Genomic DNA, 72,089 nt, shown 5'->3' on the forward strand with positions numbered 1-72,089 from the left:
AGCCCATTCCTCCGTACAGAACAGCTTCAACTCTGGGATGTTGGAGGGTTTCCTCACATGAACTGCTCGCTTCAGGTCCTTCCACAACATTTTGATTGGATTAAGGTCAGGACTTTGACTTGGCCATTCCAAAACATTAACTTTATTCTTCTTTAACCATTCTTTGGTAGAACGACTTGTATGCTTAAGGTCCTTGTCTTGCTGCATGACCCACCTTCTCTTGAGATTCGGTTCATGGACAGATGTCCTGACATTTTCCTTTAGAATTCACTGGTATAATTCAGAATTCATTGTTCCATCAATGATGGCAAGCCGTCCTGGCCCAGATGCAGCAAAACAGGCCCAAACCATGATACTACCACCACCATTTTTCACAGATGGGATAAGGTTCTTATGCTGGAATGCAGTGTTTTCCTTTCTCCAACCATAACACTTCTCATTCAAACCAAAAAGTTTTATTTTGGTCTCATCCATCCACAAAACTTTTTTCCAATAGCCTTATGGCTTGTCCACGTGATCTTTAGCAAACTGCAGACAAGCAGCAATGTTCTTTTGGGAGAGCAGTAGCTTTCTCCTTGCAACCCTGCCATGCAGACCATTGTTGTTCAGTGTTCTCCTGATGGTGGACTCATGAACATTAACATTAGCCAATGTGTGAGAGGCCTTCAGTTGCTTAGAAGTTACCCTGGGGTCCTTTGTGACCGCACCGACAATTACATACCTTGCTCTTGGGAGTAATCTTTGTTGGTCGACCACTCCTGGGAGGATAACAATGGTCTTGAATTTCCTCCATTTGTACACAATCTGTCTGACTGTGAATTGGTGGAGTTCAAACTCTTTAGAGATGGTTTTGTCACCTTTTCCAGCCTGATGAGCATCAACAACGCTTTTTCTGAGGTCCTCAGAAATCTCCTTTGTTCATGCCATGATACACTTCCACAAACATGTGCTGTGAAGATCAGACTTTGATAGATCCATGTTCTTTAAATAAAACAGGGTGCCCACTCACACCTGATTGTCATCCCATTGATTGAAAACACTTGACTCTAATTTCACCTTCAAATTAACTGCTAATCCTAGAGGTTCACATACTTTTGCCACTCACAGATATGTAATATTGGATCATTTTCCTCAATAAATAAATGACAGAGTATAATATTTTAGCCTCATTTGTTTAACTGGGTTCTTTTTATCTACTTTTAGGACTTGTGTGAAAATCTGATGATGTTTTAGGTCATATTTATGCAGAAATATAGAAAATTCTAAAGGGTTCACAAACTTTCAAGCACCACTGTACCTTATGCATGGTTCCAGTAGAATGACATTATGCTTTATGATTATCTCACTGTTGTCACTGTTGAGAAATGAATACGATGTTATCAAAACAAACCGTGGATGACCAGAGATGTCAAGCAGCTGCTGAGGGACCGTGGCACAGCCTTTAGGTCTGGCAACATGGAAGTGTACAGTGTTGCCAGATCCAACCTAAAAAGAGGTATCAAAGAAGCAAAAGCAGCCGACAGGAGGAAAATCGAGAGACACTTTAGCGTGGGGGACCTCTGGTGCGTCTGGCAGGGAATCCAGCACCTCACAAACTTTAAGGGCTCCAAAGATTCAAACACCAGTACCAGCAGGAACCTCGCTGAGGAGCTCAACCATTTCTTTGCATGGTTTGAGGTGACTGAGGCAGAGACTGGGTCCACACTGTTAGCACCCGCGAGTGACCTGGCACCAGTGGCGGCTCCTGAATTTTTTTTCAGGGGGGGCAATTTTCCACCGTTATGTCTACACAGACCGTAAATGTCCACAGGACTGAAGTAAATTGACCTAGGTAGCAAATCAATTGGCCGAACTTGTTTTTGCCTGGTAAATTCAGATATCAATACAGACAACATCTCTTCTCTCCACTAGGTGGCAACACTGAACAAGTTAAAGGTGGCAAACTAAGGTAGCCTAGTAAACTAGACCCACCCGCCTAGCGCCAAAAATATTTTTGCCTACGAGTGGCAAATGTTCACATTTAGTCTGGCTTGCCAGGCTAAAACTAAGGCAGATTCATTGTGAAGCCTTCAAAGCAAAACATTTGGCATCACAATCAATTAATATTACATTACTCATTTATTTTCTCATATTATTCCAGTATTCTATAATAAGTAGACACAAATTCTTAATTATAAACATATTCTAATTTCTTCAATTCTAAAGAATGCAATTAAAGTGGCAGGATATAAATCCAAAACAAGTGTTTATTTAAGTTTTGAAAAAGATGAAAAGCATAACCATCAAACAAACATGTGCAGCTTAATTATGTGTTTTTTATATGGAATTGCACCATTTTAACAACAAATAATTCTAAATAAATTCTGCAGTTTTTTTCCCAAGAATTCCTCCAGAAAGCCATGCCTTAAAAGGAAATTTAAAGTATTACAAGCATGTCAATGAACACAAAAGGCTTTAGTTATTTAGCTATATATACACAAGGTTACACAAGGTTTTGTAGTCAGTGCAACTTGGCTTAACAAGCTGGAAAAAAGGTAAGGTGCTGCTGGCTCCAATGAACACATCTCATCTCATCTCATTATCTCTAGCCGCTTTATCCTTCTACAGGGTCGTAGGCAAGCTGGAGCCTATCCCAGCTGACTACGGGCGAAAGGCGGGGTACACCCTGGACAAGTTGCCAGGTCATCACAGGGCTGACACATAGACACAGACAACCATTCACACTCACATTCACACCTACGGTCAATTTAGAGTCACCAGTTAACCTAACCTGCATGTCTTTGGACTGTGGGGGAAACCGGAGCACCCGGAGGAAACCCACGTGGACACGGGGAGAACATGCAAACTCCACACAGAAAGGTCCTCGCCGGCCCCGGGGCTCGAACCCAGGACCTTCTTGCTGTGAGGCGACAGCGCTAACCACTACACCACCGTGCCGCCCCCCCAATGAACACATATACTGTACAATATATAAAAACTGAAAATATGCTTAATTTACACCAAGTCAGAGAGAACTTGAGGCTACCGAAATATTCCAAGCATGGCAATGTTAAACTGCCATTGGTAAAACAAAAACATGGCAATGTTAAACTGCCATTGGTAAAACAAAAACATGGCAATGTTAAACTGCCATTGGTAAAACACACACACACACACACAAAAACAACTTTTGCCTAGTAAATTCAAATATCAGATATCACTGTACCGTCTGCTGTGCTACTTCCAGGGTGGAAGAGAACGCAAGGGTAGCAAAAAAGAGCACTGATTACATCACAGCCAGCTAGCCAAGTTTTCTGGTGGCACCAGTTCTTGTTAAAACCTCTTGAGTAGGTCTTCTCCCCCTTCGTAGACACTTGCTTGATGTTTAAATTCGGTCTAGGAGGTCCTAGCTGTTTGATTGCCGTTTTCTCCTCATTGGTACGACGACTAAAGGGAACTTCTTTCAGAGACGCTATCGTATTGTTGCACTCAACACTCGCCGCCATCTTCATAGAATGTTCACACATTTCCCGCACAAGTTGCGTTTTCCAGCCCAAAATTATGTTCAAAACCTGCCAAAATGCACTTAAAACCAATCTGGCAACACTTGCGCGGCGCAACAGGCGTATGATGTAAGCACGCTGCTTGTGCGAGCACATAAAACCTAATAGAAAATGCATTGGGAGCATGATTTTCGAAAAAAACGTACGTACCATTAGTGTCAATGGGAGATTTTGGGGCAAATCTGAACCTGACAGAAATCGCCCCAAAAGGGCGTGGCTACACCAGGCGCGACCTTAGCCTGATTGGACAATGACATTACTGTTGGTAGTAGGAGTAGATTAAAAAAATAAAAATCTCCTTCCCTGTTTGGGAGTGCGTCGCCCAAATCGCCCCTATGAACGAGCCGCCAGTGCCTGGCACTCACAGTGAGCATGGAGGAGGTCAGGAGAGTGCTCCATGGTGTGAACCCCAGGAAGGCTGCCAATCCAGACAGTATCCCACAAAGAGTACTGAAGGGCTGCACGGACCAGCTGACTGAGGTATTCACTTCAATCTTCAACCTCTCTCTGTCATCCTGTACTGTCCCCAAATGCTTCAAATCTGCCATCATTGTGCCCATCCCTAAGAAACCATCTGTCAGTAGCCTCTCTGACTACAGACCTGTGGCTCTTACCTCGACAGTTATGAAATGCTTTGAAAGGCTGGTGCTAAAATACATCAAAGCCTCTCTCCCTCCCAGTTTGGATCAGCATCAATTTGCATACAGAGCCAACAGATCGACAGGAGATGCCATCAATACAGCCCTCCACAGTGTGTTGACGCATGTGGAACGACCCAGCTCATATGTATGAATGTTGTTCGTGGACTTTAGTTCTGCTTTTAATACTATCATGCCCTGCTGAATGATGTCCAAACTTTACAGTCTAGGTGTCAGCCATCACATCTGCAGATGGATTAAGGACTTTCTTACAGACCATCCACAGTCAGTTAGGCTGGGGTTACACCGCTCCTCAGTCCTGGCCCTCAGTACTGGTGCCCCCCAGGGCTGTGTACTGAGTCCTTTGCTATACACCCTATACACCCATGACTGTACACCTGTCCACAACTGCAACATCATTATTAAGTTCGCGGATGACACTACTGTGGTAGGACTGATACATAATAACAATGAGACTGCCTACAGGGATGAAGTCCAGAAACTCACTGCTTGGTGTTCTGACAACAACCTGGTACTCAACTCCTCTAAAACAAAAGAGTTGGTGATAGATTTTTGGAGGAAGAGGGAGGAACCTGCCCCTCACTACATCAAAGGGGACATTTTGGAGAGGGTCAGCGGCTTCAGATTCTTGGGAACACATACGGTATCTCTCAGGACCTCACATGGACTATTAACACCACTACTCTTGTGAAAAAAGCACAGCAGAGACTGTACTTTTTGAGGTCACTGAGGAAAGTCAACCTATCCCAGAAACTGCTGTTGTCCTTTTACAAATGTTCTGTGGAAAGCATCATCACACATGACATCTTGGTGTGGTTTAAGAGTTGCACCATGGCTGACAAAAAGGTTCTGGAGAGAGTCAGGAAGTCGGCACAGGACATTACACGGACACAGCTGCCCTTACTGACGGACATATAACACCAGATGCTTGTGCCATGCAGAAAACATCATCAAGGACTGTTCTCACCCAGGAAACAGCCTGCTTATGCTGCTGCCTTCTGGAAGGGGCTATAGATCCGTACAGGCCCGCACCTCCAGACTCAAGTTTTTATCCAAATGCCATAAAACAATTCAACTCTTAGTTGAATTATGTGCAATATTCTGTGCAATATTTTCTGGACTGTGCAATGCACTTGCCCATCACTTTATTAACTTGTTGTTTTATGTCACTGTCTGCTGCATATGATGTGTGCCGTTTTATATTTATATTACACTTATTTTATATTGGCCTTTTTTACATTTAAAATGTGTGCTGTTTTTATATTTTTATAATTTCTTTAATTTAATATTTTTAAATTGTATTTTTGAAATATATTTTTTATATTTTATATTACACTTTTATATTAGGCTTTTGTTTTTATATTGAATGTACCACTTGAGGAGTTGCACTGAAATTTCATTGTACAACTGTGCAATAACAATAAAGGCATTCAATTCAATTCAGTTACCTTGGCTGGGTCCTGCACTGTTCTCCTTGGTCTCATGGACGGCACGGTAACGCCTCACTATAGAGCAAGTGTTGTTGTTGTTGTTGTTGTTGTTGCTGTAAGTTAGCTCCTTGACACACAACAAACAATTCACCTTGGGAATAAAAACCTCCTGTAAATACTGAACAGATGTAATGGAATTGACAGTTCCATATAAAATCCATCAGAATAATGAATATGGTATGTTTTACCTTATTATTTGATACAGTTGTAAAATGTTGATATATCTTCTTTTTGCTGCTGGCTTAATTTTAAGGCTTTCACAAATAATATTGTAACTTTAATATTACAAACTCTCTACAGTATATTTAAAAACAGAAATGAGCAACAATACCTGTGAAAAACATCCATAAACAGATTGTGGGACAATACTTATGTTTTTATATAAAGAAATGAGACCAAAATGCCGTTTAAATACAGATTTATTATATTTAGTTTCTTACATCTAGTCAGATATCCAGTCAAACAGATAAGGTCAAAGGTCAGAAGTTATCACTGGGAATTAATGTTAATTAAGTTTAGAACAGTAACATCATTAGCAGCTCTAACCAGAGCTACTATGATATTTCAGCAAATTCTGAGATGTGATTCTTTGTCGTGGCAGAAAACATACAAGATTATTTCATGCACGCGCTCTGACAGCGTAACGCTTATCAGTCTCTGAGGACGAAGTTGGCTTTTCATGTAACATTAGGCTTTTTGTAATGTGAACTAATCAAGTTGAAGTTTGAATTGCGTCTATTTTTGGCTAAAAGTAAAGTATTAAATTATTCTGTAAACCTCATCTGTAATATTGCAGGAGGTAATCTGCTATACATTTAAAACTCAGCTCCCCTCTTTTATCTAAACCAACCTTGACTAACTAGAGGGTTTGTGATACTGTGAAATGTCAATTACACAATAAGTCAATTTTTAATATTGAAACAAAAAATGTTCCTCTCACTCCCCTGGTCGGTGGGGTGGTGTGTGTCTTCTTCAAGCTCTGGTCCTCTACCAGAGTCCAGGGAGTTTGAGGGATCTGCACAGAATCTTAGCTGTTCCTCAGACTGCACGCTTCTGGACAGAGTCCTCAGATATTCTATCTGGAATCTGCTGGAGCCCCTCTCTCTCCCAGTTTGGGGGTCACAGCCCCTAACGCTCCCATCACCACCGGGACCACTTTGGACTTTACCTTCTATTGTACATCTGTTCCAGTTGTTCTTTCAGTCCCTGGTACTTCTCGACCTTCTCGTACTCCTTCTGCCTGATGTTACTTGCCACATCTATCACAATTATACTCTTCTGCTCCTTGTCTACCACCACTGTGTCTGGTTCATTAGCACCTGCTTGTCAGTCTGGAATTTGAAGCCCCACAAGATCTTAGCTCTGTTCTTCTCAATCACTTTTGGTGGTATGTCCCATTGGGACTTGAGGACATCTAGTCTGTACTCAGCACAGATGGTCCTGTTCACTATCCCAGACACTTGGTTATTGCTGGAATAGTAATATATGATAATATATGGTATATATTTCAAGGGTGCCAATAATTTCTTTTTCTCTGAATAAGTTTATTTAAATTAAAGGTTGGGTTTTTCTCATGTTTGCAGTGTGAGATGAAGCGACTTCACCAAAAGGTTCATCCTTTTCTAACCCTTTTTACTCATCTTTAAAAGGGGTGCCAATAATTGTGGAGGGCACTGTATCTGTCAAATAACATTAAAAAAGTCTTTGGTGACAGCAAAATGTGTGGAGCTGTGAATCAGGTTTGTGCTCCACCTGCCCCTGTGGACGAGCCCCACTGTCTCCTGGTAAACAGCAATGTGCTAGATGTGGAAGGAAACATGAATATGCAGGTCTGGGGAAAGAGTGAAGTGTTGCATCTGTGGAGGTCAGTATAGTTCGGTTGGGTTTTCAAAACCGTTAACTTACATCTGTAACTTATCATTCAGGACCGGTACATTCCCAAACAAAATGAAAATAGCAAAAGTTATACCTCTGTATAAATCTGGAAACACACACCACTTCACAAATTACAGACCTGTCTCTTTACTTCCACAATTCTCCAAAATTCTTGAAAAGCTTTTCAGTAGCCATCTGGATAAATTCACCGATAAACACAAACTACTCACAAACAATCAGTATGGATTCAGGGCAAACAGATCAACTTCACTGGCACTAATAGATTCGGTTGAGGAAATAAGTCCTATAGATAAGAAACAGCATGTATTTGGAGTATTTGTGGACTTAAAAAGCATTTGATACAATAAGTCATGATATTTTACTCAATAAACTAGAATGGTATGGCATCAGGGGTACGGTTTTACAATGGGCAAGGAGTTATCTAACAGACAGAAAACAATTTGTGCAGCTGGGGGTTATTGTTCAGAATGTTTGGACATTATTTGTGGTGTCCCCCAGGGGTCAGTGCTGGGACTTAAATTGTTTATTTTTTATATTAATGATTTATGCCAGGTATCAAAAGTATTAAAAACCGTTTTATTTGCTCATGCAAGAAATCTGTTTTGCTCTGGTATCGATTTACAAAAACTAAATACAAGACGTCATGACAGAAATTAATAAATTAAAATTATGGTTTGATGGAAACAAATTATCCTTAAGTTAACTAAAACAAAAATAATGCATTTTGGAAACTGGAGAAGTAATATAGAGTGTGGCAGCGGGGGCGTGGCCAAGCGTCGGTCTGTGAATGGAGGGCGGAGTCAGGGAAGGTAAGTGGTGGAATCATTGCACCTGATGGGGATTAACCTGTGTTTGTGTGTCTTCCCCAGTGACCGTGCCCTTTAAAAGGAGAGGAGAGCAGAGAAAGGGAGCTCTCCCCAACCAGAACACTGGTGTGTGTATGCGTGGCTGGGAAATGAGTGAATGAGCTGAAAAGTCCCACATATTGTCTAAAATAAATAGTTCATTGAGAACTCAGTTCTGGCCTGCCGTGCTTCTGTGCTCCACCCACCTGGTCCAATACAACAATGGTGCCGAAACCCGGGAAAAGTGCAGAAGGGAACGGCCACATGGAGTCCTCCCCCTTTCAGGACCTGGTCCATGCCCTCGCCATGGCCCAACAGAGCCAGCACCAGGCGCTGATCACCCTCCGGAAGGAGCAAGAACAACGCTTCGAAGCCCTGGTGCTGGCACAACAGGAAGATCGCCAGGTGTTCCGGCACCTGCTTGCGTCGGCAGGGGCCCCGATCACCACCGCCGCGGACCCTCCCCACCTCACCCTAATGAAGATGGGTCCACAGGATGACCCCGAGGGCTTCCTCGCTCTTTTCAAGCAGGCAGCCGAGGCGTGGGGTTGGCCGGTGGAACAGCGCGCAGCGCGCCTCCTCCCCCTGCTAATGGGCGAGGTGCAGCTGGCCGCGCTACAGCTCCCCACCAACAGCCGGCTGGTCTACGCGGACCTCCGCAGGGCCGTCCTCCAGCGCATGGGTCGCACCCCGGAGCAGCAGCAGCAGCGCTTCCGCGCACTGCGCCTAGAGGAGGTCGACCGGCCGTTCGCGTTTGGCCTGCAACTCCAGGACATCTACCAGCGGGGGCTGAGGGCCGACAACTGTGACACCGAGGGAATCATCGATCTGGTGGTGCTGGAGCAATTCGTCCGGAAGGAACCGCAGAGTGGGTCCAGTGCCATCGCCCAGTGTCGCTGGATCAGGCCATCAAGCTGGCGGAGGACCATATGGCGGCCGTTCCGACAGCAGGACAGCGTGTCTCCCCTTCTCCCCTCTCCTCTCTCTCTCTCCCCCCTTCTGTTCCTTGCCCTCACCCCATTCCCCCACCGCGGAGGCGGGGGCCGGCTCCAACCCAGCCGGCCCGCCGCGCCCGTGGTGTCCTACCGTTTCCTACTTCTTTGTCTGTGTCTTCCCCTCCTCAGGTGAGTGATCTCCGGAACACTGGTGCAGAGAGAGAGCCTGGGCCGGTATGCTGGCGCTGCGGGGAACTGGGGCACCTCCAGCATCAGTGCTCAGCAATGGAGGTGGGCGCGGTGGTCTGGATCCCCGACATGCTGGAGACCGCCCTCGATCAGCCCGGAGCGTATCGCATACCGGTGAGTATCCAAGGGGATACAAATCAGGCTTTGGTGGACTCCGGCTGTAATCAGATCTCAATCCACCAAAGCCTGGTGCAAGACGAGGCATTGGGAAGAGCACAGTTGGTGAAGGTATTGTGTGTGCACGGGGATGTTCACAACTACCCTTTAGTGTCGGTCCACATTCTGTTTCGAGGGGAGAAATTTAGAGTACAGGCGACGGTTAATCCTCGCCTTACCTACTCGATAATTTTGGGGACTGATTGGCCAGGATTTCGGGAATTAATGATGCACTTAGTGAAGAGTGGGGCCTGCCATAGTTCAGCAGGGGGAGGTCCCGGAGTGGCATTGGCAGAAGCAGCTGTCACAGAGCTGTCTATGTCATCACTGCATCACAGTGAGGAGCAGCAGCCTCCTCCTCCCTCTCTCGGGGATTCCCTTGTGGATTTCCCGTTAAGCCTAGGTCACAACCAGACATACGATTTTTTGGCCATGTGATTTTTGGCGTTTCCCAAATCGCTGCGTTTTTTTTGTTCTTGGAGAAAGACGCACGTTGGCCGTGAGTTTGTCTTGCAACCTGAAAAAAAGTAAGCGCCTGTAGAGTTTGTTTGACATGACAAAGAACCTCTGCGGCCGGTCTGTGGCCAGTCTATGGCTCGAAAATCACAACGTCACACGCGCGCCCTCCGTGCGTTTCTTGCGTTTTTTGCACGTAGACCGGCCGTAGGAGCACATACAGCTGGTTGTGACCTAGGCTTTAGAGCAGTCGCGAGATGAGACTCTGCGGCATGCGTTTGACCAAGTGAGAGTAACTGATGGTCAAACACTCCAGTCAAACGCCACCCCATCCTTCCCCTATTTTTCCATTATTAAGGATAGATTATACTGAGTGACGCAGGACACTCAGACTAAGGAACAAATAACCCAACTTTTAATCCCAAAGAGCCACCGGGAATTTATATTCCAGGCGACTCACTTTAATCCCATGGCTGGACACTTAGGGCAGGCCAAGACACTAGCCCAAATAATGGCCTGATTCTTTTGGCCAGGAATTCGCAGAGATGTCCGTAGGTGGTGTACGGCGTGCCGCAAATGCCAGTTAGTAAATCCTGCGGCCATTCCAAAAGCGCCTTTGTGCCCTCTACCATTAATCGAGACCCCGTTCGAAAGAATTGGGATGGATCTCGTCAGGCCATTAGATCGGTCAACATGAGGATATCGCTTTATTTTAGTTCTGGTAGACTATGCAACGCGATATCCGGAAGCAGCACCTCTTCGCAATATCTCAGCACGTAGTATTGCAGAAGCACTCTTCCGCATCATCTCTTGAGTCGGAATCCCCAAAGAGATTCTGACTGATCAAGGCACTACATTTATGTCACATACACTGCGTGAACTGTATGGGTTACTGGGAATTAAGCCTATCCGCACCAGTGTTTATCACCCACAAATGGATGGCTTAGTCGAACAGTTTAATCGCACCCTCAAAAACATAGTTAGAAAATTCGTAAGTGAGGATGCATGCAACTGGGATAAATGGCTCGAGCCCCTGTTATTTGCAGTGTGACAGGTCCCACAAGCCTCCATGGGGTCCTCCCCATTCGAATTACTATATGGGCGTAAGCCGCGTGGCATTCTGGATGTGCTATGGGAAAATTGGGAGGAGGGACCTTCAACCAGTAAAAATGAAATTCAATACGTTATTGACCTGCGTGCCAAACTCCACACACTTACGCACCTAACCCTGGAGAATTTGCGGCAGGCCCAAGAACGTTAAGTCTGTCTGTACGACAGGGGCACGCGCCTTAGGGAATTCACACCAGGAGATAAAGTACTCGTGTTGTTGCCCACGTCGAGCTCCAAATTGATCACCAGGTGGCAAGGACCCTTTGAGGTCACACAGCGAGTCAAGGATGTCGACTATGAGGTGAGGCGAATGGACAGGGGTGGGGCGTTACAGATATACCACCTCAACCTACTAAAACTTTGGAACAAGGAGGTCCCCGTGGCGTTGGTGTTGGTGGTTCCGGAGAAGGTGGAGCTGGGGCCAGAGGTTCAAAAAGGGAAATTGACATCGCCCACCGCCCATGGAGACCACCTCTCCCCGACCCAGCTCACGGAGGTCGCCCAGTTGCAAACAGAATTTTCTGATGTGTTCTCACCACTGCCCAGCCGCACCCATCTCATAGAGCACCACATTGAGATACTCCCGGGGGTAGTAGTCCGCAGCCACCCTTACAGACTGCCCGGACACAAAAAAAATGTTGGTTCAGGAAGAGCTCGAGGCCATGCTTGAAATGGGCATCGTCTAGGAATCCCACAGTGACTGGAGCAGCCTGATGGTCTTGGTTCCCAAGGCCGATGGGTCGGTCCGGTTCTGTGTGGACTATAGGAAGGTCAACGCGGTGTCTAAGTTTGACGTGTACCCAATACCTCATATTGACGAGTTGCTCGATCGACTAGGCACAGCTCGTTTTAATTTGACACTGGATTTAACAAAGGGATATTGGCAGATCCCCTTGACTCCGCTATCCCGAGAGAAAACGGCCTTTTCCACACCGTTTGGCTTACACCAGTTCATCACACTTCCTTTTGGGCTGTTTGGGGCGCCCGCTACGTTCCAGCGGCTTATGGATAGGGTCCTTCGCCCCCATGCCACCTACGCGGCCGCCTACTTGGACGACATTATTATTTATAGTAATGATTGGCCGCGGCACGTGGAACACCTAAGGGCCGTCCTTAGGTCGCTGAGGCGAGCGGGTCTCACAGCCAACCCGAAGAAGTGTGCGATTGGACAGATGGAAGTACAGTATCTGGGTTTCCACTTGGGCAATGGGCAAGTGTGTCCCCAAATTAAGAAAAGCGGCCTGCCCGAGGCCCAAGACCAGGGATGGGCAACTTGCATGATAAAGAGGGCCACAATTTTTCATCACCACCATCAGAGGGCCACATGACCGCGCACTTCAACTAATCAGATATGAGAGAAGTTACAAAAGAATTTTAAATAAGAACAAAATATTTGTATATTCTTATGTCTGTATGTTTATTGAACCAACATACATTTATTTAATATTTTCCACACTGAAATGCATTTTTAACATAATGCTCGTCTTGTTAAACAACAAACACAAGTTTGTTTTAAAAGAAACAAAGTGCAAAGGGCTCACATTCAATGAGGCACAAAACTAAAAAAACAGCGGCCCAACATTAAGTGCAACTTAATGAGATACTTGTGGTTTTGCCTGCTAGCGCACAATAGACTGGATATCAATGTCAATCTTTGTGCATCCAATCCGCATCAAATGAAAAAGAGTATCATCCGTGAATCTGTTCCTTTCTTTTGACTTAATGTGCTTCATTGTTGAAAAGCTGCTCTCACAAATGTAAGTGCTCCCAAACATGCTGGCCCATTGACAGAGCAAAATCTCTGAGGAGTGGAAAACGTGCCTCTGGTAGCAGTCTCCAAAATGAAATTCCCCTCTCGTTGCGCTTTGCTTGAAAATACGGATCTGACTGCAACTCACGGAGTTTGAGCTGCAGTTCTGATGGTTGCTCGCTGACAGCAGCAGAGACGGGGTCTGTGAATAGCGCAATTCGTGGTTTCATCACATGAAAATCTTGTAAACAATTGTTAAACTGCTCCTGCAATTTTTCGATGTCGGCCCTATACTTCTGAAGAAGTTTCTCGCACCTGGGGTTATCTTTTCGCATCTCCTCACAAGTGGGAAAGTGTGCCAAATTTGGACGATGGGAAGAAAATCCTTCTATGAACAGGTCGAGTTTAGGCTGGAATGCGGTTATGTGTGCATACAGATCGCAAACAGTTTGGTCTCTCCCCTGCAAGTGTGTGTTAAGATGGTTGAGATGCGAGGTGATGTCTGTCAGAAAGGCCATGTCGCAAATAAACTGTGTGTCTTTGAGTTTTCTGCAGTAGGTGCTTGTATCACCACTAATACTGTTCTCCAAGAACACTGGTAGTTCAGAGCGCAGCACAAAAAAACGCTCCAGACACTTTCCTCGACTCATCCATCTGATCTCAGCATGCATTTGTAAATCCCCATACGCGGCGTCCAATTCATCCCAAAAGGCAATGAACCTCCTGTGACAAAGGGACCTGTTCCCCCCTCTGATGAGATTTGTTACTTTGGTCACTAAATCCATAACATGGCTAAAGTTCAGTGTCTTTGCGCAGAGGGCTTCCTGGAGAGATAAAATGCATGGCATGTTAAAAAAATATTTTTGTCCTGCCATGTCAAACTCAGGCCTACATCTCACAGTTAATATGATGTATGAGACAGTGCAGTATAGGGCAGTTTACCCCACTCTGTCGGAGGAGCCCTGCGAAACCTCTGTTGCCCCTTTTCCACCAAAGCAGTTCCAGGGCTGGTTCGGGGCCAGTGCTTAGTTTGGAACCGGGTTTTCTGTTTCCACTGACAAAGAACTGGCTCTGGGGCCAGAAAAACCGGTTCCAGGCTAGCACCAACTCTCTGCTGGGCCAGAGGAAAGAACCGCTTACGTCAGCAAGGGGGGGGGGGGGGGGGGGGGGGAGTTGTTAAGACCAACAACAATAACAAGACCTCGAAAGACCGCCATTTTTAAGCGACGAGAAGCAGCAGCTGTACAAACGCGAAGTCATCCGTTATTATTATTGTTGTTGTTGCTGCTGCTTCTTCCGTGTTGTTTTTGCTTCGACATTCACACCAAGGTTTTTTTTAATTATTATTTTTATTTATTTATTTATTTTGAATCAAACACACATTATACAAAGGGTACAAGAAAATAAAACAGTATTGTTATAATTACACCAGGGGATATATAAAAAAAAATAAAAAGCCTATACAGATAAAAGAGTAATCATAAAAAGACGTTATACAATACAAAAATAGTTTCCGTTCTAACAGCCTTTTCATTAGCGCTGGTAGAAATTGCAGATCTATAATGTTTCACATCTATACCAAATTCAGTGAAGTTAGTTTTTTTGATTTGAAATTTACATTTATGAATGTAGTATTTGCATAAAAATAACAAAAGATTAATCAAATAATATTGAGAGCCCACATACTCCTTTTCATGAAAACCAAACAAGACATTTTCCCACTTTAAAATTCGCGCCAAGTTTATGCAAACGTAGCGACGTAACTGACGTATACAGCGACGCAATGACGTATACAACGACGTAACTGACGTATACAGCGACGTAATGACGTGGCTTCCTTTAGCACCGCGAGCTAAAGGAAGCGCCCTCTAGCGGTCAACAGTGTAATTACAACTGTAAAAAAAAAAAAGGCCGCGGTTAATTTTTTTTCCTGATCATTAATAAATGATCTACGGGCCGCACTGAGTAAGGAGGCAGGCCGCCAGTTGCCCATCCCTGCCCAAGACCAAAAAGGGGGTGAGACAGTTCCTGGGGCTGGCTACTATCGTAGGTTTATACCTAATTATTTGGACGTCACCAGCCTGCTGACTGATCTCACTAAAAAGGGAGCACCAGATCCAGTCCAGTGGACAGAGCAATGCCAGCAGGCTTTCTCTAAGGTAAAGGCTGCACTGTGTGGGGGGCCACTGTTACACTCCCCTGACTTTTCGCTCCCCTTTATTTTGCAGACGGATGCATCGGACAGAGGGCTGGGGGCTGTTCTGTCCCAGGAGGTAGGTGGGGGGGGGGAGAAGCAGCGATCCAGAAGCGCAGACGTCTTCTCTGGGCCAAGGCTCATTTAAAATGGACTGTGGCAAAGTGGAAAACTGTTCTGTGGTCAGACGAATCAAAATTTGAAGTTCTTTATGGAAATCAGGGACGCCGTGTCATTCGGACTAAAGAGGAGAAGGACGACCCAAGTTGTTATCAGCGCTCAGTTCAGAAGCCTGCATCTCTGATGGTATGGGGTTGCATTAGTGTGTGTGGCATGGGCAGCTTACACATCTGGAAAGACACCATCAATGCTGAAAGGTATATCCAGGTTCTAGAGCAACATATGCTCCCATCCAGATGACGTCTCTTTCAGGGAAGACCTTGCATTTTCCAACATGACAAGGCCAAACCACATACTGCATCAATTACAGAATCATGGCTGCGTAGAACAAGGGTCCGGGTACTGAACTGGCCAGCCTGCAGTCCAGATCTTTCACCCACAGAAAACATTTGGCGCATCATAAAATGGAAGATACGACAAAAAAGACCTAAGACAGTTGAGCAACTAGAATCCTACATTAGACAAGAATGGGTTAACATTCCTATCCTTAAACTTGAGCAACTTGTCTCCTCAGTCCCCAGATGTTTACAGACTGTTGTAAAGAGAAAAGGGGATGTTTCACAGTGGTAAGCATGGCCTTGTCCCAACTTTTTGAGATGTGTTGTTGTCATGAAATTTAAAATCACCTAATTTTTCTCTTTAAATGATACATTTTCTCAGTTTAAACATTTCCTTGCCAACACAACCATGTGGGTCCCACATGGGTTGAATATGGGCTGCCCAGCTGGGCTCCAGTCGGTTTTGGCCAAGGGTTATGTGGTGGCCCCATGTGGGCAAGCCCAGTTGGGCTAAAAGTGGGTTTCATATGGGCCCTAGCTAAAACCTACTTGGGCAACCCAGGTTTCTCCCATCTGGGTCCCACACGGAGTTGTCCCATGCGGGCTCATTATGGGCTCATTATGGGTCCCTTATTTTACCCTTTCAGGTATTGTGTGGGCCTATTACAGTCAGCCCATAGTACAGTTCTTTACACAAACAGCAATAACAAATACTTTTACTTCAACTGCTAACAACTCTAAATACATGTTTTGCGTGCCAATATTTTAAAAGCTGAAACATAACACTGACTCTTGAGAACGTGGTTAACACAGGCTTTAATTTTAATTTTAAAAAAGAAAGAAAAGTACAGTCGGAGGAAAAAGTTTGTACACCCTTTCAAATTTCTCACATTTTAACTTAATTTGGTCATAAATTATGATCTAATCTTCACCAGAATCACATGAATGATCAAACACTGTCTGCTTTAACTAATACTACCAAAATAATTACATTTTATCATGCCTTTATCAGCCATAAAGTGTTAACATTCACATGGCAGTGAGGCAAAAGTAAGTACACCCTTGGCTAAGGATTCCTCAAAAGTTAATTAGAAGCACAGACGAACAAGAATATTACACAATGGGCAGATTTCAATTTCAATTGCTCAGGTGTCACTTAATGCTACCCTGGCCAGTGGAAAACACACACCAATTAAGAATTCATGGAAAGCCATTGTCTGATGTGCACCATGCCTCGCTCAAAATATTTTTCTCAAGACCTATGATCAAGAGTTACTGATTTGTATAAAGCTCCAAAAGGTGACAAAACCACCTCTAACAATCTTGACGGTCAGAAATGCATGCCTATCGATTGTGTCTATAAATAGAGACAGCTCAGCAGTGTTGCCTCTGTCCCAAGTGGTGATTGCCCTGCAAAACTGACTCCAAAGACACAGCACTAAACCCTCAATGAGGTTAAAACAATTCAAGAGGGTCAGCTGAAGGCTTACAGAAATCACTGCAACATGCCACAATCTCTGTTGACATATCTACAATACTGACAAAAACAAACAAGAATGGGGTTCATTCTGCCAAAGAGAAATTATGGGGTTTCTGCCAAAAAAATATTGCTGCACCTTTGAGGGTTGCAAAAAAGCATTTATATGCTTCACAGAATTACTGCTACATACTATGTAGACCAAAGTTGAATCCAAAGTTGAATTGTTTAGGGGAACGCACAATGTCATGTTTGGAGGAAAGCTGAAGAACCACACCTTCACCAAAACCACATCTCCACTTTTAAGTATGGTGGCAGGAGCGTCATTATTTGGGGCTACCTTGGTGCCTCTGGCCCTTGTCAGTTTGCTAGTATCAGTGGAACAATGAACTCACAAGTTTATTGAGACATTTTAAAGAAAACAGTTTTCTCCGAAAAACATGGATGATCAAGTTCTAATGCGAGATGAGGGTCCTGGCTTTTAAATGCAATTCATTTCATGTTTTTATGTGCTTCAGAGGCTGAGATATTTAGGTTTTCGTAGGCTGACTGCACCATGTCCCAAAAAGGGCTCAGGCGACTGGTATGGACCATCAGACCTGGTATGGACCTCAGGATGGAGTGCAGTCTGTGCAGTATCTGTGGTGTGTGTGTGTGTGTGTGTGTGTAAGTGTGTCTTCTCACGTACTGTATGTGTGTGTATCAGTGTGTGTGTGTGTATATATGTGCGCCTGTGTGCGTGTACAGTCAGCCATGATGTGCCTGTGAGGAGCTGTTAATGCAGACTCCCACTCCTGGCTCCCTGCCAAAAAGGTGGGCCGATAAAAGGTGTGTGTGTGCGTGTATCTGTATGTCTGCATGTGTGTCTGCATTTATGTGTGTGTGGTGTGTGTGTGCGTGCATGTGTGTGTGTGTGGTGTGTGTGTGCGTGCATGTGTGTGTGTGTAGTGCCTTTGGAGTGGGCTAATATTGCCACATCAACATGCGCTAGGCTGATAGACCAGAATAACCAAGCATCCTGTCTGAAACTGCTACTGGTCTGTTCAAACAATCATTTTGGCCTATTGACATGTGTTTCAGTGCATCATTTAACTCATGTATGGTAACGTGTTTTGCTTGATGAGCCTGGCAAATGACAAGACATAATACTAATGGTATAACACCCTCTCGCACATCATGCATGATGTCAGGTGGTAAACAAGTTGTGACGTCAAAGTAATCTAGGGAGTCAAACGGACAACTTCTTTGCACCCCATACAGTGCACAGTTACTTGGGTTTTCCTTAATAGACTCAAGATGGTACTTGTGAACATCTGAAGTTTGAAGAGTAAAGTCCTTTTCACTAAAATAATCATTTTTACTTGATGACGTGGCCATGCAATACCTGCAGATGCGCCCAGAGTTAAAAGTCATACGGAAACCACCAACCATGTGTGCTGATAAGTTGTCTCCTGATATAGTGGCTACTGCAGCATGCATCAAGTGCTCCTGACCATTTACAAGAATGGTAAATCCTTCTGACGACAGTGTTGTTAAATCCCTAAGAAGTGGTTTAAAAATGGTCTCCAAATCAACGCTTTTCCGTAAAGAATCTTTAAATAACGGCAAGATGTATATGTTTGACATGGGAGCGCTATTTTCCATGAAGGTTGCCAATGGTGTAATATACAGCAGAAAGTTTGTATTTACCACGTTTAGCACCCAGAGGATTAACGACCTCAAATTCATCCTGATAAAAGTGTAAGCGTAGGGCATCGGAATGAATTTTGAAAAATGGGTGCTCCTTAAATAGTAAACCATCTCTATAGTCAGTTAAGACATCCTTATTCACCAACTGGTTATTTTGAAACTGTATATGTTCCCAAATATCATTATGACTACAGTATTTTTTCAAAACGTCAATTATGGGGACATATGAACATGTTCCAACTTTTGACCCAAGAGAATCTCTCAGAATATACTGCACAGATTCAGTCAGGTCCAGATTTGATTTACAGTACTCTGTAAACAAATGTTTAGAGTGAACCACATTAGCAGCCTCACTAAACAGATCAGGAGACTGAAAAAGTTCTGCAAATTCAGGACAGTCGGATAAACTAAATCCTTTTTGTTCCAAATGTTGAGTAATAAGAGTGTCATACTGTTCTTTGAAGTTACTCAAAATAACAGCCACGTCATCAGTAATGTCTTGCTGAACTAACTGAGGAAGAACATGTTTCTCTCTCCATTTCAAGGAATGGGTCATCAACATTTTCTGTATGCTTTCTGTAAGAGTGTTGATATCTGCATGGCTTGGCTCATCAAACTCTACCAAATTGTTTTCATATGCGTTTTCTTCAACCTCCTCGTCCTCCACAGTCAATTCTTGAGGGGCCACAACCCACTTTTTATGTTTTCTGTATATGTGCCTCCTGTAAGACTCATATTTTGTAAATGTACATTGACAATCATCAAGGCAGCAGCAAATAGAAAAATCAGCCTCATGCGAATGAATTAATCCGAAGTGATGAATCAGTTTGACTAAAGTAAAGGCTCTCCGGGAGCACTTTGGACAAGAAAAGGGGCGAGGCATACTCAAGCCAGTAAATTAATGGCCCTCAGAGCAGCTGTTGGCAAGGCCTTATCAGCAGGGTCGGTTACTTTCAAGATGTGTTGTTGCAGAAATATGAGTGTGTTTCTGTTGTGGCTAGGGTACTGAAGAGAGAAAACAAAATACATGCAGAAAGCTGACAGAACTCCATCCTCCACACCAACGGCACTGCAGAAAGTGGAGCCATCCACCTTTATGGTCACTGGAACGCGTTTCTCTGTGAAAACCTGAGTCCAGGTGTATGACCCAGCCACTTGGACGGTGGGGTAGGGCGTCGCTGGTTCTCCCTAAAAGACAGGCAAAAGACAACACCGAAATTGGTAAAGAAATACAGAAATAAAGAAAAGGTACACTACACATTACAATGTTTTACATCACATTACCAGCTAATTTACACTACACTATAAAGTCACATACACACACACAAAATAGCAGGCTACAATACTGCTCACCAAATAAATTCCTTGCGTCAATGAAATCACTGTGGTAGAAGCATTCACTTACATCAGTCAGCGAAATGTAATTGTCCAGTTTCTCTTTGAAGAGTATTGGTAACAGGACCAGGGCAGCTCGGAAGTCTACGTCTTCCAAAAGAAAAAAAAGATAAAGTACAATATATTAGCAGTGGTAAATTAGTTCTTTCCCCAGTCACTAACAGCTTTTGTTAATTCTTCAGAATCTGTTGCACAATTCCAAATACAATTAGTTCGCCACCGGCCTACAGAAAGGGAAAGATGGGATTATTCCATGCCAATTCAACAATCTCCATGCACTTATGTCTCAAAAAAAAAAAAAGACACCCACACACAGAAACTCCAATCAAAGGATTTATTAAAAATGAGCAATGTTTTAACCAGGCATGCAAACTGGTCAGGGGTGAAAAAGGTGAGAAGGATGCACGGGGACACGGCACGCGCGCAAAAGTACATTTCGTAGTCTACGTTACAAAAAAAATTGCAACCAGTGACATCTTGAATTTAATACAGTACAAAATAACTTTCCATAAACATGTCTTAATAAGTTACTGTTGAGTGGCCGGTAAATTGTACCATTTATTTGTCAGTGGCCGGTAAAGTTTGATATTTTGTGAAGTTAATTTTCACCCCTGTGTACAACACAGTGGGCTATTTACAAAAAGGTATATATTACTGCCTGTGCTATCTAACAGACCTACCCCAGAGGACACACCTGGCCAATCCCTGTCTGTCAATTTTCTTAAAGACATCTCCTATGTGAAATCAGGGGCAGATCTAGAAAAATATTTATGGGGTGGCAAGAGGGGGGCAGGAATTTTTGAGGGGTGGCAACGTATTACAGACATGTATATATACTGAATTTAATCACAGTTTGACGACAAATAGTATGTACACACTACAAAAGGGCACAGACTGCCATTTACAAACTCATACAGATAAACTTAATCTCATGCCTTTATTGTTCACGAAGAACACACATTCTCAGATGAGGTCTATACCGTTTCTGGACAGTTTTATACTGTATATGCAAAAGAACAGACACTAAAAAACAACAATAACAACACTGTTTCAAGTTCAGCATGATTTAAACCATTTACACCAGTGTCACATTTTATAGTTTTTTTTCCTCACGCTTTGTAAAGGCTCACCAGTGAGCAGAACATGAACTTGTCATGCCTACAACAGCTGAATGCGGCGATTTCCATGTTGCTCAGCAAAACGCTTCACAAATTTATCAAGATCTAATGCTTTTGTGCGCTTTGATTCAATGCTGAGTACAGCCAAACTTGATAGTCTCTTTTCTGTCATAGTCGACCGCAAATAAGTCTTTATGAGCCTGAGAGATGAAAAACTTCGTTCACAGGATGCACTGCTCACAGGCAAGACAACCGCTATTTTACACAACCTGAACAACTCAAAAAAAAACATCATCATCATCTTGGTATGGGTCCAAAAACAGTGAACTCCATGAGAGTGGTAGGACTCTCCTGTTCCCCCTTTTTTCTGTCTAGTACTCTCCTCGTCTGATGTAACTCATGTTTAAGATCCTCAATATTTGAATCATAAGCTTCAGCCAATAGCAATGTTTTCCTTGACAGACGGTGAATCAATATTAACTTTTGTGGCCGACTTTACACAAAACTAATGTCAGACCTAGCTAACATTAGGCCAAAAAAAAAAAGTGTGTTTCAGGTAACATGAAATACTAAAATAAGGTCGGTAGGTAGGAAATTTTTTTTCTTAATTTGTTTTATTTTGTTCGAAAAAATTAACACAAGTAAACATCTTACAAAATAGTATTTTGGCACAGAATCCTTTATACCACACATCATAATAAAATAAGTGTTTTAAATCTTTAAACGAATAAAAAAAATATCGCAAGAGTTCGAGTTATGATCTGCGGAAGCGTATTGCTGCCACACTCAAAAAAAAAAATTGGCTTAGACTCAAGTAATTACGTGAAAAGATATTGTTAACAGAGTTATCACGTTTTTACAATATATTTATCATGTAATAACATATCACGTAATTTCATGATATTTTCATGTGATAATGTGAAAACACTTTATCAAGAAATAACGTGAAAATATGGTTTAACGTCCTAGGCTAGGCTACTTCCATTAAAAGCAGACGGCCTCGCCTAGCCTACTGTAGAACTTGGGTCGAGCAAAAACACGGAGTAAAAACATGGCTGAATCCTGAATGACTCCTATTTGTATAAATAGGGGACTACATAGGCGGCAAAATGTAGTGTTTTTCCCTGCCATGGAAGTGCACTTGTATACTGAAGAGGAAGCAATTTGCATTACAGCCAGGAGGGCTGATAGAAGTGGCAAAACATTTTACTTTTTATCATTTCTTTCACAACTTGAATGCGTTGAAACAAAAAATTATGACAAACTAACGCCGCTTACACTAAAATATCAAGGGAAATTTGTAATAAAAACTTTACGGTCGGCAATTTCGACGCGGAAATTCTCGATCGGTCGGGTTACCGGAAACACACTTTTTTTTTGCCTTACATGTATAGTTAGCTAAATAACCTTCTCCAACCTGATTTTTATCCTCTCAAAATCAGCATCGCAACTATGCTAGCACTGTTCATTCATTATAATTTCATTTTTTGATAGATAGTTAATCAGCTTTTACCCCTTTCCTCCCGTGTCTCCTTTCCTCGCGACTCCTGGCTCCCTCGCTTCGCGCCTCTCAATTTTCCAAAACAACCAATCTCTGGCGTTATCTCGTGCTGCATTTGCCGCAGTCGGACATTGGAAATTCGCGCACGTAAATGTCAAATTGGCCGTAATTTTTCTTTGAATTCGTCGCTGCCAACTGGGGTAGCAGCAGGGGTGGCAAGGCTTTCTTTTAGAGTGGCATATGCCACCCCGGTAGATCCGCCCATGGTTATTCACCCCCGAGCGCGCTGGAAACTGTTCCATTGGTATTCAGATTCAGTCGCGAGATGAGGTTGCCAGATCTCTCTATAAAAAGGTGACTTTGCGGTCTGAATCTGTGGAATATTCGTAAGCGAGGACTGGCAACCAGCAGTGGGTTGTGCACCAGCTGATCAGAACTCCAATGGAAAAGAAGCGTGTTAGTAACTGTTTATCTTGATTGGCTGTAACCTTGTAAGTGAAATGTTTGGCAACATTAGCGTTGTAGCCTGCCTACCCCCCCCCCAAAAAAACTCTTCGGATCTACACGATTCACACAAGTGACCTATTTTGGGACCAAAACGGCGAATTTTGCCGAAAGGTGTGGAGTTTGCATGTGTGTGAAATTATAGAACTTGAGAAAGAGCGGTGTCTTCTGGACATTGAAAATGCAAAGCTTTTCAAAGAAATACTTTTACTTAAAAAGGAAGTTTTAACACTTCAAAAGCAAAAACTGGAGATAAGCCAGCCACCCGAGGCTTCCCTCAGGGCTCTGTTGAATGAAATGATGTAATCACATTTTTGTTTTAATAAGTTTATTGTTTTTTCATTGCATATGCTTTAAATGTTTCATGTGTATTTAAATTGTTACATTGTGTAAATAAAAAGTCCCATCAGGGTTCCTCCCTGTATGGATGACAAAAAATATTTTGTATATTAGTTGGGTCATAACAAATTTAAATCATAGCTCTGGAATTACTGATTTACCTTGATTAGACTGCAAAGTGGTTTTCAATCAGTGTTCTCCTCACAGCATTTCCATTGATATTTGCAGCATTTTGTAGGCCTGCTTGCACATCCTCAACATCCTCATTCTCTTGTGGGTCCTCATTCTCCTCTGGCAGCTCGTCTCTGACTCTCTTCCCAAAGTTGTAAAGCACAGCCACTGCTACTATTACTGTTAGGGTAGTGTCTAGTTTGGTGCGTAGTCCCAATCTCAAACATGGAAATCTTCGCTTCCACATCCCGAACGCTCTCTCAACAACTGCTCTTGTTTGAACATGAGAGTTGTTGTAGTTCCTTTCAGCTTGAGTTTCAGGGTTCAAGAGTGGAGTCATCAGGTATGAGTGACATGCATAGCCACTGTCTCCCACTAGATATCCACCTATCTGCCCTCCTTCCAGAAATGCACAGAGATGGCTGTTCTCAAAAATCCGACTGTCATGTGTGGATCCTGGCCATCTTGCAACAATGTTTGTAATCTGGGCCTGGTTATCGCACACAACTTGCACATTGATAGAGAAGTAGCCCTTGCGATTGCGGAAAAGTTCCCCATTCTCACCACCTGGGTTAAATATTAAAATATGTGTGCAGTCAATAGTGCCAATTACCCCAGGAAATCCTGCTTTTTTGTAGAATCCAGCTGTTATCTCCCTACTTTGCTCAAAACGAACGAACTGATCTCTCAAGCTTGCAATAGCCTTTGACGCCCTGTTGACAATTCTGCAAACTGTGGACTTGTGAACTCCAAATAGATCCCCATCAACCATTTGAAAGCAACCTGTGGCATAAAAGCGCAAAGCAACCAAGAGCTGGAGAAGTGGCGGCACAGCAGCGTTCCTGTCACTTCTGTGCTTGATAGCTGGTCCAACTTTCCCATTGAGGTAAATTACAGATTCTTTTGTGAATCTGTACCGCTGGAAAAACTCATTGTTGCTATAAAATAGCATAGGGTTAAGCCTATCTCGAATATTCCTGCGTGGAACTCTTTCTTCTAATTCCAACAAGCGAATATATGCAGCCATGTTGTCAGTAACACTGAAAACCTCTAACTTAAAGGATATGGGACATGGATTTTTTTCTGGGTATAATTATGTATAAAGGACATAAGAAATGCCATCTAAATCACTGCAGGGCGTCAAAAATGTGAAAATCATCACATTATTCAACTTTTTTATACATCAACGTAAAACAATGATTCGTTAATTAGTTAAGCGGTCACGTGACCCGTGACGTCACAAAAACTTTTCAAGGAGCCAGCACTTGGGTATCTAATGTAAACAGGTTACCGAAATGGACACCATCGACAGTGACATTCCCGATGTTTCACAGACCCTACAAATTCGAACCGATAGCTGGAAATTCACATGAACATAGATCTTGTCTTTACTCTGACGGGTCAGATGATTCTGAGAGTGAGAGTTCATTCAATCCCCATGAAACTGAAAGCGGTCGGCTCGATAACACATCCTGGTAAGTTAAAAACAATTCTGCTCAAAGGCTAATGATCTGTTGAAAGAAGCATTATTTTTGTATCATACATTGAAAGTTGGCGGCACGGTGGTGTAGTGGTTAGCGCTGTCGCCTCACAGCAAGAAGGTCCGGGTTCGAGCCCCGGGGCCGGTGAGGGCCTTTCTGTGCGGAGTTTGCATGTTCTCCCCGTGTCCGCGTGGGTTTCCTCCGGGTGCTCCGGTTTCCCCCACAGTCCAAAGACATGCAGGCTAGGTTAACTGGTGACTCTAAATTGACCGTAGGTGTGAATGTGAGTGTGAATGGTTGTCTGTGTCTATGTGTCAGCCCTGTGATGACCTGGCGACTTGTCCAGGGTGTACCCCGCCTTTCGCCCGTAGTCAGCTGGGATAGGCTCCAGCTTGCCTGCGACCCTGTAGAAGGATAAAGCGGCTAGAGATAATGAGATGAGACATTGAAAGTTCATCATAGATCTAGCTAAAGTCCTTTGCAAGCTAGTTTTTTTTTGCTGATATTTTTCGAGATTGATTGAGATACAGTGCTTCCAGAGTCCGAGATGAAAACATTCAAAATGGCGAAACGAGTCAGAATTATGATAATCAATAATTGATACACCCAAAATTATAATACTAATCCTTACCGCATGAGGCCCATGGTAAAACCACACTTCCAGGAGGGGCTGCCGTCTGCCTCCCAAGCCGGCCGAGAGCGCTCCTCGTCGGGCACGGCCAGGCGGGCGAATGCCCTTGTCCGTCCGCCCTATCTAAAAAATAATGGTACAACTCCGAGTGAAGGTATCAATGCGCTGTCGAAGCGCGCAGAAGGTGTTAGTACGCCTGTCATTATAGTGCGGACTTTCCATAGCATAGAAAATCGCCATGTTTCAATTTGTGTAACTGAACTTTGTTTCATGTCACTGGTCATATAAACCTATGTAAACAGGAAAAACGTGGAAGAGTTTGGTCGCATCTAACTACAGCCCCAAAAAATACCATTGGCCATGCTGAGCCTAGCTACATTGCTAACAGGAGTAACAGCGCGTCTGACTGACTGGAAGGTCGCAATACACCATGATGTTCAATGTACGTTAAACACTCTAAAAACAAAACAATTTTCTTGTCATCCAAGACACAAAAACTATTTTGTCGCATTCGTCATCATCACGATTCACACTTCTCCATATTCATCTACCCGCTTGTGCTGTACCCGAAAGTTTTTGTGAAGTATGATCACGTGACCGCGGCCCTTCCGGTTGTAAAATATGCATATCGGAGCTCGAGCAGAAATGCCATATAATCATCACGAATATAACGATTTTGCTGAATTTAATAGATAATTTTGTACTTGTTGATGCAATTAATTCATATTTTTAATGGAAAGAAACTGATATAGCGTGCATTTATGTTTCATGTCCCATGTCCTTTAAACCTCCTCCAGGAGTGGTTTATTTTAAACTGGCAACCCAGGTTTATCCTGGGTTTAAAATCACTGGTGCAACAGATTTAAATTTAATCTACGTTTAAGTGTGATTTAAACCTGAGATTATCCATGGTTTAGATTTAACCAGAGATTAATGTAAACTAGATTTAAACTAGGTTGAAGTTTGGTGTAACATAATTAGTCAATAAACTGTGATTTAATCCAGTTTAAAAATTCAACCGCATTGGTGCAACCCAGCCTGAATGCAGTAAATGGGAGTGTGATCTCAGAAATGTCCTGTAGGTGGCAGTATAGGCTCATGGCAGTCTGATTAAAAAGGCTGTATGGCGGAAGTAGTTCATGTTCCTGTTAGGGCTGCGACACGTGTAATGATGCCGGCATGTGTTCAGTAAACAGTTAAAACTTTCCACTAGTGTCCGCGGATCTTTTAGTGAGAAGGAATTACACTAAACTCACCTGCTGATGAAAGATGAACAGAAAGCGGGAGATAAACAGAACTTCCGAGCTCCGTGTTATAGTCCAAACATTTCCCAGGAAAGAGGCAAAATAAACAAAAAGAAAAAAAAACAGTTCCATGTCTAAACTTAAAGGAGTATGCCACCCCCAAGTGAAATTGAGTCAGTCCCTAGAGTTGGATGAGTGAGCCAAAGTGTTCTGTAGCCGACCCAGCCATTGTCCTGATCTGGAAACGTCCCGGTTAGCTTTAGCTTAGCGTAGTCGCTGTAATCCGGCGTATCCAGCTAGCATTGTCGTTGCAAAAGTGAATCAAATAACTCAATATTTTTTATATTTATTTCTCACGACCTGTATATTCACATCGAGTACACATCAATGCAAATTAACACGAAGGGATTTACTAGACCAATTTATATCTGGAACTATTTTCGGGCAAAGCACCGCGCAGCACCTGAAAACCCTGGTTTCCCTGGTAACACTGGTGTATTGACGGAAGTTGTGGTGCTGCGTGGTGTCTTTGCGCCTGCAGCGGTGCTTTGCCTGTGCTGTGGCCGAAAATAGTTCCAGATATAAATTGGTCTAGTAAATCCCTTCGTGTTAATTTGCATTGATGTGTACTCGATGTGAATATACAGGTCATGAGAAATAATTATAAAAAATTTTGAGTTATTTGATTCACTTTTGCAACGACAATGCTAGCTGGATACGCCGGATTACAGCGACTACGCTAAGCTAAAGCTAACCGGGACGTTTCTAGATCAGGGCAATGGCTGGGTCGGCTACAAAACGCTTTGGCTCACTCATCCAACTCTAGGGACTGACTCAATTTCACTTGGGGGTGGCGTATTCCTTTAAGTAAAGTCCTGTCTATAGGCGGTAACATACTAGAGGAAGGGTGACTGATTCTCAGTCATTATAACTTTAGACAATCCATAAAGTTCATACTCGTGCGATACTTCATCTAACAACGTGTTTTCTTTCTCTCCCCCCCCCCCATCTGTCCCTCTGGGTTGCATGTTGGTCCTGGGATTGAGATGCTGGCCTCTTCTGCTCCTCGGACCTGCTTGATCCATCCTGGTGCCCTGTGTCTGGTCGGGGTTTTGTCGCCCCACTCCTGTGAAGGACGGCCCCATGAGGACAGTTGAGGGTTATACCTGTTAAAACTGTTAATATTATAGTCAGGCTGTCTGTTGTTGCCCAAATGAGGATGGGTTCCCTTTTGAGTCTGGTTCCTCTCGAGGTTTCTTCCTCATGTCGTCTTAGGGAGTTTTTCCTTGCCACTGTCACCACAGGCTTGCTCATTGGGGATAGATTAGGGATAAAATTAGCTCATGTTTAAGTCGCTCAAATTCTGTAAAGCTGCTTTGCGACAATGTTTATTGTTAAAAGCGCTGTACAAATAAACTTGATTTGATTTGATTTGATTTGACTTCATACTGGCTGCTCCTCTGTTCTTCTGTACTCTACAGAATTTCAAAATAAAAGCTGACACCACGCTACACACATTAATAACCCAATTTTAGGTCTCTGTTGAAACACAGAGAGAGAGAGAGAGAGAGAGAAACAATCTAAGTATAATAATTGACCGTCTGAAACATTTTTACTAGTTTGTGAAAATTGATCATATGGAAGATTTGTGATATTTTTCCTGATAGAAACTGCTTAGAAAACACATATCTGAGACAGATTACAGTATTTCAACCCTCTGTAAAAAACAACACTTGTCTCAGCACAACCCATGTGGAAGTGAACATGAAACCTTTAACTAATTTATGAAAATGGATTTTGTGAAATATTTCCATTATTTTTTACATTCTTCATGTAGAGAGGATGAGTGTGGCTTTACATTCACATCACTGAGACCGACTTCTTTCTTTCTTAAAGAAAAGACTTGTCTCATTATTCATGTGTAATAAATGTCCATCAGGTGAAAAGCTAGTCTTTGTGTGTTTTATAGATCACACACTCAGTGTGTCCAAAGCTCCTGTTGTCCTCTCAGTGTAAATGTCTCTGATCCCTCATCTGTCACAGTTGTATACACTGCACTGAATCCAAGCAGTTTCACATGTTCAGGGACACAGGGATTGTTTTTCCTTCTGTTTTCTTTAACATAGGACTGAAACAAGTTGTTGATGATTTTCAATATTTACAACATTAGAAGGTCTGTAAGGGGTGGCACGGTGGTGTAGTGGTTAGCGCTGTCGCCTCACAGCAAGAAGGTCCTGGGTTCGAGCCCCGGGGCCGGCGAGGGCCTTTCTGTGTGGAGTTTGCATGTTCTCCCCGTGTCCGCGTGGGTTTCCTCCGGGTGCTCCGGTTTCCCCCACAGTCCAAAGACATGCAGGTTAGGTTAACTGGTGGCTCTAAATTGACCGTAGGTGTGAATGTGAGTGTGAATGGTTGTCTGTGTCTATGTGTCAGCCCTGTGATGACCTGGCGACTTGTCCAGAGTGTACCCCGCCTTTCGCCCGTAGTCAGCTGGGATAGGCTCCAGCTTGCCTGCGACCCTGTAGAAGGATAAAGCGGCTACAGATAATGAGATGAGACAACAGATTTGTCGAGGCTCTGGCAATAAAACCTGCTCTTTGTATCAGTCACTAATGCTGATGCTGTGTGTAAACGCTGTGCCCCATAAAGTAATACAGTCGCCTCCTCAATGAAATAAAATATTTGCTAATCCATCTGTTCCAAGTGGAATCTCAGGAGTCTGAAATCTTTTTCAGTCAGGTTGAGTCGTTAATGTGTGAACAATTTTATAGTGAATGTTGGTAAAGTGGGACACTTTTGAAAATGTGACTTTTTCTGCACTTTTTATCATCATCCCAGTCTTATAGTCTAACACCATATCATTATATAAAAAAGGTTAAAATTCCCCTTACACGATTCAGAAACAAACCTCAGGTGAAACCCAACACAGTTAAAATGGCCCATCTTCTCATCTCTGTTTATTTCTTTTCCTGTGATCCTGTTAAAGTGGGACACTTTACTCTCTTTAACCAGGACACATGTTTGAATTTCATGGACGTAGTTTTAATCATTTATTTTTATTGTAGTAGTGTGTACTAATTAATCATTACACGGGATTTTTAAAAAGATCATTCACCTAATATCATTAAAATGACTGGATTGTGTGTTGGAGTTGATCAATAAACCCCTGTTCCCCATTAATGAGGCTCTGTAGACACCGGCGCTTTAAGGGGGGGGGCTTCGGGGGGCTCCAGCCCCTGGGCCACAGCCAATCAGGGGCCTCGTAAAGGGGCCTTGTAATATTAATAAAATAATAAACTGTCGGAATCGTGGGCCTACATTAATGTACGGATAGAAATAAGCAGGGCCGGTTCTGGAGGGGTAGCAACGGTAGCATTTGCACCCAGGACTGGTGTGGAGAGGGGCCCCAAAAAATAAGATAAAATAAAGAGTTCTCTCTGCTCCTGAATAAGTGCATTACTGAGTGTCTCTGAGCAAAGGAGAGCCTGAACGTTGCAACCTCCCTATTGGCTGTTTATTGGTTGTTTGTAAAAATGTATTAATTGTTGCCCTTCCCACGGGAATCATCGTGGGCTCGAGAGACGAGACCTGACGAGTTAGTTCGTTGGTAGCAGAACAAAATGTCTGGACACAAATCGGGTTTTCAGAAAAGGAAAGAAAAACGCAGGGTCGAAAATACAAAAAAGGAGGCAGAAAATGCAAAACGAGTTTTAAGGTAGGACAAATGGTTACTTTTCTGAGGCAGCCTGCCGTGGCTGCAGGTTTTCAGTTGTGTCATTGAATGGTTACTTTTCTGAGGCAGCCCGCCGTGGCTGCAGGCTTATTTATTATAGCCCATTTAGTTAAAATAGTCAGGGGCGCAGATAGGATTTTTGAACTGGGGGGGACTGAGCTGTCAGCAAATGATTCCATTTTGTGTATATATATATATATATATATATATATATATATATATATATATATATATATATACACACTACCGTTCAAAAGTTTGGGGTCACTTTGAAATGCCCTTATTTTTGAAAGAAAAGCACTGTTCTTTTCAATGAAGATCACTTTAAACTGAAATCCACTCTATACATTGCTAATGTGGTAAATGACTATTCTAGCTGCAAATGTCTGGTTTTTGGTGCAATATCTCCATAGGTGTATAGAGGCCCATTTCCAGCAACTCTCACTCCAGTGTTCTAATGGTACAATGTGTTTGCTCATTGCCTCAGAAGGCTAATGGATGATTAGAAAACCCTTGTACAATCATGTTAGCACAGCTGAAAACAGTTGAGCTCTTTAGAGAAGCTATAAAACTGACCTTCCTTTGAGCAGATTGAGTTTCTGGAGCATCACATTTGTGGGGTCGATTAAATGCTCAAAATGGCCAGAAAAATGTCTTGACTATATTTTCTATTCATTTTACAACTTATGGTGGTAAATAAAAGTGTGACTTTTCATGGAAAACACAAAATTGTCTGGGTGACCCCAAACTTTTGAACGGTAGTGTGTATACATGTTATTTCACCTCCCTCACTGCCATCACCAGGAACTACCTGCAGGCCAGGACAATGATAACATTTTAACATAGCCTATGGAAATCCAAAGTTTACACATTATCATCACGCACAGAAATTGCAAAACTGCAAAATTAGTTTTAAAACTGCTAAGTTCATTCATTATTCTCATTATCTCATTATCTCTAGCCGCTTTATCCTTCTACAGGGTCGCAGGCAAGCTGGAGCCTATCCCAGCTGACTACGGGCGAAAGGCGGGGTACACCCTGGACAAGTCGCCAGGTCATCACAGGGCTGACACATAGACACAGACAACCATTCACACTCACATTCACACCTACGGTCAATTTAGAGTCACCAGTTAACCTAACCTGCATGTCTTTGGACTGTGGGGGAAACCGGAGCACCCGGAGGAAACCCACGCGGACACGGGGAGAACATGCAAACTCCACACAGAAAGGCCCTCGCCGGCCCCGGGGCTCGAACCCAGGACCTTCTTGCTGTGAGGCGACAGCGCTAACCACTACACCACCGTGCCACCCCAAAACCGCTAAGTTCCAACTGTTAAACATAGCGAGAGGCTGGGCTACGTGTGTGTGTGTAAAGTGTAAACCAGTGCATCCTGACTTTCTAACTATGCCTGTGTGTTGCATGAGCGGCAGTCAGTCAACAACTCTTCGCAAAGTTTCCTTATGAAACAATATGCTCGCTGAAATTATGGCAGGGAACGGCAGATTAAACATTAAAACTGCCTTCTGAGCACTGTATCTACAGGCTACCACCGAAAGAAGGAGGCTACCAGAAAGGCATCTCTACTCCGTACGATTTTACTTTCACTACGACATTACTTTGAACAGACTATCAAAAAATTGCAAGGTGATATGATAAAGTAAGGCACAGTTTACTTACAGTCGTTTAAAAAAAAACAACAACGATGCAATCGTTTTCTGCCTTTTGGCACCCTTCATCACGCCGTGTTGGGGTCCTGAACTAGGAGGAGCTGTCCCCGATATGCCTGTCAAACTTGTGGGTAACCATAGCAATCAAGCTCGAGCTCGCAACCTGTGCAGTCTGCGCAGTTGCAACTATGTATATACTGCTGTGCACCTCAATAAACCGAATGGTAATTAGTCTTTTGATTTTTCCGTGAGGTTTGCCTTATGCAAAGAAAGACAGCATAGACATTTTTTCCTCCCTATAAGTGGGGGGGACCGAACGAGGTGAATTTAAATCTGGGTGGGACGAATCCCCCACATCCCCCCCTCTATCTGCGCCCGTGAAAATAGTTGATATAAAATGTTTATAGTTATAGTTATGTGATGGTTGTCCTGATTTAGACTGGTGTGTGTGTGGTTTTTTTTTTTTTTTGGGGGGGGGGTGCGATGTTGCACCCGGGTCCAGATTAGGGCAGAACCAGCCCTGAAAATAAGGTTAGAAATAAATGAGCACACAGTAGCCTGCTGTAAGAGACATGGTGGATGTGGTTTGCGAAACGAACACCCACAACTGTACCAGAATAAAATGTAACAAAATGTAATGGCACGCACGAAAAGCACGCCAAAGACTGCAGACTACTGAGACACAAATTTAGAGGCTTTGAAAGATGAAGCGTTCATATGTTAGCAGGGCGCATAAAAGGAAAAAAAGAGAGAGATGCAGGTAATGATAGAATCGTTGCCTAAAATCACAGACTTTTTTAAGGTAAGAATCACCAATCTGTTCAGAATATCAGCTACTTATCAGCTATCAGCCGTACCAGCAGCTAGGCTATGTGTAGCTACTGTAGGCTAGATATGCTATGAGGTAACGGATAGCATATTATTACATTAAGGTACTGTTTTTTACTTTTGTGAAGGTGGAGGAGAACCAAGTCAGCGAGGCAGATGAGACAAACTGGAACTGTGCTGAGGAAGAGGAGGGTGTCAACTGCTCAAATGAAACCGTGAGGAGGAGGGATAGCATGTAATAGCATATTTCGATGGGGATAATAAAATGTCTAAAACGGCATCTACTGAAGAAATTGATGAAAAGATTGTAGCCTATAATTGTCACAGTTCGGGCAGCAGACAGAGTAAGCATACTGAGGGGAATAGCAATACAAAGCTAGCGCAGATCCACATTTCTCGATAGCTGTGTTGGGTGTGTTGTTAACCCGTGTGGATTTAAGTGAAATACTTGAGAAGTTCTGTGGTCAAGACAACGTTTTAAGGTAAGGACACTTGATTATTAATGTTTGCCCGCCGTGGCTTGTTGTTGACGAAAGGCCCACATGATTTTGCCTTATGCAGCTACTGCTAGTGTCATGCTTTGAACTAGGTTAAGCTCATTTGCGCTAAAGGATGGGTTTATTGAAGGACTTTGATATAGCTAGTTTCTTTTTAAAAAATCGTATGCTCAAAACAGTATGCCCGTGTTCATCATGTTTAACTTTTTTCTTGATGGAGTGCGTGAAATATTGTTGCAAGTGGTATTTCGATGCAGTCATGTCAAAAAGGCAGTTGAATGCACGGTCTTATTCAAGAAGGAAGACTTGCATGATGCTTGAACATAGATCGGTAAAATAGACCCTAGTAGGACTTGGTTTCATGTATTTCGGTCTGTAGAGTTAGGAGTTTGGCCGCTGTCCATGGTGTTTATGTTTCATGTGGCCGCCGAGCCAAGTACCTTGACTTGCAGTGAATGTTTGTTTTCATGCCGCCGAGCTATTTTTATGTATTTTATTTTTTAAAAGGACTTGTCTGTAGGTGTGTGTGTTTTATGTTTACAACACATAGGTCTACATTATAGCGCACGCGCGCTTATGTGGTTATCTCTGGCCATGCCCCTGCGTGAAAGTTACGCAGTATCACTGTCCTATCCGTGGTAATAATCACAACCGGCTCTGTAATGATAATGCGCGCGTTCTTCCCTCCCTCTGTGGTTGGATGTGTTGAGCAATGTGAGCATGGGCCTTGCGCAGCTACGCTGAGCCAAACGTAATCTATCGTAGGCTCATGGGTGTTGATAAAGCGCCCCTGTCTGTAGACTGTGGGCTCCGCCATAGTTTCACCATGAGCCGAAAATATCTTTCCGCTTCTCAGATGAACATAAACAGTGTTGTCAGGGCTCTCAAGTCTCACACACGCATTTCAAGCAGTTCACATGCCACACCCTGCATCTCTCACGCACAGAAATCACTCGGCCACCACCCACCAAGGTGCACCGCTACTTTTTAACTGTCAATAAATTGAGAAATGCAGCTACCCAACAGCCAATCAAAAAATAGCATTGTTGTATCCGGGTAAAACTTGCGTGATCCCGCCAATAACTTTCCAAAGCAGTCGATGCGGTGAAGTGCAGACCGACACACACTGGACGACGCGGGAGCGCCATATTCGATGAGTCGCCTACAGCACAGTAAATCATCTCATATGAGTTTGTATTTCCTGAACGAAATTAGTACTTGCATGACAAAAATAATGAGGGCTGATGTTGGGGAATATTGTCTCCAGCTAATAATGTTAACTATCAGTTTGCCCAGAGTCTGAGAGCTTGTCTCGCCACTTCAGTCTTGAATCGTTGCTAATTTCAGCAGCTATTTTTGACACCTGTTTCTAGTCCTAGTGTTGCACACTTGAATGAAAACTGTGTGATTTTTTCCCTCTCTTACTTTACTGGGTACTCGCCAAACTGCAAAATACACAGATACAGTAGCAGATGGTCAGGCGCTTGTGTTTACACGGTCTCTCACTTAGCACTACAGTCCATGTGCTTGCCTTGTTTCCTCATGAGCAGTGCCCACTTTAGCGGATACTCCACCTTGTGGCCAAAAGGAGAAACCACACCTCTCTTTATGTACTACTTCTCAGCGCAGATACTATTTTGTGAGCTACACAGAACATCTCATCTCATCTCATCATCTCTAGCCGCTTTATCCTTCTACAGGGTCGCAGGCAAGCTGGAGCCTATCCCAGCTGACTACGGGCGAAAGGCGGGGTACACCCTGGACAAGTCGCCAGGTCATCACAGGGCTCTACACAGAACAATACATTTGAAATGAAATAACTTGAAAAATATATCGGAATGGGGTGGCTTATTCTGTTATCATTTCTTGTCCTTACACTAGTGTAGTCATATTTCCATTATCTGTTTTTGTTGTTGTTAGGCTTACCAGTTTTAGTGCAGTTCTAGTAAATACAATTCCATCGTTGCATAGTCCATTTTAGTCAGTAGGCTATTTTAGTTGCAATATTTCATTTATATTTTATGTCCTGGCCATGCATACATTAATCATTGCATTTATCTGTTTCAGGGTGGCACGGTGGTGTAGTGGTTAGCGCTGTCGCCTCACAGCAAGAAGGTCCGGGTTTGAGCCCCGTGGCCGGCGAGGGCCTTTCTGTGCGGAGTTTGCATGTTCTCCCCGTGTCTGCATGGGTTTTCTCTGGGTGCTCCGGTTTCCCCCACAGTCCAAAGACATGCAGGTTAGGTTAACTGGTGACTCTAAATTGACCATAGGTGTGAATGTGAGTGTGAATGGTTGTCTGTGTCTATGTGTCAGCCCTGTGTTGACCTGGCGACTTGTCCAGGGTGTACCCCGCCTCTCGCCCGTGGTCAGCTGGGATGGGCTCCGGCTTGCCTGCGACCCTGTAGAACAGGATGAAGTGGCGAGAGATAATGAGATGAGATTTATCTGTTTCAGAGATGTCGGGGAAGAAGCAAATGAGCATTCTTTCATGCTTCGCTCTGAAGGGTCAGCCCCCTAAAAAGGTTGCCAGGTCAGAGGAGGAGACTGTGGAAGAGGCAATGGTGGAGGCAGTAGATGAGACAGTGGAGGAGGCAGTGAAGGAGACAGCTAGGTATCAGTAGCAGAAGAGTCAGTGGAAGAGACCATCGAGGAGACTATAGAGGAGACAGTGGGCAAGCAAGTGGAAACAGGAAAAAAGAGAGGATTGTCTGGAGCTGCCACTTATGCTGTGTTCACACTTATACCGGTACGAAAGTGGTATAACTGTATCGATACAAAGTATACCGGTACAGTTTAGTGCATCTGTCCACACTAGTGAGAAATGTTTGCGGTTTTCTTTCACGGTAGTTGAAATGCGCATGCGCGAAATGTTTCCATGGTTACCGAGTAACTTCCTTCCGAGAATATGGCGGATGAAACAACGTGTGTGTGCTTTTTGTTGTCAATGTACAGTCTGTATTTCTGGTGATCATTTATTCAGTCGAATCGTATAAAACGCGCAAGGCAGTTGAGAAAGAAACAAACAAATCTCCGTTCTTCACTATTTTATTCAGCGAAGACATCGATTGAGGTGTGTGACTTTGCGCATGCGCATTATACAGTGGTGCTTGAAAGTTTGTGAACCCTTTAGAATTTTCTATATTTCTGCATAAATATGACCTAAAATATCATCGGATTTTCACACAAGTCCTAAAAGTAGAGAAAGAGAACCCAGTTAAACAAATGAGACAGAAATATTATACTTGCTCATTTATTTATTGAAGAAAATGATCCAATATTACATATCTGTGAGTGGCAAAAGTACGTGAACCTTTGCTTTCAGTATCTGGTGTGACCCCCTTGTGCAGCGATAACTGCAACTAAATGTTTGCAGTAACTGTTGATCAGTCCTGCACACCGGCTTGGAGGAATTTTAGCCCATTCCTCCATACAGAACAGCTTCAACTCTGGGATGTTGATGGGTTTCCTCACATGAACTACTCACTTCAGGTTCTTCCACAACATTTTGATTGGATTAAAGTCAGGACTTTGACTTGGCCATTCCAAAACATTAACTTTATTCTTCTTTAACCGTTATTTGGTAGAACGACTTGTGTGCTTAGGGCCGTTGTCTTGCTGCATGATCCACCTTCTCTTGAGATTCAGTTCATGGACAGATGTCCTGACATTTTCCTTTAGAATTCGCTGGTATAATTCAGAATTCATTGTTCCATCAATGTTGGCAAGCCATCCTGGCCCAGATGCAGCAAAACAGGCCCAAACCATGATACTACCACCACCATGTTTCACAGATGGGATAAGGTTCTTATGCTGGAATGCAGTGTTTTCCTTTCTCCAAACATAACACTTCTCATTTAAACCAAAAAGTTCTATTTTGGTCTCATCCGTCCACAAAACATTTGTCCAATAGCCTTCTGGCTTGTCCACATGATCTTTAGCAGACTGTAGACAAGCAGCAATGTTCTTTTTGGACAGCAGTGGCTTTCTCCTTGCAACCCTGCCATGCACACCATTGTTGTTCAGTGTTTTCCTGATGGTGGACTCATGAACATTAACATTAGCCAATGTGAGAGAGGCCTTCAGTTGCTTAGAAGTTACCCTGGGGTCCTTTGTGACCTCGCCGACTATTACACGCCTTGCTCTTGGAGTGATCTTTGTTGGTCGCCCACTCCTGGGGAGGGTAACAATGGTCTTGAGTTTCCTCCATTTGTACACAGTCTGTCTGTCTGTGGATTGGTGGAGTCCAAACTCTTTAGATATGGTTTTGTAATGTTTTCCAGCCTGATGAGCATCAGCAACACTTTTTCTGAGGTCCTCAGAAATCTCCTTTGTTCGTGCCATGATACACTTCCACAAACATGTGTTGTGAAGATCAGACTTTGATAGATCCTTGTTCTTTAAATAAAACAGGGTGCCCACTCACACCTGATTGTCATCCCATTGATTGAAAACACCTGACTCTAATTTCACCTTCAAATTAACTGCTAATCCTAGAGGTTCACATACTTTTGCCACTCACAGATATGTAATATTGGATCATTTTCCTCAATAAATAAATGACCAAGTATGATATTTTTGTCTCATTTGTTTAACTGGGTTCTCTTTATCTACCTTTAGGACTTGTGTGAAAATCCGATGATGTTTTAGGTCATATTTGTGCAGAAATATAGAAAATTCTAAAGGGTTCACAAACTTTCAAGCACCACTGTATTTGTATCGATACAGAGCCGCTTCATCTGTCCACACTACGCGAAGCGCTACAGTACCGATACTGTACCAGTACGAAACCCATACATTTGTGGGTTTCGTACCGATACAGTTATACCGCTACAGTACCGGTATAGTTGCTAGTGTGGACAGGTGTTGCGGTACGAAAGTAGTTTCATATCAGTACAAAATCCCTAGTGTGGACAGGGTATTATAGATGTTCTTTTAGGAATGAATGGTCAACCAAATGGCCATTCATCACTATAGGCACCACCAGCTCCTACTACTGGTGCTCTGTCTGCAGACAAGAGAACTCCTGTGTCCATCAAGGCGTGAGGGACGTAAGCAGGCACGTCGAAATTAAGGGACATTGGGCCAAAGAACAGGTTCTTAACTCAGCCAGCAGTGTTGCACAATTTTATACTCCAGTTTGGGAGGCTATCCAAGATAGGAGAATTAACCCTGCTGATGCAGAGAGGGTTTTCTCCATGGTTGACTTAAATAAGACCAAGACCAGAAACAGCTTGGCCCTTGACAGAACTCTCTCCTCAATCATGGTTGTTAAAATGGCAGGCCTGGAACCTCTGTGTTTCAAGTGGGAGCCCCCTACCCCCATCCTGAAGGCCTCAAAATCTGCCACTAAAGACCAATTTATGCTGACAACCCAGTCTTCGCAGACGGCGTCACAGATGGTGTCTGCGTAGCCCCCCACCTTCGCAGACGCTCTGTGCGCACCTCCCAAAAATTGTGACCACCGCAGAAGCCTTGCAGACAGCGTCGCAGACCAGAGGGCTCTGATTGGTCCACTCTACATCCGCTGTACACGCACTTCCACTTCCCTAATTTCCCGGTTTGGTTTGTTTTCACGGCCGCCATTTTTAAAAACACGAGCGAAGATGGAGCAGCACGAAGAGCGGTTGATCAAGGAAGTACTTACATCTATAAGACTCCAGTTCTAGTCATTATAAGTAACCGGAGGATAAACACTCCACTAACCACACCCACCAACTACTCCTAGCGATTTCGCGACTTCGCGCCCCCTTGCGTTGTGGCGGTGAATAACATCGCACACGCCTATTACTCCCCGCAGGCCCTAACAAAACACCAATCATCCCCCCCCCCCCCGCCGACACCCCTCACCAACACCACCCCTGCCCTTCCCGACAAAATCTCACTCTGAACTGACTTCAAAACTTGAGAGCCCTGGTGTTGTGCTTTGCCCCGTTCCTTCAGAAAAGCTTCTCTCACAGCCTCACTGGAGCCGGAATGGCTACGTTTAGCACTGTGGAGACATTTTACACATCACACACACCAACTATACATGTCTCTTTAAAATACCCACCTGGTTCGGCATTAAATAAATTGTGTTATCTGAGGATGTAATAAACATGTGTTCATTTCACTCAAATGTTTATTTTACTAATTAAAAGTGAACTGTAATTGAGTCCAAAGAAAATTAAATTTCTTGAGCAACGATTCGCCTACGTCACTAAGTGGGCGTGGTCAAGCCCGACATCAAGACATTTTGAACGGAAGTTGTTGTTATGACTCAATTAATAATTTAGCTGACGGATGGTGGTTTTGACTATCGTCAACGCGCAAGTTTGAGAATAAATACCGGGCTTGTAGCGTTTTATATTCTTTTTCCCCCCTGAAATTCACTTGGGCAACTAAATAGTTTTACATGCACACAAAAGTTTTTATTTTGGCATCTACCTCGCACGCCAATCTGTCTGAGTTAGCACGCAAAGCTAACTTGGCACCAGTGCATAGTAAAAACAGCAAAAAAAAACCCACAAAAAAACATTTTATATATATATATATATATATATATATATATATATATACACACCAAATTTGGGGCCAAGTTTTAAAAATATGTATAATTTGGGTGCGTAATATTGTGTAAAATCTCCAAACACAGCCATTACAGGTCTAGTGGCGGCGACTTCTTTGAGGTTTGTTGGCGGTTGGCAACAATGAATTGGTGCATTACCGCCACCTACTGGCATGGAGTGTGGATCCGGATATCTAATTTAAAGGGCTGATGAACCGAACATGACTCTATGCAATTTCTTAAACAAACTATACAACATGGCAAACATGTTAGATTTCTGTCATAATTACGTGAAAAGAAGCTGTTGTTACGCAAATATCCAACTTTTAATTGCACAGCACAAGAAAACTGGGTCCGTGGCTCGCGGCCATGTTGTGACGTCAGCGGGAGAACACGCTGCGGTTCACTGGCTGTTCTACTCTGGTTCTACTCAATGGAAATGGCGCATGAAAACGCCGGTGAACTCTCTAGTGCTAGCTCTTCCTCTTCTGGGAGTCTAGAATTGTGTTGATCTCTTCCGAATAGAATCTATGATAGCCTACCCTCTTTACCCTTTGCCTCTCGTTGCTAGGCGGCAGTTACATGAAAGCCGCAAGCTTTCACAAGCAAATACATGACTGATATCACGCCGACTTTATGATTACATTTATGATCATCATGTAGAATCTATAGCTCTACGTACCTTTATCTTATGTCGTTTCACAACACATGTTCTGACAGGAGGACTGTCTTTGGATCCGACATAGCTACTAGTACGCTGCGTTCATGTGCTATGGGAATTATGGTAAATACCAAACACCGACATGGAAAGCACACATTAACGCCCCCTCTTGTGGTATTTTCCACTGGGCAACTCGTAGAAAATTTTGATACACGAGTTGCCGAGATGAGATGAACTTTAACCTTTTCAACATGGCGGCAAGCGGTACAAGACACTTGAATGTTAAGCATTGTACGCTACTAAAGTTTTTTTTTTTTACTCATATTAGTGGGTAGTTTTTTGTGTCTATGCAATGTTGCGTCATTTAACAAGTGTAATATAATGCGTTAGAAATCCGTTTCCTTTAAAAATGTGTTGTTATGGTTTGTTTTTACCTATCCAGAGCAGACGCTATTGCTAACGATAGCTAACTAACTATTGCTAACTTGAATCTGGTCCACCATCTTTAATTTGTCAACAACAACAAAAGCATGTGAACACAACACACTGGTAAATACCACTTCCCAACTGGAAAATATCATCTTCCTATAGCACATGAACGCAGCATTAGGCTGCTGGGCCATAGAAGGTTCACGCTGCACGCTGCATGCTGCACGCTACACGCTACACGTTCACGTGAAGAACCGGACCCTGGGCCATTAAACTTCATGCTTGGATGTTCACGTGTTGCGTCTGTTCTACTTTGACCGAGTAATACAACAATAACCAACAATATGGACTCTTCGGATGACGACGATTGCCTCATTCTGCTTTTACTGAGACAGAGGAAGAGAAAAAGGAACAGAATTTGGAGCCGAGAACACTTCCTTCTGAGAGAAACCCGTGGTGAATTTCACCGAACATTCTATAATCTGCTTGACAATCCTGATGAAGAACTATTTTTCAATTATACCATTCAATTATATTTTTTCTGAAGTTTTCCCCTGAAAGCATAGAGTTATCTCCCTAGACCCGTTCTGATTGGCTGGCGCGGCGGTGACCGCATGCATTGACTGGAATTTCCGTCTTCACGCCTAGAAAAAAGTGTGCATGTTCATTTCATGCTTCACGCGTGAAGTGTGCAGCGTGCAGCGTGCAACGTGAACGCCGTTCTATGGCCCAGAGCAAGTCATGCTACGTTTGTCCACTTTTCTTTACACGCGTGTAGCGTGTAGTGTGCAGCATGCAGCGTGCAGCGTGAACCTTCTATGGCCCAGCAGCCTTAGACCCCCTCCGGAATGCTGGCAGTGTTGCCAGATTGGGAGGAATCCCGCCCAGTTGGGCATTTTCAAGTGCATTTTGGTGGGTTTTGAACATATTTTGGGCTGGAAAACTTCAGCGGTATCTGGCAACAGATACTGCTGACTTTTTCCAGCCCAAAATATGTTCAAAACCCACCAAAATGCACTTGAAACCACTCAACTGGGCGGGAAACCTCCCAATCTGGCAACACTGTTTAGGCATTGCTGATGGTAGTAACACACGTTTGTGCCTAACTGAACACCCAAGAGATTCTTTTAAGCTGGGAAGGGTGTCAAAACAATCCAAATCGAAGTGTTCAGAGCACAGGACGGATGTTGGTGAGGGCTCCCACTTGTCACGAGTGCGCCTGACTTGCTTCACCCACTTCGCATGCAGCTCGAGATCTCTGGGAAACTTGAATAAACTTACCCCATCCTTGTAGGTTTTGGAGCAAAAGCCGGCAACACAACGCGAAGGCATAATAACTAATATATATATATATATATATATATATATATATATATATATATATATATATATATATATATATATATAATACTAATAATGACAAACTGAACACCTGTCGCATCAACAACAAACTGGTAAGTTAGGAGGAAGGTTCTTTCGCTGACATCATATAGCTCCTCCTCCTCTTTCGTCTCCTGGGTGCTGCAGCCCCGTCAAATTTGCCCAAATAGCCGTGTTTTTTTATCATAACTTGTAAAATAGGCGCCTTCGTGAATTAATATATGGATCATCAGGAATTACTTTTTATGTTATAAAACATCGCCAAAGATGTCAAAAACGTGTCATCAGCACTTTAAACTATAGACCCCTTTCACTGACGTCACCCGAAACCGGAAGTAATCAGACCCTGCGCCATTTTGGAAGACCAATAAACTCGTGATAACGGCAGCGGGATGTGAACCCACGAGAATAAAGTGGAGTGGCAAACGACTTAAACAAACAAATCTGAGCTGTTTTATTTATGATTTATTGGCCCACCAGTAGACTTGAAAGAAACCTGTGTGAGACTTGCCAAAAAACTGTGGATATAATGGATAAGTCTGTGCATGATCTGCGGACACTTTGAGGTTAGCAAACGCAAGAAATTCAGATTTAAAACATGCTAAATTGGCCTCAAGTTGATAACTGTATGAGGGGCAAGCCTCCCAGACTTCTACAATTTAATAATAATAACTATGTGTAGGTTATTCTTAATAACAGCTGTAATATCACGAACCAAGCCACTAACAACATAATTGTAAGCCTGTAGCCCTTTGTAGGCTTTCAAGTCATCAGCAGTGTAGGCACTGGGTGTAAACAACAAATAGTTTACAATGTCTGGGTAGCAAACAGATGGCAGAATTGGTGTCCGGTCCTCCTTATGTATCTGACACGGAGAAATAATATAAATCGTGCTGCCTACCAGATTACAGTCGTCTGTTTTATTGTATCAGTACTAGTATCACTTACTATACTCATCAGTCATAGATTAGTCCAGTACAACATGACCAGCTTGCTTTTTTTCCATTTGACTGTCGCAAGTTTTTTCAGGCTGGTACAGTCAAAAATTGAAAAAAGTTTTAGCCTACTAAACTAGTCATCGATTCTACTAGTGTATTAATTGGAGTCGACATGAAAACGTTAGGTAAAAACTTTAAACCAGTACAATCTCTTCTTCAAAGTTTCACCAAATGGTTTTATTTATGCAATTTAAAGCTCATAATACTGTATAACTTTGGTCGAGTAAAAGCACGGAGCAAAAACATGGCTGAATCCTGAATGACTCCTATTTGTTTAAATAGGGGACTACATAGGCGGCAGAATGTACTTTCTTTTTCCCTGCCATAGAAGCGCACTTGTATACCGAAGAGGAAAGCAATTTGCATTACAGCCGTGAGGCGGCTCGGCTCGGTTTTCCCTTTCGGGCGCTCTCGTTTTCTGTTAGAATTTGGTAAATATATATATATATATATATATATATATATATATATATATATATATATATATATAATTTACCAGCTTACCGGGTCCATTAACATAAATCTGACAGCTGACAAGATCAGGATATAAACGAACTTTTGCGTTAAACTGTGTGCTTGGATTCACAATTTTTTCTGAGTCTTATCATATGGGTCAAACCCATCAATCACAGCCAGTTTCTCCACATACCGTGCCCTTTCTGCAACTGGTAATGTACTCACATAACCCGAATTATCATCCACTGTGTCACTTTACTCTCGCTCGTACTTTGTTTTATATTGTGAGTGCATGTACTTGGTCTTCCAATATGGCGCCTAACAAAATCTCGTGGCGCGGTGACGTCATGTGAAAGGGGTCTATACAAAAAACTCTCCCAACTCATGTCCTCTCAGTCAAATTAGTTTTTTGTAACTCTGTGTCAAGCTGCTCAAATTAATATTTCTCTTTAAAATATAACTTTTGTGTTCGTGAAAGTCCCACTGCACGCGCAGGAACGAAGCGCAAAAGCTTTGACCAGTTAAGGCCAATTTATGCTGACAACCCAGTCCTCGCAGATGGCGTCGCAGACAGCGTCTGCGTCGCCCCCCCACCTTCACAGACGCTTTGCGCGCACCTCCCAAAAATTGTGACCACCGCAGAAGCCTGGCAGACAGCGTCGCAGACAAGAGGGCTCTGATTGGTCCACTCTACATCCGCTGTACACGCACTTCCACTTCCCTACTTTCCCGGTTTGGTTTGTTTTCATGACCGCCATTTTTAAAAACACGAGCAAAGATGGAGCAGCACGAAGAGCGGTTAATCGAGGAAGTGAGGAAGTACGTACATCTATACGACTCCAGTTCTAGTCATTATAAGTAACCGGAGGATAAACACTCCACTAACCACACCCACCAACTAATCCTAGCGATTTTGCGACTTCACGCCCCCTTGCGTTGTGGCAGTGAATAACATCGCGCACGCCTATTACTCCCCGCTCAACGATAAATTACAACTGTCTGAGAAAAGCTATCTGCGAAAGCCTTGACGCAAGAGCATGCAGAGGCCCCTAGACCCCGCCCCTTCTCCTGTTGGACGTGCGCATGTGTACACAGATACTGGACTGTCGTCACGTGACTGCAACCCGAGACACCGCATTTTGAGAACTCCTTGTTTGTGATGAGGATTGTTAGCTTTACAGTTTCCACTGCAGTTATCCACGACTCCAAACACAATCTTGTAGTTATCAGTGTAAGACAGTAAACAGATAAGGTCACTGTAGAAGTTATCATTGGTAATGAACATTAATCTAACTTTACTGTAGTGAGGGAACGCTGACGTCAGTGTGTCCGACCCTCACCTCCTCACTTTAAAACAGAGCGCTGGGGAATTTGTGGAGTTTATTTTGTTACGGAGTTGGAAAAGTTGACATCAATGATGCTGACACATCCGGTAGCCTATTATCAAAAATAGTTTTTTTTTCTCTGCCGTTGAGCACACCAGGTGAGGGGTTGTTCAAGGATGTGCTTTATGCTTATTGTCCGGCAAGTTTACTCCACATATTGAACACACCAGATAATTCTGTTTGACAAAAACAAGGCAGGAGAACTGAATCCAGTATTACAGAAAGCACACAGAACTTCTCAACAACTCATGACGAAGCACTCAGAGCTCTGCCCCCTCATTGGGAGATGGGAGGGTTTTTGTGAAGTTGCATGAATAGACCAGTAGGGTGCAGTCAGAGCACCTGCATGAGCCTGTGCTTTCAAACCCCACTAGTGTGTGAGAGCTTTGTTGGTTGTGGTGATGGTTTAGAGGAGGCAATGGGCTCCACCTTCTTCTCAAAACGATATCCTGCTGGTGGACATCCTTTCAGGGTGGGACTGGGAATAAAAACACATCCCTCCCCACACTCCTCTGACTGCTATCTGTTCTGCACATGCAGACTTCTGAAACAAATTCTTCCAGCAAAAGAATAAATATAAAACAGGTATCCTGGCACCTAACTGACTGCATCATTGTGTGGTGCAAAGACTTGACTGATTTTCTTGTAACATGAACTATGAGAAGGGCAGCATGGTGGTGTAGTGGTTTGCACTGTCACCTCAAAGCAAGAAGGTTCTGGGTTCGAACCCAGTGGCTGACGGGGGTCTTTCTGTGTGGAGTTTGCATGTTCTCCCCGTGTCTGCATGGGTTTCTTCCGGGTGCTCTGGTTTCCCCCACAGTTCAAAGACATGCAGGTTAGGCTAATTGGTGGCTCTAAAATTGACCGTAGGTGTGACTTGTCCAGGGTGTACCCCGCCTCTTGCCCATAGTCAGCTGGGATAGGCTCCAGCTTACCTGCGACCCTGCACAGGATAAGCGGTTACAGGTAATGGATGGATGAACTATGAGAAGTGCAGACACCAAATTCCATGTAGCAGTGCAACAACCTTTCCAGTTGCAAAAAGCAAGCAAGAAGATGCTACACTGAGAAAAGCTGAGGCTAGAGCTGTGTTTTGATGCACTGTAGCTCAGTAGCTAACAGAGATTAAGCCATCTTTGGCTTCAGCATCCATGGATACAAAGTGATACTCTATAAGTTCTGTGCTTGACTAAATTCTCATCTCATTATCTGTAGCTGCTTTATCCTGTTCTACAGGGTCGCAGGCAAGCTGGAGCCTATCCCAGCTGCCTACGGGTGAAAGGTGTGGTACACTCTGGACAAGTCGCCAGGTCATCACAGGGCTGACACATAGACACAGACAACCATTCACACTCACATTCACACCTACGGTCAATTTAGAGTCACCAGTTGACCTAACCTGCATGTCTTTGGACTGTGGGGGAAACCGGAGCACCCTGCTTGACTAAATTAATTAATTAATTAATTAATTAATTAATTAATTAATACATTTTTTAAATCACGATTGGTTTGATGAGAACTCATTCACCATCATCACCTTGCCGGACAATAAGCATAAAGCACATACTTGAACAACCCCTCACCTGGTGTGCTCAGATGGCAGAAAGCTCACAGAGGGATACAAAAGACTGTAAGAACATCAGCCAAGAAGTCACTCTCTCATTTCTGTGAAGGTAACTCCATCCTTGAAGAACTGCTTCAATGTCCACTTCATGTCCTCAATCTTGGTGGTGACAACAGCCCTGCTCAGGCACAGAAGCAGGAAGGGTACTTCTGCACAAGAACACTTCACCTATACATAGCTATGGCTTGGGAAGATAAAAGCATCCCAAAGCAGTGCAGAGACACAAAAATCATCACCATCGACCCATCCATCCATTATCTCTAGCCACTTATCCTGTCCTACAGGGTCGCAGGCAAGCTGGAGCCTATCCCAGCTGACTATGGGCGAGAGGCGGGGTACACCGTGGACAAGTTGCCAGGTCATCGCAGGGCTAACACATAGACACATATAGCCATTCACGCTCACATTCACACCTATGGTCAATTTAGAGCCACCAATTAGCCTAACCTGCATGACTGTGGGGGAAACCGGAGCACCCAGAGGAAACCCAGGTGGACACGGGGAGAGCATGCAAACTCCACACAGAAAGGCCTTCACCGGCCACTGGGCTCGAACCCAGGACCTTCTTGCTGTGAGGCGACAGCGCTAACCACTACACCACCGTACCGCCCCTCATCATTATCATATAAAAAAATATATATCCGTCTCACTGTCGAATTACATGTCCATCCTGAGGCACCAGTGATCCTGAGCTCTTCTGCTCCTTGGACTCGTCTGATCCATGCTGATGCCCTACGTCTGGCTGGAGTCTCATCACATTGCTCCTGTTGAGGACGGCCCCATATGGACAGTCGAAAGTCACACTTGGAAGACGCTTTGGACTCTTACAGTTTTGCTATGATAGCTGAGGACTACAATCACCAGGATAACTTTAGAACTGCAGCTGTCATGAACAGTTTTGCACTCAAGTTTCCATCAATAAACAGTTTATAACTTCAACAAAACAGACTTCATGTTAAAACTATAATGAATTTCCTGGTTACACAGTTTTACTTTGTGACTCTACAGGACACAGTTAGAGAAGTGAGTTATTTATAATTCACCGTGTTATCACCCAGATGAGGATGGGTTCCATTTTGAGTCCGGTTCCTCTCGAGGTTTCTTCTTCGCATTGTCTGAGGGAGTTTTTCCTCACCACCATCACCTCAGGCTTGATCATGAGGGATACATTTATTAGGGATAAAATTAGCTCATATGTTTATGCTTTTTAATTTTCTGTAAAGCTGCTTTGTTGCAGTGTCTGTTGGTAAAAGTGTGATACAAATAAACTGACTTGATTTAAAAGCTTGGGAGCTTCTGTTCTCTGGAGTTCAAGCCTGGGGTTTGGCTGGATATTCAGAGGCCTGTTCTGAACCCAGAAATGGATTTATACTCTTGCTCAAGTCTGTGTGTTGACACATATTATTCACAGGGTCTGTGGAGAGTTCACTTGACTTCACAGGGTTTTGTTTTTGTCTGACATACACTGTGAATTTTGGGAATAAGTGTGTGCTTTTCAAAACCATGTCCCATAAGATAAACTCTGGCCAAACTCTAAAGCCGGCGTCACCAAATGGCGGACCGCGGTCCGGATCCGAACCCAGACCTGTTATTAGAGTTTAACGGACCGTTTCTATTTTCTGCACGACGTGTTTTGCATATACGGTAGTCTCATTTTGAACTGCGCAGCTTTTCTTGCCTTCACGGTAATCAATGTTCGTACACAGGAAACGCACAGACCAGTCGCGTGCAGTGTGACTCATCCCACGTGACTCTACTCAGCCAATCAAATAATGTATTCATAGCAACGTTGTGAGGGGAGCGCGCGGGCGTGTGTGTGTAAAAGTGAGTAAGTGTAAGTAAATAGAAACACACACACAGAGGCGCGAGGAGACAGAGAGAGATACAGCAGTGTGAAGAAGTGAATGAGGGAAACAGACATGGCGTGCTGTAAAATAAGGAGAACAGACAGAAAACAGAGCTTTTAGTGCAGAATGGCAGACTCGGATATGTTCACACTTCCCACAGGAAGTTCAGCAGCAGTTTCCCTCAGATGCTCCGAGACTGTGGCTGGAATTAAAAGCAGCAATGTGAAGCGCCACTGCGGGACAAAGCACAAATGTTTTGAGCGATCATACACACTCAAATCCGAACTGAGGGCTCAGAACATACAGGATCAAATCCCAATATGATCGACCCACCACTATCCTGACACAATCATTCGCTGCCCAACAACATCAAGTCAAGTTTATTTGTGCAGCTTTAACCAACAGACACTGTCGCAAAGCAGCTTTACAGACAACTAAAGACTTTAAACATGAGCTATTTTATCCCCAGTGAGTAAACCTGTGGCATCTGTGGTGAGGAAGAAACCTCGAGAGGAACCGGACTCAAAATGGAACCCACCCTCATCTGGGCGATAACAGACAGCGGGATTATAAATAACTCTCTTCTGTAACTCTGTCCTGTAGAGTCACAAAGTAAAACTGTGTAACCAGGAAATTCATTATAGTTTTAACATGAAGTCTGTTTTGTTGATGTTATAAACTGTTCATTGATGGAAACTTGAGTGTAAAACTGTTCATGACAACTGCAGTCCTAAAGTTATCAAGTCAGCTGTAGTCCTCAGACATAAATGTATTGCTGTAAGTGTCCAGAGCGTCTTCCAAGTGCGACTTTCCACTGTCCATATGGAGCCGTCCTCAACAGGAGCAACGTGATGAGACTCCAGCCAGAAGTAGGGCATCAGGATGGATCAGGTGAGTCCGAGGAGCAGAAGAGGTTCAGCATCACTGGTGTCTCAGGATCGACATGCAACTCAACAGAGAAAGAGAGAGAGAAACACAGGTTGTTAGGTATGCCCAATGTCACCTGAAGAGGAAGAACAGAATACATTTTGCACTGAGTGCAAAACTAACAATGACAGCATAACTAAAAGGAGAGAGCCAGAAGGTAATACAGACATGAGGGAGCCCTGGGGCATAAAGCAGCAGCCATTCCACTGTCAACAAACCCGAGTGAGAGTGGGGGGCAACAGCATCCATATATCCCAGTTTACTGAAACACTATGCCTGATGACCCTCCAGATCTATTCCTTTACCTAATTAAAAAAAAGCTATTAACAAAAGGCTTGAGTAAAAAGACATGTTTTCAGCCTCGACTTAAACGCTGAGACTGTGTTGAATTCCCAAATACTACTTGGAAGGCTGCTCCATAACTGTGGGGCTTTGTAAGAAAAGCCTTCACTATATGAGGCACCAACAAATAGTCTGCACCTTTTGATCTAAATGGGTATGGTGGATCATAAAGGACCAGAAGTTCACTCAGGTACTGTGGTGCGAGACCATTCCGTGCTTTAAAGGTCAATAGTGGTATTTTATAATAAATACAAAATTTGATTTTGTATTGATTGAAAAATGAATTGAAATGACAATGAAAACATTGAAACAATGTGCCAGTGAATGTTCCCTTAAAGCTGCATGGATTCTGGAAAAACGTATAAAACCTTTTACTGACTCAGGAATGGTCAAGGAGGGCATGAGTGCAGTGGCTGAACCCTTACTGGAGGGAAAACAAACAAGAGTTTGTGAAAAGATCCATCAAATCCCCACGTAAGCATCAACAGCCACAAGAAGAACAGAAATATTCACCCAGGATGTGCGAGAGCTGGATGAAGCAATTCACAAGGCATCAAGTGAAGGCATCTGGAGACCACAGATATCACCGGGTTCTCAAAGGAACTCACACAGCACTTCAAGTGGTCAAATGCTGGGCCTCTCCAGATGCAACTGATAGATCTCCAAGCAGATGTGGCCCTGAAAGAGCAGTTTGGAGGAACTGATCCTGCCACTTCCTGGTTCCAAATGCCACTTCCTGGTTCCAAAACTTTCCTGGTTCTCAGAGACAGCTTTCCCAGGTCTGAGGAAAGTAGCCCTGTACATCTTGACCATGTTCAGCTCCTCATACAACTGTGAGGCAGCTTTCTCTACTATGAACATTATTAATAACTAAACATAGCTCCAGGATCACAGATGGACACACGGCAACGGATTCAGGTGACTCCAATACAATTGCTTATTGTTTAGGCCTGGCGTCCACACGGCACCGGCGTTTTGGGTGCCCAAAACGCAATCTTTTTGAGAACGGGTTCCAGAGTGGAAAGATCTGGCAACGTTGCTGTTGTGAAGTCGTCTGGATGAGTAGAACGGATTTGTTTACGATGACATCACAACCACATGACTGTGAGTGCTTCACGCCGGGTAGAAGTGTAACGAATATCACCAGGAAAAAGCCTTACAGAGCACTAGTGAGAGTGAAACACGAGCTTGGATATTATTATTAGGATGCAGTGCAAAGCACAGCAACCTATGGGCTCCCCTAGGGGAGCCCATAGGTTGCAGTGCAAAGCACTGCAACTATTGTTCTTCTACGTATTTCTTCTTCTTCTTCTTCTTCCTCCTACGCAAATTTTGATTTCGAATAACTCAATAACCGTACGTCGCACACAGACAAACAATATATCAAAACGTGCGGCTCGATCGGACTCGCTATGCTATTACTTTTCTCTACAGAATACGATTTTTTCGCGACGTAGTTGCGAAAAAATCGTCGAAAAAACCCCCATTCATTTCTATGGAATTAATTGAAAAAAAAGCACTTTTTCAACGTTTTTCAAACGTCCGCTGCTCTGGCATGCTTTAACCTAGAGACGTGATTCAAACTCTAAAACGTAGGAAAACTTCTCCTCTGTGGATCTGGCATTCAACTTTTCTGCTAGGTTCTACACTTTCGGATCAGTCCCGGCTCAACCGCCATGTGGGTTCTGGGAGAAAATCTGGCTTTTGAATGGGTGTCTATTGCGTTACACACAGGTGAAGCTCGTTAACTTAGAGTGGAGAGAGGTTGAAAATAAAGCTCAAACTTTCTCGCTTAAACTGTGTTTTCAGCCACAAATTTCACTCTACAGACATGATTTTCTCAAAAGTAGTAGGAAAACTTGTCCTGATTCACACAATGTGTCTACCTAAACGATAGGATTTACAGTTTTTGAATGACAAGCGTCAAACTGAGGACAGGGCAGCTGACAGGCTTCATTGACACCCATTATAAACGTGAGAGAAAAGTCACTCGTTTTTAAATCGCTCTAGTGTCGTTATTTTTAAGACTACAGACAAAAAAATACATCATTTTATTCAGGAGACCCTTCTAGCGCTCACTGTGAAAGAATTTTGTGAATAGCTGCTTCCGTTGTCGAGTTATTTGTCATTGTTCGAGGCCTGGTCCTTCGTAAAACACAGCACAAAATTCAAGACCTTGTGTGTCTTAGCTCATTGACACCCATTATAAACGTGACAGAAAAGTCAGTCATTTTTAAATCGCTCTAGTGTCATTTTTTAACACTACAGACAAAAAAATACATCATTTTATTCAGGAGACCCTTCTAGCGCTCACTGTGAAAGAATTTTGTGAATAGCTCCGTCCGTTGTCGAGTTATTTGTCATTGTTCAAGGCCTGGTCCTTCGTAAAACACAGCACAAAATTCAAGACCTTGTGTGTCTTAGCTCATTGACACCCATTATAAACGTGACAGAAAAGTCAATCATTTTTAAATCGCTCTAGTGTCATTATTTTTAACACTACAGACAAAATAATACATCATTTTATTCAGGAGACCCTTCTAGCGCTCACTGTGAAAGAATTTTGTGAATAGCTGCTTCCGTTGTCGAGTTATTTGTCATTGTTCGAGGCCTGGTCCTTCGTAAAACAGCACAAAATTCAAGACCTTGTGTGTCTTAGCTCATTGACACCCATTATAAACGTGACAGAAAAGTCAGTCATTTTTAAATCGCTCTAGTGTCATTATTTTTAACACTACAGACAAAAAATTACATCAGTCTATTCAGGAGACCTTTCTAGCGCTCACTGTGAAAGAATTTTGTGAATTTCTTTTTATTGTGAAAAAAAAAACAGCCTCGGTCGGCATGACACTTCACCTTAGCCGCCCACTTTATTAAGAACATTTCTGTTCGTACATACAAACACTCTTCATAGAGTTTAGAGTTTATTTTATTTTTAAAAGGGACAGTACACAAATTAAACATTTTCCTTGTGGTAAGGACAGATGTCTGTCCCAGGTTATAGCAGTACATGCTAATTTCCGCCTGTAGTCACTTTGGTTATACTCTTGAATAGCTCTTCTTCATGACGGCTGCTGTCTCAAGCACACACATAATCATTGCACTGAAACATCATTGCAGGTCACACATTCACGGCCAGCGAACATGCGTGACCGAATTGCTTCGCGCACTGCATCTTCTCACAATTTCCCCCGGGGAATTGTCCGGTCTAGTTATTATTATTATTATTATTATGTTCAGTGTTAGTTCACAGTAGTAATGCAAGAAGCAGAATAGTGACAGTAATAGTGAAGCAAAAACATGCAATTGTACAAACACTGCAGCTCTACAGCAAAATATTCATTTATGAAATGGTCTGATTCTTCACACCAGTAGTGCCAATGATCTTCTCATTGCGATGCGAGTTGTCAACAAATCCTATAACTTGGTTCATGAAACGCGCTTACAAAATATTTTCACTGTGAATATTTATTGTGTAATGGTGCAATCCCGCCAGCAAAAATAGGGAAAAAAAAGGAGCGATCTCACCTCTTCAGATGTTGATTTAAGTCCGACAATACATTCCTCAAAAAGGGCGTAGAGGAGCAAATTAATCCAATTTATTCCGGACCATTAAAGACGCCGCCTTCCGCGTAGAATCATACGTCATCCTCGCCGCCATATTGGAGAGGTCAAAGCGGAGAATAAAGATTAGCTGCGTTTAACTGTACCAACAGGTTTACCGTCCAAACGAGATCATATGGGATTACCTTTCACAGGTGAGATTGGAAAAATACTTTTCACTGTATTTGGTCATTATAATGTAATTTTACAAACAGATTTTCCTGACTTTGTGGCTAATATGAAGTCTTGCGCATTATGCGCATGCGTCCTTACTTTTTCTATTGTTCTGGTGTCTCCGAAGGGACCGTCTTACAGCGCCCCTAGAGGTGTGGCATGTGTATTGCATCGTTTTCAGCAAGCGTTGCGTTGCCATATGGACCAGATATTTTACTGATTGTTGCCCATTTGGACGCGATATATTTTTAAATAACATCTCGTTGCCGTTGTCGTGTGGATGTAGCCTGAGACGTGTGGATGAGAATGGCCCTGACATCATTCTGGCACAGATTTAAAATCCTGGCAGCACAAGGTCGAGCTGACTTCTCCCACTGAGCGAGAGAAAGTGGGGAACGAAGAGAAAAGGAGGTGTTAAAGCTGTTTAGTTGTTAATGTTTGTTGAGATTGTTTAGATGTGAAATGTAGATAAGAAAAAAGGGGGAACTCAAGCTACAGCTTTTTTTTTTCTAAAATTAAGCACTTTCTTTTAAGATGTCTTTTTCAGAAACTCTTTATTTTATCTTTCAATGCAAACCTTATTTTACTTGAAATGAGAAAAGAACATTTATTGTATTATTATTTTATTATGAAGGTACCCTCCATTTCATTGTGAAAATTGATAATATATATTGTTGAAGTACAATTGAATTGTACTTTCTTTATTTTATTTGACAGTCAGTTGTTGACTCCATACAGACATTGATACAACTACTAGGCTCCTTCAAAATATATGGCACTGAATCATAACACATGATGTTCTGGACTTTATTTGAACAAATTTTCTCTAACTGGACCTCTCTGAATTTTAATTGAATACCCCTGCTCTCTCTCTCTCTCTCTCCCTCTCTCCTTCCAGCTTGTCCCACTTATGTGTGTGGGGTCGCTGCCATGTGGACCCAATTTTTAGGACCATAGTTTGACGCTGGATGCCCTTCCTGCCACAACCCTCCCATTTCTGGGCTTGAGGAAGCAACTATTCACACCTATGGACAATTTAGAGAAGCCAGTTAACTTAACCTTTATTTATCACATGCACACTTCAAGCACAGTGAGATTCATCCTCTGCATTTAACCCATCTGAAGCAATGAACACATGCACACACACTCAAAGCAGTGGGCAGCCATGCTACAGCACCTGCGGAGCAGTCAGGGGTTAGGTACCTTGTTCAAAGGCACTTCAGCCCAAGGCTGCCCCATGTTAACCTAACAGCATGTCTTTGGACTGTGGGGGAAACTCCCGGAGGAAACTCACGCAGACACAGGGAGAACATACAAACTCCATACAGAAAGGCCCCCACCAACCACTGGGCCCAAACCTAGAACCTTCTTGCTGTGAAGGCGACAGTACGAACCACTACACCACCGTGTGCTTTCATTATCTGATTATCCTGAGAAGTCTGAATATTGCATTTATCTCAATCAGAGGTTTCAGTGTTTGATTTGTAATAAATTTGCGAAAATGTTTAAAACATCTTTTTGCTTTGTCATTATTGGTTATTGTGTGTAGATTAATGAAAAAAACCTGGTGTATTTTAAATTAAAGCTATAACAAAATAAAGTTCAAAAAGTGAATGGGGTCTGAATATTTTCCCACCGTACACACATTATTAGGGCATATATAATAATATAAGATATTTTTTAATTAATTCTTCAACTGAATTGATAAAACAATTTTGTACATTTTTATAAGTCAAGTTTTAACTGTCTTGTAGGCAGAGTTGCACAAAGAAGGCCAGCCATCTCTTAAACCACGAGGCTCAATGAGACTCAAACACATGCAGCAACTGCCCTTTTCACAGTTTGAACATTTTCCAACCACAGAACTGACACTCTGCACATCTGCACGCATGACTTTTGCATTTGAACCGCAAAGACTTCTGACTCTCTCACCTGCATTTTATCATTCTGACCACCAGCTGCTTCTTTCTCACACCGTTTTTTTCACTCACTCATCCTGATGCCTGGACGCCAAGTGGCCTGTCAGTTGCTCGCCTCTCATGAGGCTGTCTGCATCTATCTTGAGCATGCGTCATCTATGCTACAAGCTTGCTCGGCCTGTCGCAGCTTCCCTAGAAGAAACCATGCAAATACAACGAGAACATGCAAACTCCACACAGAAAGGCCCCCGTCAGCTGTGAGGTTCAAACCCAGAACCTTCTTGCTATGAAACACCAGTGCTGACCACTACACCACCGTGCCACCCATCTTTTTTCCACTATTCACTAAATTAAACACCCACCCTGAAAGATTATGAGCATGATCATCTTGCTAAAATGATGTTTGAAGTTTAATTACTGTACATCATCCACAGAGCAGTTCATTTTACTGATAATTATATAAACAGGTGAAAATCTGGATTAAAAAGTGAGACTAATGTACTGTATTTATTAACATAAAAATGGTTTGGCTGCATTTTGACACACATCACATTCAGATGCTCCTGATTAACTGAATCAGACGTATTAAATTGTATAATTCATTAATTTAGCTTGTTGAATTAAATTAAAGAAGTCACTGTAAGGTACTGCTATAAACAATGAGCATAAAGGCTTTTCCCCGATAATCCATCAGAGTGAGCACAGCACTGCAAACCAATTCATTATTCTGAGCTGGAATAGAGATTCATTGGCACCTAATGAACTTACAAATGTTATCATATCAAAATATACTCGTGGACTCAAACTAGGACTTTTCTTCAAATATGTTCAGCCATGAAAATAAATCCATACGAAGCTGTACATCATAATAAAGACACCTGGTTTTAGATTCCCCCCCTTGGGCCTTTTTAGTGACCACAGAGCAGTAAGCTGTAAAAATACACACTCCACCCACACACATAAATAAACCCTGCATTAGTTTTGCCCCACAGACCGTTTCCTCTTTGTCTCTTGTCTGATAGTTCAACAATGATTGGGTTTGAAATTCTGCATGTGTCCCTCTGTGTCATGGGTGAGTGTTAATAATCTCATTAATGCTTCACTAAATGAAAAAAAAGTTAACATTTTGTAGAAACGAGAAGAACTTCATACAGTCCAGCACATTATAGCTCTGACAATAGAATCTCACACTGTAAATTATAATTATATTTGTATTCATTACATTGTTCTGTAACTGAAAAACTTTAATTATTCGGGGGAAAATTTTTTTTATATCCAGTTTTGTGATTTGTGATTTTGTTCCTGAGAATTTATAGACTTTTTAAATTCATTCAATTAAAAATGAAACTCAGATGATCAGCTCCAGTTAGAAACACTGATAAAAGCTCATCTATCCTGACTGTATTAAAGTTGTGTGTAATGTGTGAATGAGGTTGTGTGTTTTCTGGGTTGCAGGTTTGCTCTCAGAGACTCTGTGCTCTTTAACTGTGGAGGTGGAAGCTGGAGATAATGCCACTGTTTGGTGCCAACATGAGCTGAGTGATACAGGTTACATTGTCTGGTTTAAGCACACAAGTGCTTCGGTTCCACTTCTTCTTGGGTGCAAAAAGTTTAGGACATCAGCTCCATCACAAAACTGTTACTTCTATAATGAAATTGAGCGAATAGTGATGTCTGTTCATGGCAAGAACACGTCTCTCACCATCACCGCAGTAAATGTCTCTGATACAGGACTGTATTACTGCAGCTTCATAGATCTGAACCAAGTGAACTTTAGGAACTCGACCTTTTTACAAGTGAAAGGTAAATTTATAAAGTAAATCATTACAGTAAAAGTTGATTCAGATGGTTGAGGTTGTAAAAATAATGTTTCATTTTTCAGACAGAAATAAAACACTTTCTGAGAACCCGGACAGAGCGAAAGGTTTGTTGTTTTTGTTCTCCAAAAGGCTTCTGTAAATTTTTCAATTAAAATATGATGCAGGCGGCACGGTGGTATAGTGGTTAGCGCTGTCGCCTAACAGCAAGAAGGTCTGGGTTCGAGCCCCGTGGCCGGCGAGGGCCTTTCTGTGTGGAGTTTGCATGTTCTCCCCGTGTCCGCGTGGGTTTCCTCCGGGTGCTCCCGTTTCCCCCACAGTCCAAAGACATGCAGGTTAGGTTAACTGGTGACTCTAAATTGACCGTAGGTGTGAATGTGAGTGTGAATGGTTGTCTGTGTCTATGTGTCAGCACTGTGATGACCTGGCGACTTGTCCAGGGTCTACCCCGCCTTTCGCCCGTAGTCAGCTGGGATAGGCTCCAGCTTGCCTGTGACCCTGTAGAACAGGATAAAGCGGCTAGAGATGATGAGATGAGATGAGATGAGAAATATGATGCAGGTTTCGGGATCTAAATGTTTTCTGTAATGTTTTTCTCCAAGGTTCAGTCTCTTCTCCTGTGTTCTTCATACTGACTGTGGTGTTTGGTGCAGTGATTGTGATTCTTCTCAGTGTCCTGATCTTCATCATAGTGAAGCACAGAGAAACACACAAAGGTAAAATATTACTCCAATAAATAATAATAATAATTATTATTATTATTAATATTATGAAACTATCATGAGGAAAGTCTTTGGTGGACTGATATAGAGGAGTGACTAAGCTAAGGAGTATAACTTGTAGGAGAAGTCTCAAACTCGAAGCAACATCCCAACAATATGCTTGGTGGGATTGTAATGTGGCCGGACACATAAGTGCTGGCTAATTTACTACTACTACTACTACTAATAATAATAATAATAATAATAATAATAATAATCTTTGTTTTGTGTTGCGTTAGGTGCTGGAGCAGAAGATAACGAGGTAAATGTAATCATTAAAACTAATCGATACACTGATCTGATTTATTAACCCTGATTTAAACTGAAACAGAAATCAACACGTTTGTTTGTTTGTTTGTTTGTTTGTTTGTTTGTTTTTGAGCTGGTGGAAATTTTTTATCCTCTCAGTAAAAGTATTTTATGTTTCTTATTTTCTTATATAGGGGCGGCACGGTGGTGTAGTGGTTAGCGCTGTCGCCTCACAGCAAGAAGGTCCGGGTTCGAGCCCCGTGGCCGGCGAGGGCCTTTCTGTGTGGAGTTTGCATGTTCTCCCCGTGTCCGCATGGGTTTCCTCCGGGTGCTCCGGTTTCCCCCACAGTCCAAAGACATGCAGGTTAGGTCAACTGGTGACTCTAAATTGACCGTAGGTGTGAGTGTGAATGGTTGTCTGTGTCTATGTGTCAGCCCTGTGATGACCTGGCGACTTGTCCAGGGTGTACCCCGCCTTTCGCCCGTAGTCAGCTGGGATAGGCTCCAGCTTGCCTGCGACCCTGTAGAACAGGATAAAGCGGCTAGAGATGATGATGATATATATATATATATATATATATATATATATATAAGACAAAGGTGTTTTACTGAAGATTAAATAATGATGATTTAAAACTGTATCTCTTTGATAACTTCTGAGCAGATTGAGTTTGAGCTCTCAGGTTGTAATGTGGTTTCTGTACCCGAGGCAGTCTGTTCCTCTTGTTCTTGTTGTTTCTGCTTGAACCCGACGCTGCTGTCTTCAACTCAGACCTGGAAACTGAGAGGCTCAAAATATTTCACTGCTCTCTTGTTGCAGGACACGTCACATTTCATTTTTACCATCTGAGGATATTTTAGAAACATTTTTGTTTTAAATCAAAATGTTTGAGTGCAGCTGAAAGCAAAAAGTAAAGATCAGCAGAAAATATATAGTTAAATAGAACTTAGTGATATTTTGTCAATAATAGAATCAGTTCATGCTTTATGAAAATGTGTTCATTCTCTAAAATCAAATTTTTCAAACATTTTACCTGTAAAATTAAATTTCCAGAAACTCCTCAGTGCATATATTTAATGACCCAACTGTTCAAATGTTAGACTCATTATTTAAATACATGTATATTTTTACATCTCTATAAATCACAAACATTTTTTCTTGAAAATTTCACTGACAGAACATTCGGCCCGAGCTGATATTATTTATAGGCGACTTGTTTTTTACTTACTGAGGTTTGGATTAAATCCACAGGAGACACACAGGCTAATAATTATAACTGTAATAACAGAATGATAAATATAAAGAACAACCAATATAGTATTAATAATAAATATTAATAGTAATAACAATAAACAGATAACTTTTGATGATTTTCCTTGGTTTTGATTTCCACCACTGTGCAAAAGCCTGTTTCTAGCCAGCCTTCATGAGCAGAGCATTTTAATCTGAATAGTTTGATCTTCAGGTGTTTTGCTCCATCAGGTTTATTCTCAGGAACAATGAAAGCACACATGCTAAAGTCGAGGAGAAAATCCTCAAGGTTCTCAGAGAATGAGGCTCTCAAGTTTCTCCACCATGAGGGTTTTATGATCTCGACACATCTCGAGGAAATATGTGAGGTTCACCTGATTTATTATTTATATCTGATCATCTCTGTGTGTCCTCTGTGTCTCTGCAGGATCCGGACTCGGACTCGTTGCGTTTCGCTGCACGACAGTTCTCAAAGAAGAAAACCAAGAGGAGCGAGAGACGTGATGAAAATGTGTATCAACATGTTCTCTATTCTTCTGTCAGACAGAGTAATGTGTGTACATAATGTTATATATCAGTTACTGTTTACTAAATATGAAACAGATGTTTCTGATGCTCTGAGGTTGAAGGGATTCGACCTTTTATAAACTCAGTTACAGAATATGGGATTGTAAAACTGCAAGAGCTTCAGGATTCTGCACATTTCTTTTTACGATAGACCTTGTATTAAGTCTCTCAGTTTATCATCCAGTGTAATAATAAATTCAGGTGTAAATAGATACATTTCTTTATTTTGGACTTGTTTCTAAGAAAATAACAGATTTGTCGAGGCTCTGGCAATAAAACCTGCTCTTTGTATCAGTCACTAATGCTGGTGTTGTGTGTAAACGCTGTGCCCCATAAAGTAATACAGTCGCCTCCTCAGTGAACAGCGACTCCGCCATGACGCTCCTGGAGACACTGAACTGATGGAGTCTCGGTCCGGGAGAGAAGACCTAAAGCCCGCCCACACACAACACTGATTGGTTTACTTAGCAAGACAGACCAATCAGGATGCGCTCTCTCTCTCTCTCTCTCTCTGGAACTTCCGGGATAGTTGGGATGGCTGCAGCTACCTCGCCTGTCAACCTGTTTGGGTTAGCACGCAAAGCTAACTTGGCACCATACCCCAGTAAAAAAAAAAAAGTAAAAAAATAAATAAATAAATAAATAAAAATATATAACACCAAACTTGGCTGTCGATATATTTATGTTAGTTTGTATGTGTAATATCTCTCAACGCCTCCCGCCATTACGGCTGTAGCTATGTGATTGGATAAGAAACAGCCAATCAGAATGACTTTCTCCAAGTTTGTGATTGGCTGGTTTTGTGGCACATTTGTAACGCTGTGTCAGGTTGCGCGAGCGTGCAGGCAGATTTGAGCGCGCGCAGGAATGAAGTCCAAAAATAACCCCAGACCAGTCTGACCCCGCCTCCTCCCCTGTTGGACGCGCGCATGCGCACACAGACACTGGACTGTCGTTACGTGACTGCAACCCGAGACACCGCATTTTGAGAACTCCTTGTTTGTGATGAGGATCGTTAGCTTTACAGTTTCCACTGCAGTTATCCGCGACTCCAAACACAATCTTATAGTTAGTGATGATCAGATAAATCTTCATGAAACACTGAAGTTTTCCAGCCAGTTGTGTTGAGAATCGGTTCATTTCTCGAGGCTTCACTTGCTCACTAGAGCCACCTGCTGGTCAAACGATCAATCATCCAATCACACAGACAGTCCAGAGGCTGGTGGACAGCAGTTCATCAATCCAGTGTTAAAGAAAGATACATTTATAAATATATTCTACACATCTGAATAGGACTTAGACATTCAAATAGTGTATGTACACAATATATTTTAGTATATAGAATTAGTATATTTTATACATTTCAAAGTTGTTTCATATGAAGGAAATGAGCAAGATGATAGATCATAATAATGGTGTTACTGCAGCTCCAGTGGTGGTTAATGGAGACGTAGGAAACAATGTGCTTGTGGGACTGGACTAAAAAATCTTATTGATTTTTATTAATGAATAGAATTTGTTTCACAGTGTTGGGGCTCAGATGATTTCTGTCTTTCTTTTGAAACAATTTAACCCCAAAACAAACAAACACAGGAAACATCGAACATCGGCTTATACAGGACCCTCCACAATTACTGGAACCCCTTGTAAAGATTAGTAAAAACGGTTAGAAAAAGATCCACCTTTTGGTGAAGTCACTTCATCTCACACTGAAAAAAAAATGAGAAAACTCCAACCTCTAATCAAAAATGTATTGAGAAAAGAACATGCTTCAAGAAAATTATTTTCAACAAAAAACACGTGCCACTATTATTGGCACCCCTGGAAAAGACAGCAAACAATGTAACTGAAGCATGTTTCCCATTTAAACTGTACATGTTCAAGTTGATTGGAGTGTGCAGGAACTTTCAAGCTGTAATCCATGACTTCCTGATTAATAGGGAACAAACATGAGGTGACACAGAGGCCAAATTCCCTTAGTCATCCATAAACATGGGAAAGAGAAGAGAACACACAAACCAAATGAAGTGTGTTGACCTTCATAAGTCAGAGAATGTTTTTTTTTTTAAATATCTCCTCACCTGAAAATGTCCCTTTCTACTGCTCAAGCAAAAATAAAAAAGTGGACACCAGCTGGAACTGCTACAAACTTGCCTGGAAGAGAACCCAAGTTTAATTTTGCCCCATGTACAGTGAGGAGGGCAAAGACAGGCAAAAATAAATAAAAATCACCAAGGATCACTGTTGATGAATTACAAGAAAAAAGTAAAATCTTGGGGTTTCCAAGTCTCCAAAACCACCATCAGACTCCACCTACATGCCAACAGATTATTTGGAAGATTTGCCAGAAAAAAAAGCCTTTTCTGTCAGTTAACCGCAAACATAAGCACGTGAAGTTTGGGGAACGCAACTACAACTTTGACTGGAACTGTGTTCTCTGGTCTGATAGAACAAAAACTGGAGCTTTTTGGCAATAAACACTCAAGGTGAGTTTGGTGTAAAAAGAAGGATAGCTCTAATGAAAAGAAACCAATCCCAACTGTAAAATGTAGTGGAGGTTCTGTGATGTTTTGGGTCTGTTTTTCCTCCAAAGGCCTGGAAACCTTGAACATGGCATCATGGACTCCATGAAATAGCAGGACATTTTAAATCAGAATCTGGCTCCTCTGTCAGGAAACTAAAACTGGGTCGTCACTGGATCTTCCAGCAGGACAATGAAAAAAACTGTTCACTGAACACAGAATCAAGCTTCTGCCATGAACATCTCAGTCTCCTGAGCTGAACCCCAGTGAAAACCTGTGTGTGGAGCTGAAGAGGAGAGAGCACGAGAGGGCCGAGGACTCTGGATGATCTGGAGAGACTGGGGAAAGAGGAATGGTCTCAGATGCCCTGTTCTGTATTTCCAACCTTATAAAATGTTATTGGCAAGACTCAATGATGTTTTACAGGCAAAGAAGGTTGTAGAGAGTATTAAATGCAGGGGTGCCAATAATAGTGGCACGTGCTTTTATCGAAAATAATTATTTCTTGACGAGGGAATTGTTTTTGTCTGAATAAATTTTAGTCAAAAAGGTTGGATTTTTCTAATTTTTTTCAGTGTGAGATGAAGCAACTTTGCCAAAAGGTGGATTTTTTTTGTAACTTTTTTTTTTTAAACAAATCTTTACCGGGGTGCCAATAATTGTGGAGGGCACCGTATCTGTCAAATAACATAAAAAAAAAATCATTGGTGACAGTAAAATGTGTGGAGCTGTGAATCAGGTTTGTGCTCCACCTGCCCCTGTGGACGAGCCCCACTGTCTCCTGGTAAACAGCAATGTGCTGGATGTGGAAGGAAACATGAAGATGCAGGTCTGGGGAAAGAGTGAAGTGTTGCATCTGTGGAGGTCAGGATAGTCCTGTAGTACTGGATATGGAGGAGAGCAGGAAGGAGAATCCTGACAAAATCACAACCAGCAGACATAAAATCCTCAACCCAAATAACAGCCACACAAACACCAGCACAGAGTAAATAAAGATTTATTCATGGACTGACAAAATAACATTTATAGCATTAGTGATAGAGGTAGTTAAAGGAGAACTGAAGGCAATTTTTTTTTTATTATCAAAATTCTATTTCTCATTTTATTAAATATAGGAACGCATTTTTGATAGCTATTTTCCATCCATCTGTTATCTGTAACCGCTTATCCTGTGTAGGGTCACAGGCAAGCTGGAGCCCATCCCAGCTGACTATGGGTGAGAGGCGGGGTACACCCTGGACAAGTTGCCAGGTCATTGCAGGGCTGGCATATAGAGACACACAACCATTCACACTCACATTCACACCTACGGTCAATTTAGAGCCACCAATTATCCTAACCTGCATGTCTTTGGACTGTGGGGGAAACCGGAGCACCCGGAGGAAATCCATGCAGACAGAACATGCAAACTCCACACAGAAAGGCCCTCGTCGGCCGCTGGGCTCGAACCCAGAACCTTCTTGCTGTGAGGCGACAGTGCTAACCACTACACCACTATGCCGCCCTTGATGGCCATTTTGTCACTGCTATAGCAAGTTATGATTGTTTGAAATATGCTACGTAATATATCAGTCCATATGTCAAAGCAATGGCTGTAAATGAGATTCGCTGAGACATCGTAAGACGGAAGAAAAACATACAGCGGAAATCAAAGTAACCAACATCTGCCAACGTTCCCTGTGTCTGAAATCACTCACTCGTTCACTACTCTCTATATAGGGAATTACTATATAGTGAGCTCATTGGTAAAATGAAAAAACACTTTTGGACACTAGTCCGTCGAGCTGGTATTTACGTCATTACTGTCACATGATTAAAACATACCAGATCAGTCTGCTGGTGGGTTTACAAAATAAAGTTATTACAAAATAGGGCGGCACGGTGGTGTAGTGGTTAGCGCTGTCGCCTCACAGCAAGAAGGTTCCGGGTTTGAACCCAGTGGCCGGCGAGGGCCTCTCTGTGTGGAGTTTGCATGTTCTCCCCGTGTCTGCGTGGGTTTCCTCCGGGTGCTCCGGTTTCCCCCGCAATCAAAAGACATGCAGTTAGGTTGACGTGGGGCGGCCTTGGGCTGAGGTGCCCTTGAGCAAGGTACCGAACCCCTGACTGCTCCCCGGGCGCTCTGGTGTGGCTGCCTACTGTTCTGGGTGTGTGTGCGCACGCGCGTGCACGCGTGTGCGTGTGTTCACTGCTTCAGATGGGTTAAATGCAGAGGATGAATTTCACTGTGCTTGAAGTGTGCATGTGATGAATAAAGGTTTCTTCTTCTTCTAAACACATGCGTGTATTTTTGTGAAAAATACATACTGTACTGGAGCGCATTTCCCACATTAACAAATACAAAATACCTGCATCCTTCAGTTTTTTTTAAATCAAGGCTGAATACTTTTTTTTTTTGTCGCTGCCTTTTATGAAATCAAATCTGAGACTTTTGATTTTTCTTTCAGCGCAACCGCAATGCATAATGGGATATATTGCTTTGGTTAGTGACCATCGGTTGTACACTACTTTTCGTGATGCACTGTGGGATACTTTGAGTGCACTATATACGGCGTAAATAAGCCTCACTACAAAATGGCTCCTCACTATATAGTGCCCTATATAGTGAGTAGGGAGTGATTTCAGACACAGAGCAACATCTGCCAATGTTGTCAAAAGACGCGCGTGCTCGCTTTCAAATGCTGATGTAATTAAGCCATAAGTTTTGTTTTGATAGCAATCAGGAAAGTTTGAAAAAAAAGTAGGCAGTAGTCATCATTTAAACTCGTTTTTGTGCAATATTTTGTTTGGAAAACAGTTTTCAAAATGGTGGCACGAACCTGGCTGACACGTCACATTTCGAAGTCTTGCACAAGTCTCGTGAAGATCGCGCGGATAAGCGACGTCTGCCGTGGACCAAACGAACTAAATTCAACACGGCTAAAAACCGAATAGGCTGATAAGTATAATATTTAATTGCAATTAGTTGCCAATACGAGTCAAGATATAAGGTTACTAAAACCGAAAACGTAATTGAACACGTTAATTAAGAAATAAAGCAAGTTTTTAAAAAATGACTTCCGTTCCCCTTTAAGTGTTCAGCACCAATTGTTAGAATCTCAATTATTTTTACAGTTTTTACAAAATACAGGATAGTAGAGTAATATTTACAGTAGAGTAATATTTACAAAGGCTTCCACAAAAAAAAGGAAGAATACAAGCAGGAAATCTCAAGTTTTTAAGAGCTACAGTACGTTATTACAGGACTTTTGTTTTTATAACATTTTTCTTCATCTCTCTATAAAACATAGATATAAAAGACTCGATTGCAGTGTTACATACTGCAGTCCAGTTTGTGGCAGTAAGGCATTACACACACTGCTAAATGCGATAAGAAGCAGAAGAAGCATGGCTGCACCTCCTCACCTGTGAAAGAGGAGAGCAACACGGAGAGAAATATTTCCGCACAATCTTATAGCTGGATATTAAACTGCGCTTGACAATGGAGACAAATATCAGCTCTGATCTGAGGTTTAATGTGAGCTCAGGCTTTTCTGCTGGATTTTCACGCCACACACATTTTTATTCCATATTACACTGTAAACATCATCATGTCTTACTCTCTCTCTCCAGCAGGAAGACACACAGCCACAGTTTAAGAGTTGTTGGAGGAAGAATCTCCTTCAGAGGCTGTAAAACATTCAAATCCGTCACAAAGTGAACTAAACACTGCTAATAAATAATGTAGTGGTTTTAAACATCATTTATGGATCATAAAGGTTCACTTACAGGGTTTGGGGGGGGAACAGGTTTGAATCCTGAAACACAGATGATGGACAGACAGTTATTATAAAATCTCAGTGCTGTGTTTGGCTTCATGAGATAACGAGTTCATATCAGTTTATTGTCTCGTCTAATTTATTAATGAAGATTAAAAATATGCAAAATATTCATCAAATCCTCTCAGAATGAGAAAGTGTAAATCTGTTCTCTGAAAACTTCACATCTGCCTCCTTCCTCCTCTCACCAGAGTTCCTCTTCTTCCAGAAGACAACAGCAGTGACAACGGTCATGACGACACCAATGACGACTCCAATCTGCCCTCCATCTGATAAATGAACACAGAGTCTTTATTCTCTGCTGCAGCAGTAAATCAGCTTTTATCCTCTAAATCTGGAGTTTTATTCTGACCTTTTGCTACTTCTAGGATTAAATCCTTCTCCAAGCTGCTGTGCTGAACCACGCAGGTGTATTTGTGTTTCTGCAGTTTCTCAGCTGGGACTTTCAGAATGCTCCTCTTCTGGAAGCTTCCATCCTGGTTGGGTAACGTCTCATTGAGCTCAACGTCCTCAATCACGTCCTCTCTGTCCTTCTGCCAGGTGATATTCAGGGCTTTGGGGAAGAAACCTGTAGTGTGACACACCACCTCTGGAGAAGGAGTGTGTTTGTGGAACACTGACGCCTCGGGACGAACTGCAGAGACACAAATTTAAAGAAAATTGAAACTAAATTGTTATCATGTGCTAAACATTTTCTGGCTGCATGAATGATTAAGATGGAGGTATAAACATTAAAGAGTGCAGTATTTCTCCTGCACTCCAGCGGTCATTAACCTGCTGCTCGTGATGTAGCAGTCGATCTCTGAGGTATTTTTATACCACAACACATTTTACAGTAAAAAAATATGCAATGTTCAAATATCCACAGGTTGAATACCGCTACATATTTAATTAGTGCTGTGCATCTCTATGGGCAGGGAGGAGCCCAAGAACAAAATAATTATGGCTGATTATGATGATTTTTTACAGATAACTGTTTCCGGCTGCGTCACATCAACCTGCTTAACTAACGTTAACCACAGCTGTGTTCTGTCACTGAGCAAACTCTGTTCAGGAAACCATGGCCGAGCAACGAAAGAAGGTGAGAATACATCATTACCGTTCTGAATGGGAAAATGAACTTGCTTTTACAGGAGTGAAAGAAAAGACTGCCTGCCATTACATCACTTACCATCTGAAATTCAAGGATTCATTCCCACCCAAAAGTGAAATAGGAGAGAAAAGAATTCAAGAGTTACAACTGGTTTTAAAGCCCAGCCATCACTTTTCACAAAACCCACCAGGAGAGCTAAAGCTGCTACTGAGGAGTCATTCCGTGTTCTCCATCTCCTGGCCAAGCACAAGACGCCCCTTCACCACAGTGAGATTTTTAAAAGAAGCCACGACAGTCACATTATTCACAGACTTTAAAAACTAATACACTTTGTCCAGCAGCGGGAATGAGAAGAGTGGAGTTGTTATCCGAGGACATTTCTCGATCACTAAAAGGTGAAACTGACTGCTGTCCACGAATTAACAGTGAAAACTGCAGGAAATCAGTGTGAGTGAGTGTAAATGGGAAGGTGTGTGTTATTATTGTGCATCATGTAAAGATAGTGACACAATGCAAAGTAAAATGGGATTTTCAATGTAAGCATGCATTAGTGTCAAAAATAAATTCAAATCATCATCATTTTGTTGTTTAATTTTCTTCATCATATCAGTACTTTGTGGCCATAAATAAAATTAACACATTAACAGGGAAAAGAAAAGAAACGACACTTTAGCTTTCATTTTCTTAATAAAAAGCAAACTGATTGCCAACATTAAAATTAATATTTGAATGCATACTTTGTCTTTTCTTTTTCCTGTGTGAGACATCGTAGGATGGAAGTAAAACATACAGCAGAAATCAAAGTGACCAACATCTGCCAACGTTGTCAAAAGACGCGCGCGCCCTCTTTCGAATGCTGATGGGATCAAGCCGGAAGTTTTTTTTTGTTTTGATAGCAATCAGGAAAGTTTGAAAAAAAAAAGTAGGCAGTAATCGTCATTTAAACTTGTTTTTGTGCAATATTTCGTTTGGAAAACAGTTTTCAAAATGGCGGCACCGACACGTCACATTTCGAAGTCTCGCACAAGTCTCGTGAAGATCGCGCGGATAAGCGACGCCTGCCGTGGACCAAACGAACTAAATTCAACAAGGCTAAAAACCGAATAGGCTGATAAGTATAATATTTAATTGCAATTAGTTGCCAATACGAGTCACGATATAAAGTTACCAAAACCGAAAATGTAATTGAACACGTTAATTAAGAAATAAAGCAAGTTTAAAAATGACTTCAGTTCCCCTTTAAACAATGTAGAGGACGGAAGTGCAGTGAACAGCAGCATGTGAGAGATGGCTCAGGAACAGGCTTTTAGATAGAGGGGCGTCTGGGCGTCTTTTCGACGCCCTGTACTGAAAAAAACAAGAAATTGGACGCCCTACTTTTTAGTACGACGCCCTAAAGACGCCCTAATATTTCCGCCCGTGTTATGTCCGGTAACTTAGCTGAATATGTTAAAAAATCGCCGAGTCTGAGCTTTCCGAGGATCTACAAGCTTTGTTGACACCGCCATTTTGGAAATTTCAGAAGTCTCGCTTTGACAGCTGTCTTTCCCGAAGACGCCCAGGGTTACCATAGCAACAGCACGAGCCCAGAGTACAAAATATAGGCACCCGCCGCAGAGCTACAGAAACACGCGTTTCTATGGCTGCACTAATTTCAAAGTTGTGAGAGCCCTCGTTATAAATAAATGGGTTATTAAATAAATTTGGTGTACAAAGCACTTGTAATATGCGTTCCCAGAGCAGAGGGGGAAAAGATGTATGCCTAGGAGACACTGGCATAAATATCCAGACAATATAGCCGTAGACTATATTGCCGCAGCTAAATGTGGAATGTAGTCTATAGAAAACCGGCCTTACCTGACATGTTATTTATCCCGAATAAATCCTTTTAACAGTAAATAACACATTTTCATGCAGATTTTCCCAACATTACAGGCTACGTAGTGGAGAGTGTGGTAGTCGAGCCGGCGGGTAGTATTTCTAGTAGGCTAAACAATAACCAAATACGACACGTTCTAAAGGATGCTGGGATTCCAAAGAACGCACGTGAAAAGGACGAACACGTGGGATATTTGGTAAGGAAGATAGAAGATAGATTTTTCTGAGTTTTTTGGGCATGACAGGAAGAAAATGAAGAAAAGAGGAAGGCAAACAACGATTTCCAACTTCTTTCAGAAGAGAACTCATGTAAGTTTTTTTTTTCTTCTGTAACTGTTGATAGGCTTGGAATGTCAAAAAACTATCACAATCCCATAACTAGACAGCCAGGTTTCTTGCATGAATAAATAGGGATGACCGGGGTTGGTTGTCACAAGTTATGGTTGTCACATTCGTCATATCTCAGCCACCATAGGGCGCTGCTCAATTCCACCAAGATAGAAATGTTTAGAATTAGTACTGGGGTCATTCTACCTGAAAAGTTATTGTGTGTTGCATGCATTTCAAAGGTGAGAACAATTTGAAGGTTTTTCATACCTAAATGTAAATTTTTAGTACCTTGGTTTTTACCTTCTAGCTTTGTAATTAATGGGTTTCTATTGAAAAAACGAATACCATTATAATGTTTGAAGACTTAGCCATATTTCCTGTGTGTTTTTTTCTTTGTTATACTAAATCTTTGGACGCTAGCGGCTTTGAAAGCAAAACTGGTCAGCCGGGGTTGGTTGTCACACTGTGTTCGGGGTTGGTTGTCACATGTAATGCAATTGCAATAGGTGCACTACTGACTGAGACAAACACAGCTACAACAAGCTTTATTTATGTAGTATTCTGCGATCAGAAAGCTTTATAGCTAATTTGTCATGCTTAATATGCAACTCCAGCTCAAAAAATCCCAGAAATATACCCATTTTAATAATAATATTCATTCATCAGGCGGTTGTAAACATATTGTTGCCAGTGGACTGTTGCAGTGAAACCATTTTGTTTACATTAAGACATTAAAGAAAGTTGTTTTACCTAAAATGAATCTGGCTTGAATTTTTCCATGCACACATGCCTCCCCCCAGTCCAGCCTTACTATTGATACAAGAATGTTGTAACAAAGGCAAAAACACTTGGCTGTATTGCTCAAAATTTGCTGTCAAAATGAAGGAAATAGCATTTGAGAGCATTAGAAATTTCAAAATTTTCCGGGGGAGTACCCCCGGAACCCCCTAAAACACTCGTGCCAGCGGCGCTCAACGCGCCGCTACACCTCGCCACATACAGTGACACCTGCAAAAAAGTTAGACTCCCTAAAAAAAAATCCTGCCTAAAAGCCTGCTCAGGAATTAATGACTTCAGCAGAATGTCAGGATTATCAGTGTGCTTGCTCGGCTGCTGTGTGTTTGCCAAAGGCAAGCACACTATTGTTCTTCTTAAGTTTACTTATTCTGCCTTATTCCGACACGTGTTTTGGATCCACTGCTCCTCCTAGGGCGTTCGAGATAGAGACACCGTTCCAACTCTGAGACGTCTAGCCCGAAGTGATGTAGCGTGCTTGTATACAGCTTTTGGATCAATGTGCCCGTTCGCTTGTTCTTGTCATTTTTCTTTTGTTTTTTTTCCCCCCCATAGAGAATGAATAGGGCTCATGAATCGAATCATCCTACTCGGACATGCTCCATCGCAGATGCACCAAACCTCATGTGATACTTCAGGCCAACTCCCCTGACACATACATGCAATCAGTTCTGACCTGCACTCACATTTTTCCTTTCTTTTTGC

The 72,089-nt window shown here is 42.5% G+C and overlaps 3 protein-coding genes across 5 annotated transcripts in view; 1 reads left to right on the top strand and 2 right to left on the bottom strand.

The window, feature by feature from the left end:
• Positions 1-16,574: 16,574 nt before the first annotated feature.
• Positions 16,575-27,767, bottom strand: LOC132872868 (uncharacterized). The gene is made up of 3 exons (XM_060907980.1): positions 27,303-27,767; positions 20,312-20,391; positions 16,575-20,094 (listed from the first exon to the last, which is right to left on the bottom strand). Exon 3 carries the CDS (start codon positions 19,787-19,789, stop codon positions 18,851-18,853), a length of 939 nt encoding a protein of 312 aa, XP_060763963.1. The 5' UTR covers positions 19,790-20,094; positions 20,312-20,391; positions 27,303-27,767; the 3' UTR covers positions 16,575-18,850.
• Positions 27,768-49,294: 21,527 nt separating this feature from the next.
• LOC132872870 (uncharacterized) lies at positions 49,295-61,242 on the top strand. The gene is made up of 6 exons (XM_060907983.1): positions 49,295-50,231; positions 57,328-57,377; positions 57,761-58,108; positions 58,725-58,838; positions 59,123-59,145; positions 60,812-61,242. The coding sequence occupies exons 2-6, from the start codon at positions 57,335-57,337 to the stop codon at positions 60,947-60,949; spliced, it is 666 nt and encodes a 221-aa protein (XP_060763966.1). The 5' UTR covers positions 49,295-50,231; positions 57,328-57,334; the 3' UTR covers positions 60,950-61,242.
• A 3,212-nt stretch (positions 61,243-64,454) lies between these two features.
• The window catches only part of LOC132872864 (class I histocompatibility antigen, Gogo-B*0101 alpha chain-like), a 198,035-nt gene continuing 190,400 nt past the window's right edge, over positions 64,455-72,089 (bottom strand). For 2 of the 3 annotated variants that reach the window (XM_060907972.1, XM_060907971.1), the window contains exons 8-9: positions 67,239-67,267; positions 64,455-67,139 (exon numbers count right to left, since the gene is read on the bottom strand). In XM_060907972.1, coding sequence (XP_060763955.1) covers positions 67,059-67,139; positions 67,239-67,267 — 110 coding nt within the window. In that variant the 3' untranslated portion in view covers positions 64,455-67,058. Of the gene's footprint in view, positions 67,140-67,238; positions 67,268-67,476; positions 67,558-67,640; positions 67,923-72,089 lie in introns of all 3 variants that reach the window. The other variant, XM_060907973.1, reaches the window with a different exon arrangement.

The sequence above is a fragment of the Neoarius graeffei genome, chromosome 24, assembly GCF_027579695.1.
Source record: "Neoarius graeffei isolate fNeoGra1 chromosome 24, fNeoGra1.pri, whole genome shotgun sequence".
Lineage (NCBI taxonomy): Eukaryota > Metazoa > Chordata > Actinopteri > Siluriformes > Ariidae > Neoarius > Neoarius graeffei.

Bases quoted from the DNA above. Each gene is read 5' to 3' on its own strand.
- LOC132872868 (XM_060907980.1), bottom strand. From the start codon at position 19,789: ATGCCTCGCCCCTTTTCTTGTCCAAAGTGCTCCCGGAGAGCCTTTACT.
- LOC132872870 (XM_060907983.1), top strand. From the start codon at position 57,335: ATGATTGGGTTTGAAATTCTGCATGTGTCCCTCTGTGTCATGG. The intron at 57,378-57,760 runs GTGAGTGTTAAT...TCTGGGTTGCAG, and splicing joins TGTGTCCCTCTGTGTCATGG to GTTTGCTCTCAGAGACTCTG. The intron at 59,146-60,811 runs GTAAATGTAATC...GTGTCTCTGCAG, and splicing joins CTGGAGCAGAAGATAACGAG to GATCCGGACTCGGACTCGTT.